This window comes from Coregonus lavaretus, assembly GCF_964263955.1.
Source record: "Coregonus lavaretus genome assembly, contig: HAP1_SCAFFOLD_140, whole genome shotgun sequence".
NCBI classification, from domain to species: Eukaryota; Metazoa; Chordata; class Actinopteri; order Salmoniformes; family Salmonidae; genus Coregonus; species Coregonus lavaretus.
In genome coordinates, this window is record NW_028162154.1 from 632173 (window position 1) to 704261 (window position 72089).

A 72089-nucleotide genomic window follows, 5' to 3' on the forward strand; every position below is an offset into this window, starting at 1 on the left:
AAAAAGCTTCCTGTCCACTGGACTATACGTCACGCAAGAAACAGCTCATGAAAGACTCACATCGTCATCTGCTGACTGGAGTGGGTAACACAATTTGGGAAAATATTCACTATACTGTGTTCATTCTGCCAAATAATATCATGTCATTTCAAAATATGGTGAGCTGGATGGTAGACGGGGTTGATCATGGTGATGCTGAGTTGGATGGTAGACAGGGTTGATCATGTTGAGTTGGATGGTAGACAGGGTTGATCATGGTGAGTCCGATGGTAGACAGGGTTGATCATGGTGATGGTGAGTTGGATGGTAGACAGGGTTGATCATGGTGAATTGGATGGTAGACAGGGTTGATCATGGTGATGGTGAGTTGGATGGTAGACAGGGTTGATCATGGTGATGGTGAGTTACATTTTACATTTTACATTTTAGTCATTTAGCAGACGCTCTTATCCAGAGCGACTTACAGTTAGTGAATACATATTTTTTTTTTATACTGCCCCCCCGTGGGAAACGAACCCACAACCCTGGCGTTGCAAACGCCATGCTCTATCAACTGAGCTACATCCCTGCCGGCCATTCCCTCCCCTACCCTGGACGACGCTGGGCCAATTGTGCGCCGCCCATGAGTTGGATGGTAGACAGGGTTGATCATGGTGATGGTGAGCTGGATGGTAGACAGGGTTGATCATGGTGAGTTGGATGGTAGACAGGGTTGATCATGGTGATGGTGAGTTGGCTGGTAGACAGGGTTGATCATGGTGATGGTGAGTTGCCTGGTAGTCAGGGTTGATCATGGTGAGTTGGGTGGTAGACAGGGTTGATCATGGTGAGCTGGATGGTAGACAGGGTTGATCATGGTGAGTTGGATGGTAGACAGGGTTGATCATGGTGAGTTGGATGGTAGACAGGGTTGATCATGGTGAGTTGGATGGTAGACAGGGTTGATCATGGTGATGGTGAATTGGATGGTAGACAGGGTTGATCATGGTGAGTTGGATGGTAGACAGGGTTGATCATGGTGATGGTGAGCTGGATGGTAGACAGGGTTGATCATGGTGAGTTGGATGGTAGACAGGGTTGATCATGGTGATGGTGAATTGTCCTCAGACATTGTTATCAGTCTTCAGATCCCTCTAGCTTGCTTGCTAAGCAAACCAAATAAATCTACCTGCCAACATTTCTGTAATCTCTGGTGAACAGACTTAACTGGTATCATAGCATCTGTCAACAGACTGTGGGACGGCAGCGACTTAAGGGACTTTTCTGACCACATCCCAACTAGTCAACATGTTAAACGGACCCTTGCCTTAACCCTAACGATAGACTTGCAGAGAGATGGGGAGGAGCTACCGCCCTGCTTTCTCTGAGCTGACCAACCCTGTTGTTGGGAAACACCCACACCATTCTGTTGTTGGGGTACGTACGCCCACACCATTCAAACACAGACTATTTCACTCACATTGCAATTAATAGAAATTAATAGAAATATAGGATAAAGTAATCCAATTGCTCCTGTAAGTCGCTCTGGATAAGAGCGTCTGCTAAATGACTAAAATGTAAATGTAAATGTAAATCTGGAAATAATGGATAGTTAGTTTTCAGAGGGTGGACCCCTTGTTGACAGTACATCAAATTACACTAAGGAAGGCCACATTAAGAAAGCTTGAGGTGGCAAAACTCACCCTGTAGGGCTTCTCTCCGGTGTGTGTACACTAGTCTACCATTAACTGGACTGAGCTAACAAATGTGGAAAGGTTACCCAACAGTATGTTGTTTTCTCTTGTGTACAGCCAGGCTGCCTGACTGAGTGAATCTCTTCCCACACTGATCACAACCAAAAGGCTTCTCTCCTGTGTGTATTCTCTTGTGTTCAGCCAGGTTTCCTGACTGAGTGAATCTCTTCCCACACTGATCACAACCAAAAGGCTTCTCTCCAGTGTGTATTCTCTGGTGAATTTTTAAATACCCTGAAGTAGTGCAACTATGCCCACAGTCTGAGCAGTGGTAAGGCTTCTCTCCTGTGTGTGTTCTCTTGTGTATTAAAAGTCCCTGTGAATTGGTTAAGCTCATTCCACAGTCTGAGCAGTGGTAAGGCTTCTCTCCTGTGTGTATTCTCTTGTGTAACTCCAGGCTTCCTGACCGAGTGAATCTCTTCCCACATTGGTCACAGCCAAAAGGCTTCTCTCCTGTGTGTATTCTCTTGTGTCCAGCCAGGCTTCCTGACTGAGTGAATCTCTTCCCACACTGATCACAACCAAAAGGCTTCTCTCCTGTGTGTATTCTCTTGTGTTCAGCCAGGTTTCCTGACTGAGTGAATCTCTTCCCACACTGATCACAACCAAAAGGCTTCTCTCCTGTGTGTGTTCTCTTGTGTAGTAGAAGTCCACCTGAAGAGGTGAAACTCTTTCCACAGTCAAAGCAGCGGTGAGGTTTCTTGAGGTGTTCTGATCTGGAGAGACTCTTCTCTGCCTCATCAGCATCATGATGTTGGTTAGCCTCCCCAGATGATAAGCCCCTTCTACTGAGAGAGCGACGGTTAGGGCTGTCCCCTGTGAAACAAAGACAGACAGTTAGGGTTCCTTTTTCATATCGAAGTTAGTTCAAGGCCCAGCTTTCCAAACTCTTGTGATCAGATTTGAGCATATTGGATGGGTTAAAATCATCAATTTAACCAATGAGGTAGGAGTGCTTCTAATGATTCTACATTTTAAGAAGGTTAGTGATTGTATTTAATGGTAATTAAGGACATCTAGGGAGTGTCCCAAAATAAATGTATGTAAGAGCATAAACCCACTCCGTCCCGGTGTTTTCCTGCAGTCGACCAGCAGCACAGACACCCTCTTCAGACCCAGCAGTAAGTTACCAGGAGAGGCACGACCTGGGGACCCCAAGAGGGGGAGGGGGGAGGAGGGTTGGAGGGAGGAGGGGGGTGGGATAGGTGATTCCTGTAAATCCCCAAAAGAGGGTAGTGGAGTTCAAGTTAGTACACTAAGGGTAAAACAACACAACAATGGTATGATGAGGTCTTGCATTTAAATGGGGACGGCCACAACGGATTGGTAACAATGCCCCCTTGCTGTTTAAAACTTAATGGACACCAAATACATTATTTCCAAACTCTGATTCTTCATTCCGGTCCGTTGAACAACAGGAAGTTACCAAACCACAGAAGATGAAACATGTGGTTTTCAACGATGGGTTTATGATATAGCTTGCAACTTGTAAACGATTACCCATTCCTAAAAGTGAGTACTACTTTCACAGCATGTTAAAAATAATACACATTGTCTGTTTGCTTGCTACACAGATTTGCAGTGCTCAAATATTGTAACTGTAAGTAACACGCACGATATGAACCCGGGGCTCCCACGGGAGAAACCAATATCTTACACTTCAGACCAATAGGACATTCCCTATCGGGAAAAAGGGCAAATTGATTTAGCTTATTTTTTATTTTAGACTCTGTAATGATGCAATGTCATGGTATTGTGGGGACAGAGTTAGAGTTACTAGATAATTAGTCTGGTGCCAGGAAGTCTACATTCCTTATGTCAAAGTAGGTTAGTGATGGTCAGGGTAGTGTGAGTGATGGACAGGATGTAGTGACCTGAGGTCAAAGGGTAATAGGAACAGAGACAGGGTATAGACAGCGCTCCTTGATCTGATCTACAGTCTATTTGATCTGATCTACAGGCTATTTGATCTGATCTACAGGATATGCATCAGACTATTTTGAAATGTTAACCTAATATAATACATTGCCTTTAGAACGTCTGCACTCCCTTGAACCTTTTTCAAATTTTGTTACGTTACAAAGTGGGATAATTTTTTGTCATTGATGTGCTAATTTCAAATTGTCAATGTGGCTTTGATTGGATAGTTGATGTTACCTTGGAATGCTTCATGTTGATGACAGTTGTTGATTCGCCCTCAACATGAAAAATTTGGACCGCAGCCCGCATCCTAGATCTGAATGAATGAAATAATCTTATTAAATACTTTTTTCTTTACATAGTTGAATGTGCTGACAACAAAATCACACAAACATTATCAATGGAAATCAAATTTATCAACCAATGGAGGTCTGGATTTGGAGTCACACTCAAAATGTAAAGTGGAAAACCACACTACAGGCTGATCCAACTTTGATGTAATGTCCTTAAAACAAGTCAAAATGAGGCTCAGTAGTGTGTGTGGCCTCCACGTGCCTGTATGACCTCCCTACAACGCCTGGGCATGCTCCTGACGAGGTGGCAGATGGTCTAGGATCTCCTCCCAGACCTGGACTAAAGCATCCGCCATCTCCTGGACAGTCTGTGGTGCAACGTGGCGTTGGTGGATGGAGCGAGACATGATGTCCCAGATGTGCTCAATTGGATTCAGGTCTGGGGAACGAGCGGGCCAGTCCATAGCATCAATGCCTTCCTCTTGCAGGAACTGCTGACACACTCCAGCCACATGAGGTCTAGCATTGTCTTGCATAAGGTGGAACCAAGGGCCAACCACACCAGCATATGGTCTCACAAGGGGTCTGAGGATCTCATCTCGGTACCTAATGGCAGTCATGCTACCTCTGGCGAGCACATGGAGGGCTGTGCAGCCCTCCAAAGAAATGCCACCCCACACCATGACTGACCCCCTGCCAAACCGGTCATGCTGGAGGATGTTGCAGGCAGCAGAACGTTCTCCACGGCATCTCCAGACTCTCACGTCTGTCACGTGCTCAGTGTGAACCTGCTTTCATCTGTGAAGAGCACAGGGCGCCAGTGGCGAATTTGCCAATCTTGGTGTTCTCTGGCAAATGCCAAAACGGCCTGCACGGTGTTGGGCTGTAAGCACAACCCCCACCTGTGGACGTCGGGCCCTCATACCACCCTCATGGAGTCTGTTTCTGACCGTTTGAGCAGACACATGCACATTTGTGGCCTGCTGGAGGTCATTTTGCAGGGCTCTGGCAGTGCTCCTCCTGCTCCTCCTTGCACAAAGGCGGAGGTAGCTGTCCTGCTGCTGGGTTGTTGCCCTCCTACGGCCTCCTCCACGTCTCCTGATGTACTGGCCTGTCTCCTGGTAGCGCCTCCATGCTCTGGACACTACGCTGACAGACACAGCAAACCTTCTTGCCACTGCTCGCATTGATGTGCCATCCTGGATGAGCTGCACTACCTGAGCCACTTGTGAAGGTTGTAGACTAAGTCTCATGCTACCACTAGAGTGAAAGCACCGCCAGCATTCAAAAGTGACCAAAACATCAGCCAAGAAGCATAGGAACTGAGAAGTGGTCTGTGGTCAACACCTGCAAAACCAGTCTTTTTATTGGGGGTGTCTTGCTAATTGCCTATAATTTCCACCTGTTGTCTATTCCATTTGCACAACAGCGTGTGAAATGTATTGTCAATCAGTGTTGCTTCCTAAGTGGACAGTTTGATTTCACAGAAGTGTGATTGACTTGGAGTTACATTGTGTTGTTTAAGTGTTCCCTTTATTTTTTTGAGCAGTTATAATTCAATTATAATTTTTTTTAATTGATGTGCTAATTTCAAATTGTCAATGTGGCTTTGATTGGATAGTTGATGTTACGTTGGAAAGCTTTATGTTTGACAGTTTGCGATAGAACACATTTAAAAAAGGGTGGGTGTCATGTTTTGGCAGACAAATGTACTAAAATGTAATAACATACAGTACCAGTCAAAAGTTTGGACACCTACTCATTCAAGGGTTTTATTTTATTTTTTACATTGTAGAATAATAATCATGTTGTAACCAACAAAGTGTTAAACAAATCCAAATATATTCCAGGTGACTACCTCATGAAGCTGGTTGAGAGAATGCCAAGAGTGTGCAAAGTTTCATCAAGGCAAAGGGTGGCTATTGAAGAATCTCAAATATAACATGTTTTTGATTTGTTTAACACTTTTTTGGTTACTACACGATTCCATCGGTGTTATTTCATAGCTATGATGTCTTCAATACTATTCTACAATGTAAAAAATAGTAAAAATAAAGAAAAACTCTTGAATGAGTAGATGTGTCCAAACTTTTGACTGGTACTGTATATACAGTGGGGAGAACAAGTATTTGATACACTGCCGATTTTGCAGGTTTTCCTACTTACAAAGCATGTAGAGGTCTGTAATTTTTATCATAGGTACACTTCAACTGTGAGAGACGGAATCTAAAACAAAAATCCAGAAAATCACATTGTATGATTTTTAAGTAATTAATTTGCATTTTATTGCATGACATAAGTATTTGATCACCTACCAACCAGTAAGAATTCCGGCTCTCACAGACCTGTTCGTTTTTCTTTAAGAAGCCCTCCTGTTCTCCACTCATTACCTGTATTAACTGCACCTATTTGAACTCGTTACCTGTATAAAATACACCTGTCCACACACTCAATCATACAGACTCCAACCTCTCCACAATGGTCAAGACCAGAGAACTGTGTAAGGACATCAGGGATAAAATTGTAGACCTGCACAAGGCTGGGATGGGCTACAGGACAATAGGCAAGCAGCTTGGTGAGAAGGCAACAACAGTTGGCGCAATTATTAGAAAATGGAAGAAGTTCAAGATGACGGTCAATCACCCTCGGTCTGGGGCTCCATGCAAGATCTCACCTCGTGGGGCATCAATGATCATGAGGAAGGTGAGGGATCAGCCCAGAACTACACGGCAGGACCTGGTCAATGACCTGAAGAGAGCTGGGACCACAGTCTCAAAGAAAACCATTAGTAACACACTACGCCGTCATGGATTAAAATCCTGCAGCGCACGCAAGGTCCCCCTGCTCAAGCCAGGGCATGTCCAGGCCCATCTGAAGTTTGCCAATGACCATCTGGATGATCCAGAGGAGGAATGGGAGAAGGTCATGTGGTCTGATGAGACAAAAATAGAGCTTTTTGGTCTAAACTCCACTCGCCGTGTTTGGAGGAAGAAGAAGGATGAGTACAACCCCAAGAACACCATCCCAACCGTGAAGCATGGAGGTGGAAACATAATTATTTGGGGATGCTTTTCTGTAAAGGGGACAGGACGACTGCACCGTATTGAGGGGAGGATGGATGGGGCCATGTATCGCGAGATCTTGGCCAACAACCTCCTTCCCTCAGTAAGAGCATTGAAGATGGGTCGTGGCTTGGTCTTCCAGCATGACAACGACCCGAAACACACAGCCAGGGCAACTAAGGAGTGGCTCCGTAAGAAGCATCTCAAGGTCCTGGAGTGGCCTAGCCAGTCTCCAGACCTGAACCCAATAGAAAATCTTTGGAGGGAGCTGAAAGTCTGTATTGCCCAGCGACAGCCCCAAAACCTGAAGGATCTGGAGAAGGTCTGTATGGAGGAGTGGGCCAAAATCCCTGCTGCGGTGTGTGCAAACCTGGTCAAGACCTACAGGAAACGTATGATCTCTGTAATTGCAAACAAAGGTTTCTCTACCAAATATTAAGTTCTGCTTTTCTGATGTATCAAATACTTATGTCATGCAATTAAATGCAAATTAATTACTTAAAAATCATACAATGTGATTTTCTGGATTTTTGTTTTAGATTCCGTCTCTCACAGTTGAAGTGTACCTATGATAAAAATTACAGACCTCTACATGCTTTGTAAGTAGGAAAACCTGCAAAATCGGCAGTGTATCAAATACTTGTTCTCCCCACTGTATATTTCTTTCCACTTTCAAATGTTACAACAAAGACGTTTGGAGGTACGGGCTGCAGTCCAAATTTTTCATGTTGCAGGCGGTCAGACAGAAAACGTTGTGATAAATATACTTGCGCCACAGATTATTTGGAAACGGTGTCTTTCTGCTGTGTATGCGTTAGCCTAGCTATTGTACTAAAAGCACCTCTGTCGTATTATTCACACACTAGCCTACCAGGCTACCTATGAATGGGCGAATAAATCACGTGGCAGTTATCTTTCCAAGGAAATTAACTTCAATATGATTAGGCTATAGTTTACTACAGTGTCTGTTAAAATAAATAATTTGGGGACGCTCAACCAACGTGAGTCGAGGTGAAATCCCAAAATCGTATCATCAAAAAGCAAAAGGCGCAACATGGGGAACGAGCGTTTAGTCTCCTCTCCTCTCCTAGTTCAGCAGCCATACCTCTCCTCTCCTAGTTCAGCAGCCATACCTCTCCTCTCCTCTCCTAGTTCAGCAGCCATACCTCTCCTCTCCTCTCCTAGTTCAGCAGCCATACCTCTCCTCTCCTCTCCTAGTTCAGCAGCCATACCTCTCCTCTCCTCTCCTCTCCTAGTTCAGCAGCCATACCTCTCCTCTCCTCTCCTCTCCTAGTTCAGCAGCCATACCTCTCCTCTCCTCTCCTAGTTCAGCAGCCATACCTCTCCTATCCTAGTTCAGCAGCCATACCTCTCCTCTCCTAGTTCAGCAGCCATACCTCTCCTCTCCTAGTTCAGCAGCCATACCTATCCTCTCCTAGTTGGGCAGCCATACATCTCCTAGTTCAGCAGCCATACCCCGGCTCTCCTAGTTCAGAGTCCTCTCCTCTCCTCTCTTAGTTGGGCGTGCCAGATCAGGTGAGCGTTTGGTCTCAATTAAATAGAGTAGTCTATATATGAATGGATGGAGAAGCACGGCAGTTATCTTCCCAAGGAAATTAACTTCCTAAATATTATTAGGCTATACAGTTCCTATGGAAAGTCTACACCCACTATAACATTTTTCACATTTTGTTGCTTTAAAAAGTGGGATTGAAATAGATTTGATTATAATTTTCGTAATTCATCTACACAAAATAATGTGAAAGTTGAAACAAAATTATACAAATTTGTACAAATAAATACAAATCAATAACTAAAATATAGTCATTGTTTAGGTAAGCCTAAATTAGTCCATAAGTAAAGTTGGTGTTAAAAAAATCACATAAGTGACATGGACTGTAAAATAATAGCGGTTAACATGATTTTTTTGAATGACTAACCCTTCCTCTGTTAATAATGATCAAAGACGTTCACAATAATCCCCAATAATGACCACCTGCAACCCTGTACATTTGACCATTCCCAATAATCCACAATAATGACCACCTGCAACCCTGTACCTGTGACTATTCACAATAATGACCACCTGAACCCTGTATATGTGACTTTTCCCAATAATCCACAATAATGACCACCTGCAACCCTGTACATGTGACTCATCCCAATAATCCACAATAATGAACACCTGCAACCCTGCACATGTGACTATTCCCAATAATGACCACCTGAACCCTGTATATGTGACTATTCCCAATAATCCACAATAATGACCACCTGCAACCCTGTACATGTGACTCATCCCAATAATCCACAATAATGAACACCTGCAACCCTGCACATGTGACTATTCCCAATAATGCCCACATGCAACCCTGTACATGTGACTATTCCCAATAATGCCTACCTGCAACCCTGTACATGTGACTATTCCCAATAATGCCCACCTGCAACACTGTACATGTGACTATTCCCAATAATGATCGCCTGCAACCCTGTACATGTGATTATTCGCAATAATCCCCAATAATGATCACCCGCAACCCTGTACATGTGACTATTCCCAACAATGATCACCCGCAACCCTGTACATGTGACTATTCCCAACAATGATCACCCGCAACCCTGTACATGTTACTATCCACAATAATGACCACCTGCAACCCTGTACATGTGACTATTCACAAGAATCCACAATGACCACCTGCAACCCTATACATGTAACTATTCACAATACTGACCACCTGCAACCCTGTACATTTGACTATTCACAATAATCCACAATAATGACCACCTGCAACCCTGTACATGTGACTATTCCCAATAATCCACAATAATGACCACCTGCAACCCTGTACATGTGACTATTCACAAGAATCCACGATGACCACCTGCAACCCTGTACATGTGACTATTCACAATAATGACCTGCAATCCTGTACTCAGTAAGCTGCTAGTAGAGTAGCCTACAGCCAACTGGTAAACTGCTAGTGGAGTAGCCTACAGCCAACTGGCAAGCTGCTAGTGGAGTAGCCTACAGCCAACTGGCAAGCTGCTAGTGGAGTAGCCTACAGTCAACTGGTAAGCTGCTAGTGGAGTAGCCTACAGCCAACTGGTAAGCTGCTAGTGGAGTAGCCTACAGCCAACTGGCAAGCTGCTAGTGGAGTAGCCTACAGCCAACCGGTAAGCTGTTAGTGGAGTAGCCTACAGCCAACTGGTAAGCTGCTAGTGGAGTAGCCTACAGCCAACTGGTAAGCTGCTAGTGGAGTAGCCTACAGCCAACTGGTAAGCTACTAGTGGAGTAGCCTACAGCCAACTGGCAAGCTGCTAGTAGAGTAGCCTACAGCCAACTGGCAAGCTGCTAGCGGAGTAGCCTACAGCCAACTGGTAAGCTGCTAGCGGAGTAGCCTACAGCCAACTGGTAAGCTGCTAGTGGAGTAGCCTACAGCCAACTGGTAAGCTGCTAGTGGAGTAGCCTACAGCCAACTGGTAAGCTGCTAGTGGAGTAGCCTACTAGCCTACAAGGCTACCTATGAATGGGCGAATAAATCACGTGGCAGTTATCTTTCCAAGGAAATTAACTTAAATATAATGAGGCTATAGTTTACTACAGTGTCTGTTAATAGAAAGAAGTTGGGGACGCTCAACCAACGTGAGTCGAGGTGAAATCCCAAAATGTGATTATCAATATAAAGCATGAAGGCGCAACATGGGGATCGAGCGTTGAGTCTTCTCCTTCTCAATATATATTAATTATCCATTTATTTGTCTCTGACTGAAAATATTCCCGCTCCTAAAAGACAGGCTATATCCTACGTGCAAAACATAGGTCAAGAGAAAGTGCAACGGACCGCTCATCTTTCTTGCTGTTTCAAGTTCAGCAGCCATACCTCTCCTCTCCTGTCCTAGTTCAGCAGCCATACCTCTCCTCTCCTCTCATAGTTCAGCAGCCATACCTCTCCTCTCCTAGTTCAGCAGCCATACCTCTCCTCTCCTAGTTCAGCAGCCATACCTCTCCTCTCCTAGTTAAGCAGCCATACCCCGGCTCTCCTAGTTCAGAGTCCTCTCCTCTCCTCTCCTAGTTGGGCATGCCAGATTAGGTGAGTGTTTGGTCTCAATTAAATAGAGTAGTCTATATATGAATGGACGGATAAGCACGGCAGTTATCTTCCCAAGGAAATTAACTTCCTAAATATTATTAGGCTATACAGTTCCTATGGAAAGTCTACACCCACTATAACTTCTTTCACATTTTGTTGCTTTAAAAAGTGGGATTGAAATAGATTTGATTATAATTTTTTGTAATTGATCTAAACAAAATAATCCATAATGTGAAAGTGAAAACAAAATTCTACAAATTTGTACAAACAAATAAATAACTAAAATATAGTCATTGCATAAGTATTCACCCCCTTTGTTTAGGTAACCTTAAATTAGTTCATAAGTAAAGTTGGTGTTAAGAAATCACATAATAAGTGATATGGACTGTAAAATAATAGCAGTTAACATAATTTTTTTGAATGACTAACCCATCTTCTGTTAATAATGATATTGTGTATGGTGTATTAAGCCACCCAGACACATCAAAGATGTTCACAATAATCCCCAATAATGACCACCTGCAACCCTGTACATGTGACTATTCACAATAATGACCACCTGCAACCCTGTACATGTGACTATTTACAATAATGACCACCTGCAACCCTGTACATGTGACTATTTACAATAATGACCACCTGCAACCCTGTACATGTGACTATTTACAATAATGACCACCTGCAACCCTGTACAAGTGACTATTTACAATAATGACCACCTGCAACCCTGTACAAGTGACTATTTACCATAATGACCACCTGCAACCCTATACAAGTGACTCTTTACAATAATGACCACCTGCAACCCTGCACAAGTGACTATTTACAATAATGACCACCTGCAACCCTGTACATGTGACTATTTACAATAATGACCACCTACAACCCTGTACATGTGACTATTCACAATAATCTCCAATAATGACCACCTGCAACCCTGTACATCCGACTATTCACAATAATCCCCAATAATGACCACCTGCAACCCTGTACATGTGACTATTCACAATAATCTCCAATAATGACCACCTGCAACCCTGTACATCCGACTATTCACAATAATCCCCAATAATGACCACCTGCAACCCTGTACATGTGACTATTCACAATAATCCCCAATAATGACCACCTGCAACCCTGTACATGTGACTATTCACAATAATCCCCAATAATGACCACCTGCAACCCTGTACATGTGACTTCACAATAATCCACAATAATGACCTAAATGACAGAGAGAAAAGAGAATATAAATATTCCAGAACATCCATCTTAGTAATACTCTTAAAACATTTACACGCAAATGAACACACTTATTGGGCCTAAATGCAAAGCCTTAAGTTTGGGTCAAATCCAACATCATATCACTGAGTAACCGCCTCCTTATTTCCAAGCATGGTGATGGCTGCATCATGGTAAAGGAATGCTTGACGTTGTCAAAGACTGGGGAGTTTTACAAGATGAAAAGAAACAGGACTTCCTTGAGGAAAGACTACTTCAGTCTGCTTTACACCAGACACCGGGAGAGGAATTCACCTTTCAGCAAGACCGTAACCTACAACACTAAGCCACATCTAAATCTGTGGGAAGCTAAAAGGCTAGCTTGATTACAGTTTTTAGCAAGCTGCTAGTAGAGTAGCCTACAGCCAACTGGCAAGCTGCTAGTGGAGTAGCCTACAGTCAACTGGCAAGCTGCTAGTGGAGTAGCCTACAGCCAACTGGCAAGCTGCTAGTAGAGTAGCCTACAGCCAACTGGCAAGCTGATAGTGGAGTAGCCTACAGCCAACTGGTAAGCTGCTAGTGGAGTAGCCTACAGCCAATTGGTAAGCTGCTAGTGGAGTAGCCTACAGCCAACTGGCAAGCTGCTAGTGGAGTAGCCTACAGCCAACTGGCAAGCTGCTAGTGGAGTAGCCTACAGCCAACAGGCACAAAACAATGTAAATTTAATACAAACCTAAACTTGTATTACATGTAGCTATTATTCAAATATGCCATTTCTTTTAAATGAGCTAACAGTGGTGTTACCACTGTTTAACAGGATTATTTTTTGCTTTTATCCAAAATGGAGAGTCACTGCTATCCCCATTGTGAATATTGCTATTCGGGGGTCTAGGCACACATGGAACGGTGAGGGGATCATGTTACCAACAGGTGCATATTGCTCCAAAAGATCAGAGTCCGCCCAAGCCCATGCCCACATCAACAAAAAACACCAGTGATCTCTGGATTGGCCTTAACCCCCCACTTTACCCAGACCACGTGCTGTTTCCCTAGGTCAGGGATGTCAGACACTAATTATAATATGCTTTACCCAGACCATATTCCACTCCTGCGTTGTCTTGGCTGTGTGCTTAGGGTCGTTGTCCTGTTGGAAGGTAAAACCTTCGCCCCAGTCGGAGGTCCTGAGCGATCTGGAGCAGGTTTCATCAAGGATCTCTGTACTTTGCGGTGTTCATCTTTCCCCTCAATCCTGACCAGTCTCCCATTCCCTGACGCTGAAAAGGATCCCCACAGCATGATGCTGCCACCACCATGCTTCACCGTAGGGATGGTGCCAGGTTTCCTCCAGACGTGACGCTTGGCATTCAGCCAAAATAGTTTAATTTTGGTTTCATTAGACCAGAGAATCTTGTTTCTCATGGTCTGAGAGTCATTTAGGTGCCTTTTGGCAAACTCCAAGCGGGCTGTCGTGCCCTTTACTGAGGAGTGGCTTCCGCCTGGCCACTCTACCATAAAGGCCTGATTGGTGGAGTGCTGCAGAGATGGTTGTCCTTCTGGAAGGATTTCCCACCTCCACAGGGGAACTCTGGAGCTCCATCAGAGTGACCATCGGGTTCTTGGTCACCTCCCTGACCAAGGCCCTTCTCCCCTGATTGCTCAGTTTGGCGGGGCTGCCAGCTCTAGGAAGAGTCTTGGTGGTTCCAAACTTTTTATATTTAAGAATGATGGAGGCCACTGTGTTCATGGGAACCTTCAATGCTGCAGAAATGTTTTGGTACCTTCCCCAGATCTGTACCTCGACACAATCCTGTCTCGGAGCTCTACGGACAACTCCTTCGACCTCATGGCTTGGTTCTTGCTCTGACATGCACTGTCAACTGTGGGACCTTATATAGACAGGTGTGTGCCTTTCCAAATCATGTCCAATCAATTGAATTTACCACAGGTGGACTCAAATCAAGTTGTTGAAACATCTAAAGGATGATCAATGGAAACAGGATGCACCTGAGCTCAATTTTTAGTCTCATAGCAAAGGTTCTGAATACTTATGTTTTCGCTTTGTCATTATGGGGTATTCTGTGTAGATTGATGAGGGGAAAAAAATATTTCAATCCATTTTAGAATAAGGCTGTAACATAACAAAATCTGGAAAAAGTCAAGGGGTCTGAATACTTTCCGAATTCATTGTTTACAATAGCTTTCAGCTTGACGAAGCAAACGTGACATTGACTCTGCACATGGCTAAATTGGAGGAGTATTACATTTTAGTACTATTATTAGTTTAACTGAGGGTGTGACATTTTAGTCATATCTTACTCACACATTTCTTTATCAAGTTTGGACTCACCTACTCATTCAAGGGTTTTTCTTTATTTTGAAAATGTTTTACATTGTAGAATAATAGTGAAGACATCAAAACGTCATACACATTTTACTGGTTGAAAAATGTGACGGTTTAGGTTTACTTTCAAAGTTACGTACTACTACGAAGAAGAAAAAACATTCAGGCGCATCTGGATGGAATTTAGCTAATGTTAACAGTTAGGCAGGTAGCTGATAGTATGATGGATATTACAAAGTGGCTTTGACGGGGCACAACGGCAGCATTGTCGTTCTGGATAACAGCATCTACTAAATGACTAAACAATTTTTAAAATAAACAACTGGTAGTTATGGAATACTAATTTATCTGTTATCACACGCAGCGTAGGACGGCACTCTTGTGGGAAGACAGCTTGGTAGCTGCGTCCAAGCTGCATTGTACCGATAAGTCGTTGGTAGTGCATTGTCCGTTATTGTTTGCTTTCCGCCATTGGAAATGCATTGTATTGGCATGAGGAAGTGTTATTACGGTAATTAGCAACTGTTTTGCATTGGATTGTTGGGTATTGTGCATGTAGCTGTGTAGCGTTGTCATAACTTGCTATTTATGGATTGTCCATGTTTGTAAAGCGGTGCAGTAGCCTGTATTCTTGCTGCAAGACAGCCGTGCGTGGCTGCAAATACATTGTGTGTAATTGTACTATCGATTATTATTTATCCTTTGTTATCAGCAAGCGAAAATAGTTGTGCCCCCTTAGTCATTTCTGATACCCCCTTGCTGAGTTCATCCTGCCGCCGGGCCTGGTTACGAGTAACCAGCTAAACTACACAAAGGATTTTCCAAAAGTCAAGGACCATTAAATGCGCGCAGTGTAAAAGCATGAAGCAGGCTACAAAGACCCGTTATAAAAATGATTAAATTAATCTAAACTCACCTGATTCATTGTAGAAACGTGTGTTTATGGTCGATTGCAGAGTTCAGGCGAGGTTAACTAGATGTTTATCTCTAGTCTACGGACCTTTTAGATCAGGGAGGTAGAGGACCGAGACGTTATATTTCAACATGCGACTCTCTGCCTAAAGACAAAATGGAGAATAGAGAACATGTGACTCCACCTTCACTTCCGTTCGAATGAAAAATTGGACTTCCGCCAACATACAATTAATAATACAGCAGTAGTCTGCTTAGCTCATTTTCAAAAGTTACAGTCCGATATCATTTTAACATTCCTCCTTTGTTCAGTCATGTTGTCTGGTGTTCTACTCTGCACGGAGCGTAAAGTCACAAGAGAAAAGAGCCAGGCTCCGCCTTCACTTCCGTTCAACTGAAACGTTGGGATTCGGCCAACATTCAAATAATACTCCAGTCGTAGGAAGCCTTCTGCTTTTAGTAACTATTTTTCTCAAGTTTACGCAGTTTCTCTGGACCCCGCAAGGTTGGATTTTGGGCTTCTCCCTAATATAAAATTAAATCGAATGTTTCAGCCAGATATCCACTCACAAACCGATCGCTGTACATCGTGCTGAAATAGCGACATGTCTATGCGGCTGCATGCCTAATTAATCGATGATAGGGTTCCTGTGGTGCAAGAGAATGTAAAGCTTTGCTTTAGCTAATGGATAAAGGTTTATTGGTAGGCCTCTATTTGGTCGTCATTTTCTCATGTTTACATTTTACATTTTAGTCATTTAGCAGACGCTCTTACCCAGAGCGAGTTACAGTTAGTGAGAGCATACTCTTCTTTTTTTTCATACTGGCACCCCGTGGGAATCGAACCCACAACCCTGGGGTTGCAAACGCCATGCTCTACCAACTGTGCTACACGGAGCCTAACATTTGACGAAATCTATACACGGTTTTGTAATGCTGCAATTTATAGACTGCTGGCTGGTGGTAATAATGTCATTTCTTGTTCAGTAATTAAAAATGGACATTCAAACATTGCAGATTTTAAAATAAATTGTCCATGCATACTAATCAGCTACAAATTGATTTTTAAAATAATATACAACTGTCCTGTAGCTGCTACCTGAACCTGCATGACATGAACCCTCCTCGTGCTCTCTCCCAGCTTGGATAGAACGCTGTTGTGCGTAAATCTATTTAAATTAAATACAGAAATATCTAATTTACATACACTACTGGTCAAAAGTTTTAGAACACCTACTCATTCAAGGGTTTTTCATAATTTGTACTATGTTCTACATTGTAGAATAATAGTGAAGACATCAAAACTATGAAATAACACATATGGAATCATGTAGTAACCAAAAAAGTATTTGTATTCATTAGGAATCCCCATTAGCTGCTCCCAAGGCAGCAGCTACTCTTCCTGGGGTCCCAAACATATTTGTGATTCTTCAAATAGCCACCCTTTGCCTTGATGACAGCTTTGCACACACTTGGCATTCTCTCAACCAGCTTCATGAGGTAGTCACCTGGAATGCATTTCAATAAACAGGTGTGCCTTCTTAAATGTTAATTTGTGGAATTTCTTTCCTTCTTGATGCGTTTGATTCAATCAGTTGTCTTGTGACAAGGTAAGGGGGGTATACAGAAGATGGCTCTATTTGGTAAAAGACCAAGTCCATATTATGGCAAGAACAGCTCACATAAGCAAAGAGAAACGACAGTCCATCATTACTTTAAGACATGAAGATCAGTCACTCCGAAACATTTCAAGAACTTTGAAAGTTTCTTAAAGTGCAGAAGCAAAAACCATCAAGTTCTATGATGAAACTGGCTCTCATGAGGACCGCCACAGGAATGGAAGACCCAGAGTTACCTCTGCTGCAGAGGATAAGTTCATTAGAGTTACCAGCCTCAGAAATTCCAGCCCAAATAAATGCTTCAGAGTTCAAGTCACAGACACACCTCAACATCAACTGTTCAGAGGGGACTGTGTGAATCAGTCCTTCATGGTCGAACTGCTGCAAAGAAACCACTACTAAAGGACACCAATAAGAAGAAGAGACTTGCTTGGGCCATGAAACACGAGCAATGGACACCGAGAGCAAGGAGAATAAGCAATTCGCAATGTCTGCACAGCATTAAAGATAAAGATGTAAGTTGACAAAATGTATATTTTGTTTTTAAATAATAATACAAATAAATAAGCCTTGCTGATTAATGGGTGAATCCACTTGTCTCAAGTAACTACGTTTTCTTTGCATGGTGGTGTGACAATTGTGGATGACTTGAATGAAATAATTTAACTAATTTATTTTATTTTTATTTATTTATGTATTTAACATGTACAAAGCATAATAAAGACATTGTACCAGAAAAAGCTATAAGTAATTTTTTTATCGTTACATCTTTTATAGGTTCAGTCCAGCTGAAATTGGGTTTTTGGTCGAGTATGCTGCTGTGATGAAGCCTGTTGCCGTGGCCCTTAATTTTCCTCAAAGGGGAAACATCTGTGCACAAGCTGAAGAGGTTGGAGTCATCTTGCAAAATGTGTACACCTCTTGTTCACGCCCTGCAGCAAGGGATCCAGAAACGTTTTGGAGACGTCATGAAAGTGCCTGAGCTGATTGCAGCAGCAACACTCCTACCAAGATTCAGAACATCCTGGACCACAGAGGAGAACATCTTAAATGCTGATAAATATACTTGTTTATCAATTCAAATGTGAACCAGTAGACATTGACCTATATAACTCTGTATAATATTACTGTCATTTAGGATTACAGTGTGTCAGTGACAAACCACAGGGTGGCAATATAGTTAGAAGCTCAGGTAGCTTTTAATGTCAAACATTAGCAGCTTGACAGCCTATACAGTAGAAGGGTAAGAATAATGTGCAGACTTAATTCGTTTGAAAAACCATTTATCTTGCCCTAAAACCCACAGGCCTTGACTACATCGGAAATCACCTCGACACCGACTTGGATGATGTCACCAGCGCAAACAGCGGCCTCTCTGATGAAGACGTCTTCTTTGCATCCATGGAGTTGGGAAAATCACAAGTAGGAGAGCTGGAGAGGTACCGTTCATGTCTGTCCCCTGCAGGTATGGATCTACTCCACACCTTTCCTCGCATCAAGAAGCTGTCACTCAAAGTCAACACTGGTCTTCCTGCATCTGCAGCCTGTGAGAGAGACTTTTCAGTCATGCAGGACTCCTGTTCACTGCTAAACGATCACAGCTTCACAGCAAGAACCTTGAGAGCCAGCTACTGTTGAAGTGTGACTTTTTTTTGCTGTCTTTTCTTGTTAGATATTGGAACTGGAAGTAAACATAATGCCCCATCTACAACTACATCACTCTCCTCTGATGCCTTTTAGAGAACATGTGTCGTGTATGAAGATTATGACGTTGTTAATGTTTTAAGTGGAACCAGAGAGGACGTTGATTTTAGTATCAAGAGGCAATGTTTTAGTGTAACGCCACATACAACAGACAGGAAGTGTGTTGGAGACAGGGGGGATAGGTGATTGGACGAAAAAGGGAGCAACCCATTTTTGCCATTGTTTATAAGTAGGAGCTAGACAAAGGAGAAGTCAGAAGCATTCAGATTAATTTGGGACGGGACTTCTCCAGACACCGCGGGTCTGTAACTTATGCTGTAACCTCGTGATATTAATAAAAGCCTCTAAAACACGGTGCAGCCTAAGCGGATTCTTTGATTGACAGCAATACCCACCAGCATTCGACGCGATACCACACATGCATTCAGCTTAATTTGTGTTCTGGGATACTAGGCCTGAGATATTGTTTTATTTGGCCATCTATCATGGACTGGTGCTTTTTCAGTTGATGTGTACTGCTGCTCTTTTCCTCTGCTCAGTGAGATGTGCAGTGTGGCCTAATCACAGATCAGAGTATTCATTTATAGGCACACAGAAAAAGGGCTGTTGCTTGCCATGCAATACAAAGGTACTGAGTAGGCCTAATCAACACCTATTGATTATTTTACGTTGACCGGAAATGTTTGTGTGTTTCCTTCTGTTGTTCTGTCACTGTGGAGACACACACACACACAGTTTATGAGAGTTTATGGGCTGCCTCGTTCTAGTTCTGCCTGGTAAAAAAAGTATAAAGGTTTGGAAATTTGTGTTACTTGTGGCTACTCTACCCACCTCTGCCAATAGCCTACAGACAGACTTTCCTGAGTGCCATGTCATTAACGTGACAGATATGTACGGTATAATAAGAACCTGGAAGAGGAATAGAACCAACCTCTGACGCACAGCAGAGACGTCGCTGCTGAGATTTGACCATGGAGCAAGAGTCCCCCTAGAATTTAAAAACAGTCATTCCGTTTCAATGAACGTACTCCCCCAAACGCTTGTCGCGTCGCAAACTATCCTTTCAGCGGATGGATGATGCGCCGCTGCCATTCACTCTTCGATGAGGAGTTGGACGAACGCTCCTCCAGCTCACGATATGCGAACGATGGTGCACCACAATCAACCATCAGGAAGTTACGAATGACTGTCACAGGGACAAACCAATAAGAGTTTATAATTAATTGGAATAGGCGGGACTTGAGGTAACGGTGGCCAATTGAAAACTGATCAAATGGATTCTGGTGCCCCAGGGAACATAAAATGTTATGTTATGTATATATTTTAATATATAAATGTATATATATATATATTATTTTGTGGTACTTTTACCCCTTTTTCTCCCCAAATTCGTGATATACAATTGGTAGTTCCAGTCCTGTCCCATCGCTGCTATTCCAGGTGTAGTCCAGCAGTTGGTGATGGTGACGCACGGAACAGTTCGCACTGGACAGGTGCACGAGAGATTGGATGTTTGTTTGTACTGTTATGGCTGTTATGTTATTATTTTGTGTACTCACTACACATACACATATGTATTTGTGTGGGAAATGTGTGTACGCTGTGGTTGCTGTTTTGTATTTCATTGAACGTTAAGTCCATACAAAGAGAAATCACAGAACATAGGCTACCAGATAACCTTAGGCAAAAATAGACGACATAAAAGTACAGTGAAAATAGTTCATAAAGACTATCAATTATGAGTAGCTAAACAATATCGACTTTTGGACACATGCGCAGGAGAACCCCTAGCTGTCAATCAAGCAGGCGCGGATAACCATTATGACGCTCAAGTGTTTCAAATGATGCAACAATACAGCTCCAGGCCAGATAAAGTTTCTTCCTGTCAAAGATATTATTCAGTTCCACACTAAAACTGCGATTTGACAAGAGTGATTTGAGGTGAGTCAAATATTTAGCAAAGTTTACAATGCATTAACCATCCGCTAGCCTACTTCACTTAGTTGACAACTCAACCAAATGTAAATCAAAACTAGATGTTAAACCGACATCTGTGTCCAGTGGGATATCACAGTTCAATGTCAAACAGATTGATGCAACACTACTCTTTACATTGGATTGAAAAAGTGTAATATTCTTACTGATTGAATGGCAATCTCAGTCTTTTAAGAGACCATCTGCAATTGCTACATCTATTTTGAACTTTATAATTAATTATATATACCCATTGACTCTCCTAAAAGTCTCATGAGCTTAGTTCAACTATCTAACCCCATCAGAGCCCAAAATATGAGTTTATTTCACTCCAATGTTTGTAAACAATGTAATTGTAAACAAACACTGTCTAGCTTAAACCATATGGTTAAAACAATCATTTTGATCTCATGGATGGTTAGTCCTTGCACCCATAGCTACGTCTATGAATTACTCCAGCCCCCATCCCCAAGCTGTTTATCCCAGCCCCCATCCCCAAGCTGTGGGGCCCTAAGCGATCGTATTTGCCTAGGGCCGGCCCTGGCACTATATAAGGAATAGGTACCATTTGGGACTCATGTTAAACTTAGGGTCAGGTCAATTCAGGATGGGAATTATTGCACTTTATTGACAAATACCATGCCTTGCTCAATTGAAAAGAGTATAGAATCATTGAGATCCAATTGGGGGTTCTGTTCTTAATTCCCTGTGTCCATTACATATAAATTGATCCCCTAAGTTGAATGTGAACTCTGCTTCTTCTCCCCTCCCAGTCATCTCTGGACACACAGTGAAAACAACCCACATCACTCGGGCCGATAGAGGGAGAAGAAGAAGGAGCTCCTGAAGGATGAGGAGAAAAGGAAGAAGCTGGAAGGATTATAATAAGCAGTGGAGAGCGCAGTCCCTGCTTAGAAAACAACAGAAACTTAAAGAGGAGAGGGAGAGGATGAAGGAACAGTACATAAAAGAAAAACAGGAGAAGTGGCTGGAGCAGATGAATCTGGAGGCTGATGCTCAAATCAAGAAGTGCAGCACCCAGTACATCACCCATTGTCGAACCAAGAGCTTAAGCCAAGAGCCCGTTGGATCTGGAGATGGCCAGCAGGAGAGGCCAAGGAGGCCGCAGGCATGGGCAGAGAACCAGCAGGGGGGGCCAGAGAACCAGCAGGGGGGGGTCAGAGAACCAGCAGGGGGGGGCAGAGAACCAGCAGGGGGGGGGGGGGGGGGGGCAGAGAACCAGCAGGGGGGGGCCAGAGAACCAGCGGGGGGGGGGGGGGGGGGCAGAGAACCAGCAGGGGGGGGCCAGAGAACCAGCGGGGGGGGGGGCAGAGAACCAGCAGGGGGGGGGGGGGGGGGCAGAGAACCAGCAGGGGGGGGCCAGAGAACCAGCGGGGGGGGGGGGGGGGGGGGGGGGGGACCAGAGAACCAGCAGGGGGGGGGGGGGGGGGGGGGGCAGAGAACCAGCAGGGGGGGGGGGGGTCAAAGAGCCAGCATATAGAGGCTCAAGAAGAGGCTGAGACAGCAGAGCCAAACTGCAAGAAAGAGAAAACTCCAGGCATCTGGAAAAGAATTAAGATGGGGCAAAGAATGTTTCCAAATGTATTGATGTTTTACACTGTTAATATATATGTTGCCACTTTAAAAAGTGACATTATCCAAATGTGAGGGTTTAGTGTACATGCAACACATGTATATAGATACTTACCTGTCTCTGTGATGTCTTACAGCATTCCTAACATGCTGTCTGCTGAGAGCTGGAACTTGACGACGCCACAGTGCCACTGGGGTTACGCTGGTAATGAACACAAGTGTCGCCCAATATTTCATCCTCCTCTTCAAGTCATCAGGCCTTTTTAAGCTCCTCAAGCCAGCCAGGTCGCAGTTGTAAATGAGAACTTCTTCTCAACTGACTTACCTGGTTAAATAAAGGTGAAAAAAAAAAAAAAAAAAAGTATGCTCTTAATCAAGGCAACAAACCGTCTAAGGTCAGCAACTCTCCTCCTCAGACCACAGATTCTCATCTTTATCAGTTGAATTCATCTCTGCTCACCACCTCACCTGTCCTAGAAAAGATCCCCAAATGGACATGGTTTGACATGGACCCCTCCTGTCCTAGACCTAGAAGATAACTCCCAATAAATGATGACACAAGTTGAGAGGCACAGGGACAGCCATGGAGCAGCACCCCTCGGACGAAGAGCCATTTCAGGATTAAGTGTCTTGCTCAAGGGCACAATGACAGGAGATGGTCCCTGAGAGCAGAGCTTAGCAACCCCACGGTTGCTAGTTCAGTTCCCACTGCTGGTCTTAGGAGGTGTTAAGGGGATGTGCTGAGGAGGAGGTCTGGGAGGAGGTCTGGGAGGGGGTCTGGGAGAAGGTCTGCAGGCAGCTTGAACCCGGAACGGTAGCAACTAAGTTGCTGGCTCAATCCCCAGGCAGAGCTGCTCAAGTCAGGCCAGTGATGTTTGATGATGTCATTTTTGTTTACAAAGTTTTAAGCTTGAATAAAATAATGAATTAAAAAAAGCAATATTGTTGTTACGGTGTCGATTGTTTTGTTATGTATTAGAATTGAAACATCCAGTAGTCATGGTAGATGTTAGACTTTCAATGAGACACCTAACATTCCATCAGTTTGCTACAATGTGTGACATGTTATATTAGAGAGTCATCTATACACATCTATTTTAGACCATAGGAGAAATATCAGATTGAAATAGCTTCAACTGAGTGCCTTTTGGGGAGTTTAACTTTTATTTCACCTCATTTTAACATTCTGCCATAAAGAGCACATGTTCAACTTAATAAAAAACATGTTTTCCCCATCTGGAGTAAAAAATACATACTATAGTAATTGCCCATTAAGTGTCAAATAAAGTAACAGGGTTGACTATTTCATTTTGAATCGACCAGAAATCCCAGTGTGACAGGAGGGGACGACGAGCGGAAAATAGACATTAATGAGCGAGCTAGGATGGACGTAGTCAATATAACTATTTCTTCAGCACTTTTGAAATGTACAGCGACAGAATTCAGAACATGGGCTGTTCTTACAGTGTTCTCCCTGCACACCAAGTCAGAACCGTAAGATAAATAAAGGGGGCATATAAGCAGACAATGGAAGCTCTTACAACATTTGATTATTACATTTCTCTAAAACAGGCTATCGGCTACATGTGCACCACCAAGTCAGAACAGTAGGCTTAGTTATGAGGGGGAAAGGGACCAAATTATTAGGGTGTAGAATATGGGCTTCTAACAGCTTACTACAGTCCTGGTCAAACGTTTGGAGAATGACACAAGTATTGGTCTTCACAAAGTTTGCTGCTTCAGTGTTTTTAGATATTTTTCTCAAAAGTTACTATGGTATACTGAAGTATAATTACAAGCATTCCATAAGTGTCAAAGGCTTTTATTGACAATTACATTAAGTTTATGCAAAGAGTCAATATTTGCAGTGTTGACCCTTATTTTTCAAGACCTCTGCAATCCGCCCTGGCATGTGTCAATTAACTTCTGGGCCACATCTTGACTGATGGCAGCCCATTCTTGCATAATCAATGCTTGGAGTTTGTCAGAATTGGTGGGTTTTTGTTTGTCCAACCGCCTCTTGAGGATTGAAAAATGTATGCACTCACTAACTGTAAGTCGCTCTGGATAAGAGCGTCTGCTAAAAAATGTAAAATGTAAAATGATTGACCACAAGTTCTCAATGGGATTAAAGTCTGGGGAGTTTCCTGGCCATGGACACAAAATGTCGATGTTTTGTTACCCGAGCCACTTAGTTATCACATTTGCCTTATGGCAAGGTGCTCCATCATGCTGGAAAAGGCATTGTTCGTCACAAAACTGTTCTTGGATGGTTGGGAGAAGTTGCTCTCGGAGGATGTGTTGGTACCATTCTTTATTCATGGATGTGTTCTTAGGCAAAATTGTGAGTGAGCCCACTCCCTTGGCTGAGAAGCAACCCCACACATGGATGGTCTCAGGATGCTTTACTGTTGGCATGACACAGGACTGATGGTAGCGCTCACCTTGTCTTCTCCGGACAAGCTTTTTTCCGGATTCCCCAAACAATCGGAAAGGGGATTCATCAGAGAAAATGACTTTACCCCAGTCCTTAGCAGTCCAATCCCTGTACCTTTTGCAGAATATCAGTTTGTTCCTGGAGAGAAGTGGCTTCCTCGCTGCCCTTCTTAACACCAGGCCATCCTCCAAAAGTCTTCACCTCACTGTGCGTGCAGATGCACTCACACCTGCCTGCTGCCATTCCTGAGCAAGCTCTGCACTGGTGGTGCCCCGATCCCGCAGCTGAATCAACTTTAGGAGACGGTCCTGGCGCTTGCTGGACTTTCGTGGGCGCCCTGAAGCTTTCTTCACAACAATTGAACCTCTCTCCTTGAAGTTCTTGATGATCCGATAAATGGTTGATTTAGATGCAATCTTACTAGCAGCAATATCCTTGCTTGTGAAGCCCTTTTTGTGCAAAGCAATGATGATGGCACAAGTTTCCTTGCAGGTAACCATGGTTAACAGAGGAAGAACAATGATTTCAAGCACCACCATCCTTTTTAAAGCTTCCAGTCTGTTATTCTAACTCAATCAGCATGACAGAGTTATCTCCAGCCTTGTCCTCGTTAACACTCTCACCTGTGTTAACGAGAGAATCACTGACATGATGTCAGCTGGTCCTTTTGTGGCAGGGCTGAAATGCAGTGGAAATGTTTTTTGGGGATTAAGTTCATTTTCATGGCAAAGAGGGACTTTGCAATTAATTGCAATTCATCTGATCACTCTTCATAACTTTATGGAGTATATGCAAATTGCCATCATAAAAACTGAGGCAGCAGACTTTGTGAAAATTAATATTTGTGTCATTCTCAAAACTTTTCACCACGACTGTACACAACAGACACTTACTATTACTTTCTTAGCTACAGTATACATATCGCCCTGGCATGCTAAATGGCATATTATTATTATTTATTATTATTTTACATAATTTATGCAGCAGCATAAACTACATTTTTGGACTCGCCTTGTGCTGTGATCACTTGAACAGGAAGGTGGCATGGCGGTCCTTGTGGGCAAATATTGTCATCAAAGTCTGGCATTCTCTGGATTTAGGGTGCTTTCAAGACAACTGGGAACTCGGAAAAAACAAGGTTGAATCAGCCCGTCAGTAATCTTCAGGTCAGAGCTCTAGAAAGAGGCCCGACTTGGAATTCTGAGTTGGATGACCGTTCAAAACTTATTTTCCCAGTCGGAGCTTGTTTTTTTCAGAGTTCACAGTTGTCTTGAAAGCACCATAAATCAAGAGAATGCCAGACTTTGCTCAAATGCACCTATTGATAGACAGGATGCCTCTCAAATGGCACCTATTGATAGACTGGATGCCTCTCAAATGGCACCTATTGATAGACTGGATGCCTCTCAAATGGCACCTATTGATAGACTGGATGCCTCTCAAATGGCACCTATTGATAGACTGGATGCCTCTCAAATGGCACCTCTTCCATATAAAGTGCACTAATATAATAGGGTGTCATATGGGACTACAGTGGGGGAGAAATGTATTTAGTCAGCCACCAATTGTGCAAGTTCTCCCACTTAAAAAGATGAGAGAGGCCTGTAATTTTCATCATAGGTACACGTCAACTATGACAGACAAAATGAGAAAAATAAATCCAGAAAATCACATTGTAGGATTTTTAATGAATTTATTTGCAAATTATGGTGGAAAATAAGTATTTGGTCACCTACAAACAAGCAAGATTTCTGGCTCTCACAGACCTGTAACAACTTATTTAAGAGGCTCCTCTGTCCTCCACTCGTTACCTGTATTAATGGCACCTGTTTGAACTTGTTATCAGTATAAAAGACACCTGTCCACAACCTCAAACAGTCACACTCCAAACTCCACTATGGCCAAGACCAAAGAGCTGTCAAAGGACACCAGAAACAAAATTGTAGACCTGCACCAGGCTGGGAAGACTGAATATGCAATAGGTAAGCAGCTTGGTTTGAAGAAATCAACTGTGGGAGCAATTATTAGGAAATGTAAGACATACAAGACCACTGATAATCTCCCTCGATCTGGGGCTCCACGCAAGATCTCACCCCGTGGGGTCAAAAGGATCACAAGAACGGTGAGCAAAAATCCCAGAACCACACGGGGGGACCTAGTGAATGACCTGCAGAGAGCTGGGACCAAAGTAACAAAGCCTACCATCAGTAACACACTACGCCGCCAGGGACTCAAATCCTGCAGTGCCAGACGTGTCCCCCTGCTTAAGACAGTAAATGTCCAGGCCCGTCTGAAGTTTGCTAGAGTGCATTTGGATGATCCAGAAGAGGATTGGGAGAATGTCATATGGTCAGATGAAACTAAAATAGAACTTTTTGGTAAAAACTCAACTCGTCGTGTTTGGAGGACAAAGAATGCTGAGTTACATCCAAAGAACACCGTACCTACTGTGAAGCATGGGGGTGGAAACATCATGCAAACACACCGCCCGGGCAACGAAGGAGTGGCTTCGTAAGAAGCATTTAAAGGTCCTGGAGTGGCCTAGCCAGTCTCCAGATCTCAACCCCATAGAAAATCTTTGGAGGGAGTTGAAAGTCCGTGTTGCCCAGCGACAGCCCCAAAACATCACTGCTCTAGAGGAGATCTGCATGGAGGCATGGGCCAAAATAACAGCAACAGTGTGTGAAAACCTTGTGAAGATATATAAGTATTGAGAAACTTTTGTTATTGACCAAATACTTATTTTCCACCATAATTTGCAAATAAATTCATTAAAAATCCTACAATGTGATTTTCTGGATTTCTTTTTCTCATTTTGTCTGTCATAGTTGACGTGTACCTATGATGAAAATTACAGGCCTCTCTCATCTTTTTAAGTGGGAGAACTTGCACAATTGGTGGCTGACTAAATACTTTTTTCCCCCACTGTAAACACACACATAGTCAGCGTTTAAAAAAGGACCATTTAAACACATGGAATCTGATCTACTCTATATTCAAACTAACACACTCCATATTCAATTCATGTTTTCTAATAAAAACATACAAATATTTTTTGTATAATTACATTTCATATGGTATAAACAAGTAAACACATTCTCAGTCAACAATATAAGACAATGGGAGCACTGTGTACGTTCTCTGATTAACTTATTCACTTTAAGTCAATTTGATGTGAAATATCAATTTCGACACTAGAAGTAATTAAGTCAATGTGATGTGAAATATCAATTTACACACTAAGATTAGTTATTATCCTCTCCTGTGTGGATTCTCACATGACTTTTAAGTGACTGTGATGAGTAATATGTCTTCCCACAGTCTGAACATTTGTAAGGCTTCTCCCCTGTGTGTGTTCTCATGTGTTCTTTCAGGTTCCATAACCGGATGAAACGCTTTCCACACTGGGAGCAGTGGTAAGGCTTCTCCCCTGTGTGGATTCGCTCATGACCTTTCAGGCTTACTAAATGGCTAAAACTATTTCCACACTGCAAGCAGTGGTAAGGCTTCACCCCTGTGTGGATTCGCTCATGATCTTTCAGGCTTCCTAAATGGCTAAAACTCTTTCCACAGTGGGAGCAGTGGTAAGACTTCTCCCCTGTGTGTGCCCTCTCATGACTTTTCAGGTTGCCTAACCTGTTAAAACTCTTTCCACAATGGGAGCAGTGGTAAGGCTTATCCCCTGTGTGGATTCGCTCATGACCTTTCAGGCTTCCTAAATGGCTAAAACTATTTCCACACTGCAAGCAGTGGTAAGGCTTCACCCCTGTGTGGATTCGCTTATGATCTTTCAGGCTTCCTAAATGGCTAAAACTATTTCCACACTGCAAGCAGTGGTAAGGCTTCTCCCCTGTGTGGATTCGCTCATGACCTTTCAGGCTTCCTAAATGGCTAAAACTCTTTCCACAGTGGGAGCAATGGAAAGGCTTCTCCCCTGTGTGCGTTCTCATGTGTTCTTTCAGTTGCCTTAACTGGATAAAACTCTTTCCACACTGGGCGCAATGGTGTGGCTTCGCTCCTGTGTGTGCCTTCTCATGTCTTTTCAGACATCCTAACAGGTTAAAACTCTTTCCACACTGGGAGCAGAGGTGTCGTCTTGCTGGTTTGGACGTCTCTGGTTCCTCCGACTTTGGTTTTTCTCCTGCCAAAGACAGTGTTTATTTAAAGAGAGATTTGAATGAAACCTCCACATGATAAAACTGCCTTGCTGTGAGGTTTAATCCAAATCAGATCCTTCAATAACCTGAGACCAGTTTTCAAACATTTCATCATTTAATAAAATCTTCATGTGATTTTAAAACAAATGTTTTAGAGCTTCCTGGTAATTACTGATAATATGTTTAGATTCCTATCACGCAGCTGGTTGTAAATGTATAACCTTAATAGCTGTATGATACAGAATGCGACCTACACATTTCCTTAAACCTAAAATAAGTAAAGAAGTAATTTTGTGTGGAAGTCCTAAACTGTATTTTTTTTTACATTGGAGACAGACACAAAGCACATCAGAAACATCTCCCCATTGTCGAAAGGGTTCGACACAATGTTTAAATGGCCGGACAGCTGATGAAACTGGAGTATTTCTCTCTGTAATAAAGCCCTTTAGTGGGGAAAAACTGATTCTGATTGGCTGGGCCTGGCTTCCCAGTGGGTGGGCCTGGCTCCCAAGAGGGTGGGCTTATGCCCTCCCAGGCCCACCAATGGCTGTGCCACTGCCCAGTCATGTTAAGTCCATAGATTAGTGCCTAATGAATTTATTTACATTGACTGATTTGCTTATATTAACTGTAAATTGTTGAAATTGTTGCGTTTATATTTTTGTTCAGTATACACTACCAGTCAAAAGTTTGGACACCTACTCATTCAAGGATTTTTATTTATTTGTACTATGCTCTACATTGTAGAATAATAGTGAAGACACCAAAACTATGAAATAACACATATGGAATCATGTAGTCACCAAAAAGGGGGGGTATATACAGAAGATAGCCCTATTTAGTAAAATACCAAGTCATTATTATGACAAGCTCAAATAAGCAAAGAGAAACGACAGTCCATCATTACTTTAAGACATGGTCAGTCAATCCGGAAAATGTGAAGAACTTTTAACGTTTCTCCAAGTGCCGTCGCAATAACCATAAAGAGCTATGGTGAAACTGGCTCTCATGAGGACGGCCACAGAAAAGGAAGACCCCGACTACCCTCTGCTGTAGAGGATAAGTTCATTACAGTTACCAGACTCAGAAATCAGCAATTAAACATCACCTCAGATTGCAGCCCAAATAAATGCTTCACAGAGTTAAAGTAACAGACAGGTCTTAATATCAACTTTTAAGAGGAGACTGCGTGAATCAGGCCTTCATGGTCGATTTGCTGCAAAGAAACCACTACTAAAGGACACCAATAATAAGAAGAGACTTGCTTAGGCCAAGAAACACGAGCAATGGACATTAGACCGGTGGAAATGTGTCCTTTGGTCTGATGAGTCCAAATGCGAGATCTTTGGTTCCAAACACCGTTTCTTCGTGAGACACAGAGTAGGTGAGCGGATGATCTCCGCATGTGTGGTTCCCACCGTGAAGCATGGAGGAGAAGGTGTGATGGTGCTTTGCTGGTGACATTGTCAGTGATTTATTTAGAATTCAAGGCACACTTAACCAGCATGGCTACCACAGCATTCTGCAGCGATACGCCATCCCATCTGGTTTGTGCTTAGTGGGACTATCATTTTTTTTTTCTCAACAGGACAATGACCCAAAACACACCCCCAGGCTGTGTAAAGGGCTATTTGACCAAGAAGTAGAGTGATGGAGTGCTGGATTAGATGACCTGGCCTCCACAATCAACCGATCTCTGATGAGGATTTTTCAGTAAGATAAACAAAGTGAATCACAGCATGACAAACACGGAGCCAGGGTTAAACATGGGTACATCTCTGTTGCTAGGCAAGAACTTAATTGGTTGCTCTCTCACTGAGTTTGTGTGTGTGTGAAATGGGCATCTGACCTCGGGTCGAATTCCTCGCACTTACCTAATCCAGGGCTGTCCTACCTTATCAGTGACTGAAACCAGACTGTTGCATTTTGCCTCTCTCCTTAGACAAAGTCCTGAAAACGGAGCCAGGGTTGAACAGAGTTCAGCCTAAACCCTTTGTCTCTCCTGGGGCGGCTTCTTGATTAATTACAGCATGACGGGAGGAGAGAGAGGAGTTGGGCTTGGGTATGTTTGAGAGATTGATTATGGACCTGCCATGTCCAACAGTCAATCTCCAGGTCGAGCCAGGGTGAGCCGGGGTTGAACAGAGTTCAAACTGAACATTATTAATTTTTCATGACAGGTCTTTATTGAGTGTACCACCATTGTTTCCAAACTGAATAGGAGAAGTCAGATTTCGCCACTATCATAAACTGGGGAGGTGGGCGGAGCAGTCAAGGGGTGGAAGCTGGAGACAGTGGTGGGGGAACCCAGGAAAGAGGGGTTAGGCTAAAAGATATGTGAGATGACTATATAAACTGAGAAGCTGAGAGGTAGAAGAAGGATGCTTTGCAAACCACCTCGGCTATTGTAATAAAGTCTATCTTAATTCTACAAAAACTCTGAAATACTTTGGTTCTTTGATCAGTATAAGGACAACATTTGCTACTACACCTCAACCCAATTGAGATGGTTTGGGATGAATTGGACCGCAGAGTAAAGGAAAAGCAGCCAACAAGTGCTCAGCATATGTGGGAACTCCTTCAACACTGTTGGAAAAGCATTCCAGGTGACTACCTCATGAAGCTGGCTGAGAGAATGCCAAGAGTGTGCAAAGCTGTCATGAAGGCAAAGGGTGGCTCCTTTAAAGAATCTAAAATACAACATATTTTGATTTGTTTAACACTTTTTAGGTTACTACATGATTCCATATGTGTTATTTCATAGTTTTGATGTCTTCACTATTATTCTACAATGTAGAAAATAGTAAAAATAAAGAAAAACCCTTGAATGAGTAGGTGTGTCCGAACTTTTGACTGGTAATGTGCATTCGGAAAGCATTCAGACTCCTTGACTTTTTACACATTTTGTTACATTACAGCCTTATTCTAAAATTGATTAGATTGTTTTTTCCCCTCATCAATCTACACACAATACCCCATAATGTCAAAGCAAAAACAGGTTTGTATGACTGATGTCACATTTACATAAGTATTCAGACCCTTTACTCAGTACTTTCTTGAAGCACCTTTGGCAACGATTACAGCCTAGAGTCTTCTTGGGTATGATGCTACAAGCTTGACACACCTGGATTTGGGGAGTTTCTCCCATTCTTCTCTGCAGATCCTCTCAAGGTGAACCTTCAAGGACATTCAGAGACTTGTCCCGAAGCCACTCCTGCGTTATCAATGCTGTGTGCTTAAGGTCGTTGTCCTGTTGGAAGGTGAACCTTTGCCCCAGTGAGGTGCAGAGCGCTCTGGAGCAGGTTTTCATCAAGGATCTCTCTGTACTTTTCTCGGTTCATCTTTCCATCGATCCTGAATAGTCTCCAAGTCCCTGTCGCTTAAATATATCCCCACAGCTTGATGCCGCCACCACCATGCTTCACCGTAGGGAGGACGCCAGGTTTCCTCCAGACGTGATGCTTGGCATTCAGGCAGAGTTCAAACTTGGTTTCATCAGACCAGAGAAACTTGTTTCTCATGGTCTGAGAATCCTTTAGGGGCCTTTTGGCAAACTCCAAGCGGGCTGTCATGTGCTTTTTACTGAGGAGTGGATTCCGTCGAGCCACTCTACCATAAAGGCCTGATTGGTGGAGTTTTTATAGATTTTTTATTTCCCCTTTATTTAACCAGGTAAGCCAGTTGAGAACAAGTTCTCATTTACAACTGTGACCTGGCCAAGATAAAGCAAAGCAGTGCGATAAAAACAACAACACAGAGTTACATATGGGGTAAACAAAATGTACAGTCCATAACGCAATAGAAGAATCTATATACAGTGTGTGCAAATGTAGCAAGTTATGGAGGTAAGGTAATAAATAGGCCATAGTGGAAAATAATTACAATTTAGAATTAACACTGGAATGATAGATGTGCAGAAGATGATGTGCAAATAGAGATACTGGGGTGCAAATGAGCAAAATAAAGAACAATATGGGGATGAGGTAGTTCAGTGGGCTAATTACAGATGGGCTGTGTACAGGTGCAGTGATCGGTAAGCTGCTCTGACAACTGATGCTTAAAGTTAGTGAGGGAGATAAGAGTCTCCAGCTTCAGAGATTTTTGCAGTATTCAGACCCCTTGACTTTTTCCATATTTTGTTACTTTACAGCCTGATGGTTGTCCTTTTTGGAAGTTTCTCCCATCTCCACAGAGGAACTCTGGAGCTCTGTCAGAGTGATCATCGGGTTCTTGTTCACCTCCCAGACCAAGGCCCTTCTCCCCTGATTGCTCAGTTTGGCCGGGCAGCCAGCTCTAGGAAGAGTCTTGGTGGTTCCAAACGTCTTCCTTTTAAGAAGGATGTTGGCCGCTGTGTTCTTGGGGACCTTCACTGATGCAGAAATGTTTTGGTACACTTCCCCAGATCTGTGCCGTGACACAATCCTGTCTCTGAGCTCTACGGACAATTCCTTCGACCTCATGGCTTGGTTTTTGCTCCGACATGCACTGTCAACTCTGGGACCTTATATAGACAGGTGTGTGCCTTTCCAAATCATGTCCAATCAATTGAATTTACCACAGGTAAGTTGTAGAAACATCTCAAGGATGACCAATGGAAACACTGCAAAGGGTCTGAATACTTATGTAAATAAGGTATCTGTTTTTTTATTTTTAATACATTTGCAAACATTTCTAAAAAAAAACTGTTTTCGCTTTGTCATTTAAGGGGTAGTGTGTGTAGATTGATGAGGGAAAAAATCTTTTTTTATCAATTTTAGAATCAGGAAAGTAACAAAATATGGAAAAGTCAAGGGGTCTGAATACTTTCCCGAAGTATTCAGACCTATATAGCTATATTATAAAGTATGAAAAGGCTTGTTCATTCAGATGTCATGAATTCACTATGATATCATCATATTTGTCTATGTTTTATGGTCAATCGGTACAGAGACGGAGGCCAAGTGTCACAGAAAATGCTTTTCATTCAATCATATTTCATGGCTTTTAGAAAAGGCTTACGGAGCTTGTTTAAAAAATATATATATTTACAATTTTGAACCAATTCTGTAGATCAGATGTTAATGAAGCAATACAGACCATATTGAAGTGTCTTGAGTTTGGTTTTGCCTGTTCTACAGTATTGTAAAGTTAGTGGGGGGTGACTGGGACAGGCAATGTAACATTCATAATGTTTTTAGTAAATGATTTGGTAAAACATGCACCTTATATTGGATCATCTTGAAACTTTCTCTCTAGATCTAACTTTCATCAAGGTTTTATATAGTCTATTGGTTTCTCTCTTTTCATTGGCAGAATCCTTTTTCAGTGTTATGATATTCATAACATCCATATCCACCAGTCTATCTTCATGTCAACTAACAGAACTCTGCTGGTTGTCCTGGTAACAGATACCAGTGTATCTTCATGTCAACTAACAGAACTCTGCTGGTTGTCCTGGTAACAGATACCAGTGTATCTTCATGTCAACTAACAGAACTCTGCTGGTTGTCCTGGTAACAGATACCAGTATATATTCATTTCAACTAACAGAACTCTGCTGGTTGTCCTGGTAACAGATACCAGTGTATCTTCATGTCAACTAACAGAACTCTGCTGGTTGTCCTGGTAACAGATACTAGTGGGCAGATCTATTTTATTTGTTCAAACTAAACTACAGCACTTACTTTGATGAGTCAAATCTGCTCCTTTCTTCTCTTCTCCTCCTCTCACAGTTCCACTCAGCCACGTTGTTTTCCTACAGTCCACCAGCCGCACAGACAACCTCTTCAGACCCAGCAGTAAGGTGCTACTGGGAGAGGTACGACACAGGGACTCTGGGAGGGAGGAAGGGCTAGCGTTGTCCTGGTAACCATATAGAGGGGACACAGACACATATCATTATGGATGCTGATGTCACTGTTGTCATAAAGTGCTTTACAGAAACCCAGACCCAGATAGAGCAAGCTGTATGCTAGACCAGACCAAGCTGTACCATCTGGTGTTCTGATCTGGAGAGACTCTTCTCTGCCTCGTCAGCATCAGGATGTTGTTGAGGCTCCCCAGAGGATCCATGATAGTCATGTCTCCCTCCTGTGTGAACGAGAACATCAAACAGATGGTAAACATGTGACCTCAGGGTCTAAAAAGTGCCTAAAATGTCTAGTTTCATCCTGATAAACAATATAGATATTGATATAAATGTAAAAAGCATGTCAAACATCCTTCCTCCAAATGAAGTTTCTATGTTGTTTTTGGGCTGTCCTGGCGTGGAATCGCCTAATAATAATATTATAATAATATGCCATTTAGCAGACGCTTTTATCCAAAGCGACTTACAGTCATGTGTGCATACATTTTTACGTATGGGTGGTCCCGGGGATCGAACGCACTACCCTGGGCGTTACAAGCGCCGTGCTCTACCAATTGAGCTACAGAGGCCCACGATTTGATTGGTCCTCATCTCGCAGCTCAGACACTTGATTCAGGATAAAGTGGAGTCAGCAGGTTTAGAGTTGAAGGATTTGTTGCCATAGAAACGTACAAGGCTAACAGGTAAGCAACCTTCAACGGTTATCCTGAGTTGAATCCAGTGAGTTGAATTCAGAATTGACCAAAATCAGCTCACTAACTCCTCTATCCCACTACATAGAGTTAAACATGCTGTTCTGATGGGGTTGAATGGGGTTGATGACCGTTGAACTAAAGTTGTTGGGCATTTAGAAGTTATATTCGTCAAGAATCATTGGCTACAACTCTCTCTCTTATTTGGCACCAGTTTCTTGGACTTCTCCTCTGCTTTTAAACTCTTAGATGTGAAGTTCTGGTTCCTGGTTCCCAGTTACATTTTGTGTACAAAGCGCTCCGTGAATTTCATAGGGTCCCGTGCCTCATAGCGCCAGAAAGCCCTGTCTGTCTGCTGTCTGTTTTGCATTCTCTCAGCGGACCTGACTTGAACTATCAGGTTTCAGACCCCAACATTTGCATAGGTAGTTACGTGTCACATTTTCTGGCTATCCAGAAAAATGATCAATTATCTCTTCCTCTGAGCAAGTGAGACCAGCTTGGGAGACAGCTCCCAGTGTGGAAAGATATTTACCCGCTGACTTCACAAAATGATTTTCGATGTAAATGGAGTATAAAGTATCAATCATTTAAAAGTCATAAAATGCATGCACCAATCACAGATTGCCCCTTTAACAATCCATACAGTACTGAACAACATATTCGAATGCAGAACTTTTTTTAGACAAGTACTCACTGGTGTTAATCAGATATTCTGTCTCCTCCTCTTTCACTCCCAGAACGTCTTCAACCTTCTCTTTTATTGAGATAGCCTCCTCTTCCCCCCAAAAAGGTTCGTCTTTCACTGTAACATCCTCTTCTTCTTTCACAATAACAGCCTCCTCTTCCTCCTTTTTTATTCTGAAAGTATCTACCTCCTCTTCTTCCACTGTGACAGCCTCTATCCACTCTTCCTCTTTCACTCCAAACGGATCTTTCTCTTCTTTCACTATAACATCCTTCTCTTCTTTCAATGTGATATCCTCCTCCTCTTCTTTCATTCTGAAAGCTTCTACCTCCTCTTCCAGTGTTCCAGCCGTTATTCCCTCTTCCACTCCAAAATGCTCCACTTCTTCTTTCAATGTGATAGCCTCCTCTTCCTCCTTTTTCATTCCAATAGCTTCTTCCTCTCCTTTCACTGTAATATCCTCCTCTTTTACGACAATGTTCATCCCCAGAGCTTTTTTCTCCGTCCAGCAGACCTCCTCTTCTTTAGCAGGAGGAGAGTAGCTTAGTGAGCTCATGGTCGGGGATGTTAGCTAGCTAGCATTAGCTGGTTAGCATTATCGACTAGCCTAGTGCCGGGCTCAATATCAATCTTAACAAGCTAACACATTTAACATCTAGCAAATGACGTTAAAGTTAAGAAGTCGATACGTAAACATAATTGTGTTTAAAACGCTGAGACTAATATACACAAGAATGAGCTTCAATGTTTCATTTTCATGTTGACTAGCAAGCTATCGAGGTGGATAAGTAGCCGTGTTGCTGTTCTTAGCATCCCGTCCACTAGATTATACGTCACGCAAGAAGCACCTGAATGACTCACATCGCCATCTGCTGACTGAATTGGGTAACGCAGTTTAACAAAAGATTCTGTCAAACAACGTCATAACAAATCATTTCAAAGTAAGGATTTTCCTCACTTCTTATCGGAGGAAACCGGAAACAGGAGCCATTAGGGCAGGGTTTCCCAGATTCGGTGAGTCCATAAATTTTTCGTACTGGCGCTTGTAACGCCAGGGTAGTGGGTTTGATTCCCGGGACATCCATATGTACAATGTATGCATGCATGACTGTAAGTCGCTTTGGATAAAAGCGTCTGCTAATTGCCTTATATTATCATTATTGATATACCTCTTTCCACACTGGGAGCAGTGGTAAGGCATCTTCCATGTGTGTGTTACCACATGGTCTTTCCCTAACTGGGTAAATATCTTTCCACACTGGGAGCATTGATAACGTTTCTCTTAGGTGTGGATTCTTTCATGCTCTTTTAGTTGCCTTGACCAGGTCAATTTAAATCCACAGTGGGAGCAGTGGTAAAGCTTCACTCTAAAGTGTATTCTCTGATGTATTTTCAGAGTCCCTAACCGGGTAAAACACTTTACACACTGGGAGCATTGGAAAAGCTTCTCTCCTGAGTGTGTCCTCTCATGTGATTTTAGGCTCCCTACCAAGGTAAAACCCTTTCCACACTGTGAGCATTGGAATGGCTTTTCTCCAGTGGGTATTCTTTCATGCTCTTTCAGGTTACATACCCACTTAAAACTCTTTCCACAGTGGGAACACTGGTGTGGTCTCACTGGTTTGGGCATCTCTGGTTCCCCTGAAGGACTCTTACCGATGTGAGAGTGAGAGTCTGCCAAAGACAAACAGCGTATCTAGTTAAACAGAGACTAGGATCATATACATTTTTATATATTTTTTCATTTTGAGCTGTGAAACATTTTGCTATGTTGTGCACTTAATAAACACGACCCTGAATGAACCCTCCACATGGTAAAACTGTCTTCCTCTGAGGTTTAATCCAAACTAGATCCCTCAATAACCTGAGGTCAGTGTTTTAGATTGTTTAATCCAGATCCAAATTATCCTTCGCTGTCTTGATTCTGTCCCCTTCATCATTTTGAAAAGAAAATGAAAGCCAAGATTTCACCCAAATGTCATGAAATCAGCCAGGAGTTGGGTTGTAATAATATAGCATATACTGTATGACGTGGCATCATAGAGATTTTCAGATTAGTCTGTGTAACTCTTTACATTTACATTTTAGTCATTCAGCAGATGCTCTTATCCAGAGCGACTTACAGGAGCCATTAGGGAAGGGTTTCCCAGATTCGGTCCTCGGGACCCCAAAGCACGTGTTGGTTGTTGCCCTAGCAACACTACACTGCATTAGGGTTAACCTTTTACTGCAGAGGGCTAAATCAGGGTCACACATTCTTGGTAGTCTTAAACAAATCTGCTTTGAAACACACCTCACACACATTGTTATGGGCTTAAAAAAATGAAATAAAAGACACCTGTACCATGTCAGATATAGAGTTGAAATGTATTACATTAGACACCTGTACCATGTCAGATATAGAGTTGAAATGTATTCCATTAGACACCTGTACCATGTCAGATATAGAGTTGAAATGTATTCCATTAGACACCTGTTCCATGTCAGATATAGAGTTGAAATGTATTACATTAGACACCTGTACCATGTCAGATATAGAGTTGAAATGTATTCCATTAGACACCTGTACCATGTCAGATATAGAGTTGAAATGTATTCCATTAGACACCTGTACCATGTCAGATATAGAGTTGAAATGTATTACATTAGACACCTGTACCATGTCAGATATAGAGTTGAAATGTATTACATTAGACACCTGTACCATGTCAGATATAGAGTTGAAATGTATTACATTAGACACCTGTACCATGTCAGATATAGAGTTGAAATGTATTCCATTAGACACCTGTACCATGTCAGATATAGAGTTGGAATGTATTACATTAGACACCTGGACCATGTCAGATATAGAGTTGGAATGTATTACATTAGACACCTGGACCATGTCAGATATAGAGTTGGAATGTATTACATTAGACACCTGTACCATGTCAGATATAGAGTTGAAATGTATTACATTAGACACCTGTACCATGTCAGATATAGAGTTGAAATGTATTACATTTTGAGTTTGCGTCCCGATATTACACTTCATATACATCACAGAACACTGAAATACTGTATAACAAAACTGTTTAACATAGAAATACCTGATTTTCAGTTACATTCGTAAGATTTTATGAATTATGAAATTCTGAAAAATATGAATAACATTCCACCCTTGAGGCCACCAGAGAGCGATTTGGACATTTGACTGCAGGAAAGGGCTACGTGCCCCGCCTCCCTATACCTTATAGCTAAATATTAAGGACCTAATAAAACCATTGAGATTTAAAAACAAATGATGTAGAGCTTCAAATCATGTCTTAAGAAATAATAATTTTGCCCTCATGTGATGTCGAATATTGAGATTGATCAAAGCACTACAGAAAGAGATATTCAGAGACATCGGTTCAGCAACTGCAGAATTTGTGCCACTGTTTAAGATAGAACTCACTGGTGTTCATCAGACCTCCAGTCTCTTCTTCTTCTTCTTCTTCTTCTTCTTCTTCTTCTTCTTCTTCTTCTTCTTCTTCTTCTTCTTCTAATGTAACAGTTATCTCTCCATCCTCTTTAACTCCAAAACCGTCTTCCTCTTCTTTCACTGTGACGGTCATCTCCTCCTCCTCTTTCCCTCCAAAACCACATTGAGAGCAGTGATATGGCTTCTCCCCTGTGTACGTTTTCTCATGTTCTTTTAGGCTCCCTAACTGGGTAAAACTCTTCCCGCAGTGGGAGCAGTGGTGTGGTCTCGCTGGTTTGGACGTCTCTGGCTCTGGTTCCTCTGAGTCTGGTCTTTCTCCTGCCAACTGATATCAACACTTAGTTTCTGATGAGTTATTTTACAACTGATATCAACACTTAGTTTCTGATGAGTTATTTTACAACTGATATCAACACTTCAATTTAATTTCTGATGAGTTATTTTACAACTGATATCAACACTTAGTTTCTGATGAGTTATTTTACAACGGATATCAACACTTAGTTTCTGATGAGTTATTTTACAACTAATATCAACACTTAGTTTCTGATGAGTTATTTTACAACGGATATCAACACTTAGTTTCTGATGAGTTATTTTACAACTGATATCAACACTTAGTTTCTGATGAGTTATTTTACAACTGATATCAACACTTCAATTTAATTTCTGATGAGTTATTTTACAACTGATATCAACACTTAGTTTCTGATGAGTTATTTTACAACTGATATCAACACTTAGTTTCTGATGAGTTATTTTACAACGGATATCAACACTTAGTTTCTGATGAGTTATTTTACAACTAATATCAACACTTAGTTTCTGATGAGTTATTTTACAACGGATATCAACACTTAGTTTCTGATGAGTTATTTTACAACTGATATCAACACTTAGTTTCTGATGAGTTATTTTACAACCAATATCAACACTTAGTTTCTGATTAGTTATTTTCCTTCTGTAAGTTTCAAAAACATTGCTGTGCTGTACTATACTCTACTGTACCGGTGGGCTGGACTGTTGGTTTTTAAAACGGGAGGAATGAGACAGAATATATATCTATTAAACAGTCTGTTCCATACCCACTTTCTCTGCTTACCTCATGTCAAAATAAAAGTCCCCCACAAGTTCTTCCTTTTTTTTGTGCACACATGCCATGCTTTTCATTTTGACAAGAGCAGCTATACTCACTGGTGTCGTGTTCAGTCTCCTCCTCCTCTCCTTCCTCTTCCTCCTTCACCTTTATTGAGATAGCATCCTCTTCCTCTCTAAAATGTTCTTCCTCTTCTTTCACTGTAATATCCTCCTCTTCTTTAGCAGGGGAGTAGCTAAGTTCATGGTTGGGGATGTTAGCTAATTAGTGACTAGCATCAGCGATTAGCATTAGTGCTAGGCTGAGTATCAATCTCAACAAATAGAACAATGAAATTAAGTTGAAGTTAACTAGTAGATACGTAAACAGAATTGTGTTCAAAACACTCAGATTAATATATCCAAAATGTTCTAAAGAACTTCAATGTTTCGGTTTTATATTAGCTAGCAAGCTACCGAGGTGGTTGAATCAGTAGCTTTGTTGTTGTTGTTGTTGTTGAAGAAGCATCTTTTTCTATGGTATAATGGTGGTCCGCAAACAAACCTTTAGGGTGTTTGCCGCCACCTAATGTGCTGGAGTGTGTGGTCAATCATGGTTTACATGAGCTCTACATTGATATACTGTATACAATAAATATGACTAAATAAATCAATATTTTTACCTTTATTTAAACAGGAAGCCTCCATTGAGACCAGGGTCTCATTCCTACACATAACATTTATAGACCAAATCTAATCAAAATCGGAAAGTACAAAACAAAGTAAAATACAGTTCAGACAATCCAGAAAAACAGTCACATTCCTCAGCAAATAGTTCCTCAATCAATATTGTAAATTGCCCAAAAGTAACAAATTTAGGTAAAATCTTTATTTTATTTTCAAACAAAACGTTAGTTTTTAATGCATTTTATTAAAGAATAAAATGATATGTAAAAGTACAAAGAGTGTAGAAAGTGTTGTGTTGATGAGAACAGATTTTTTAATGAGTGAGTATTTTAAACATAAGGTTACAATAATATCAAGATATGCAGTTGGGTCTATACTGCGCCTACATTGTGTAACGATACATCATGTAGATGTACAGTATCAGTCAATGTTTGGACACACCTACTCATTCAAGGGTTTTTCTTTATTTTTACTATTTTATACATTGTTGAATAATGGTGAAGACATCAAAACTATGAAAAAACACATATGAAATCATGTAGTAACCAAAAAAAGTGTTAAACAAATCAAAATATATTTTATATTTGAGATTCTTCAAAAGTAGCCACCCTTTGCCTTGATGACAGCTTTGCACACTCTTGGCATTCTCTCAACCAGCTTCACCTGGAATGCTTTTCCAACAGTCTTGAAGGAGTTCCCACATATGCTGAGCACTTGTTGGCTTTGTTTCCTTCACTCTGCGGTCCAACTCATCCCAAACCATCTCAATTGAGGTTCAGGTCGGGTGATTGTGGAGGCCAGGTCATCTGATGCAGCACTCCATCACTCTACTTCATCACTCTACTTCAGTACGGAAAACACTGGAAAGTCAATACACAAGACACATTCAGAGTCTCTACGGCCTACTGATCCACCATGTATTGGACCTACATCTGTCCTATGTCCTACCGTTCAGCCTACATCTGTCCTATGTCCCACTGTTCAGCAGCCTAAATCCTTATCTCCTGTGTGCGTCCTCTCATGTCTTCTCATGTGACCTAACCAGACAAAACTCTTTTCACATTGGGAGCAGTGGTACTGTTTCTCCCCTGTGTGTATTCTCTCACGCTGTTTCAGGTGACCTAACTGGGTAAAACTCTTTCCACACCGGGAGCAGTGATGAGGCTTCTCTCCTGTGTGTATTCTCTCATGTATTTTCAGGTACCCTAACCAGGCAAAACTCTTTTCACATTGGGAGCAGTGGTAGCACTTCTCCCCTGTGTGTATTCTCTCATGCACTTTCAGGTGTCCTAACTGGGTAAAACTCTTTCCACACTGGGAGCAGTGATGAGGCTTCTCTCCTGTGTGTGTCCTCTCATGTTGTTTCATGTTCCCTAACTGTGAAAAACTCTTTCCACACTGGGAGCATTGGAAAGGTTTATCTCGCTTCTCCCGTGTGTATTCTCTCATGCTCTTTCAGGTATTCTTTCCGGTTAAAACTCTTTCTACACTGGGAGCAGTGATGAGGCTTCTCTCCTGTGTGTATTCTCTCATGTATTTTTAGGCTCCCTAACTGGGTAAAACTCTTTCTACACTGGGAGCATTGGAAAGGCTTCTCCCCTGTGTGTATTCTCTCATGTCGTTTCAGGTCCCTTAACTGGTTAAAACCCTTTCCACACTGGGAGCAGTGATGAGGCTTCTCCCCTGTGTGTATTGTCTCATGTCGTTTGAGGTCCCCTAACTGGTTAAAACCCTTTCCACAGTGGGAGCAGAGGTACTTCTTCTCTCGCTTCTCCCCTGTGTGTATTCTCTCATGCTCTTTCAGGTATTCTTTCCGGTTAAAACTCTTTCCACACTGGGAGCAGTGATAAGGCTTTTCCCCTGTGTGTATTCTCTCATGCACTTTCAGGTGTCCTAACTGGGTAAAACTCTTTCCACACTGGGAGCAGTGATGATGCTTATCTCCTGTGTGTGTCCTCTCATGTATTTTCAGGCTCGCTAACTGGGTAAAACTCTTTCCACACTGGGAGCATTTGAAAGGTTTATCTCGCTTCTCCCCTGTGTGTATTCTCTCATGCTCTTTCAGGTATTCTTTCCGGTTAAAACTCTTTCCACACTGGGAGCAGTGATGAGGCTTTTCCCCTGTGTGAATTCTCTCATGTCGTTTCAGGCCCCTTAACTGATTAAAACCTTTTCCACAGTGGGTGCAGTGGAATCGTCTTGCTGGTTTGGACGTCTCTGGTTCCTCTGAATCTGGTCTTTCTCCTGCCAAAGACAGAGCATTTATTTAAACAGAGACCTGAATGAAACCTCCACAACTCTGCATATTGGTTATTGATTTGGACACGTTAAAACTGTGTTTTGACATTGGGCTATATCCCACCTTGCAAAATGTTGTTGAAAAGAAGACTATGCTCGAGGTCCAATCTATGTTCGGTTTTGGTTGAAAGTGAAAGTTGAAGAGATTTCTCAGGTCGTTGTTTCAACGACTTGAAAACAACTTCATTCAACGTACTTGCAGCCTATTAACATTGACGCAGGATAACACATGCGTCTATGAACAATTTTATTAACAATCTTACATCACTCCAGTATTTCTTGACAATATTCAATAGCTAATTGTCTTTATTCCACTACTGAAGAAGCATGACTCAAATCACCTACTCATATTTCAAACATCCAGCCTGACAAAATATACATTTGTAATTATTCCATGCCTCCCTATTGGAAATGAATTATTGCCAATACATACAGTGGGGAAAAAAGTATTTAGTCAGCCACCAATTGTGCAAGTTCTCCCACTTAAAAAGATGAGAGAGGCCTGTAATTTTCATCATAGGTACACGTCAACTATGACAGACAAAATGAGAAAAAAAATCCAGAAAATCACATTGTAGGATTTTTAATGAATTTATTTGCAAATTATGGTGGGAAATAAGTATTTGGTCACCTACAAACAAGCAAGATTTCTGGCTCTCACAGACCTGTAACTTCTTCTTTAAGAGGCTCCTCTGTCCTCCACTCGTTACCTGTATTAATGGCACCTGTTTGAACTTGTTATCAGTATAAAAGACACCTGTCCACAACCTCAAACAGTCACACTCCAAACTCCACTATGGCCAAGACCAAAGAGCTGTAAAAAGGACACCAGAAACAAAATTGTAGACCTGCACCAAGCTGGGAAGACTGAATCTGCAATTGGTAAGCAGCTTGGTTTGAAGAAATCAACTGTGGGAGCAATTATTAGGAAATGGAAGACATACAAGACCACTGATAATCTCCCTTGATCTGGGGCTCCACGCAAGATCTCACCCAGTGGGGTCAAAATGATCACAAGAACGGTGAGCAAAAATCCCAGAACCACACGGGGGGACCTAGTGAATGACCTGCAGAGAGCTGGGACCAAAGTAACAAAGCCTACCATCAGTAACACACTACGCCACCTGGGACTAAAATCCTGCTTAAGCCAGTACATGTCCAGGCCCGTCTGAAGTTTGCTAGAGTGCATTTGGATGATCCAGAAGAGGATTGGGAGAATGTCATATGGTCAGATGAAACCAAAATATAACTTTTTGGTAAAAACTCAACTCGTCGTGTTTGGAGGACAAAGAATGCTGAATTGCATCCAAAGAGTGAAAACCTCCTTCCATCAGCAAGGGCATTGAAGATGAAACGTGGCTGGGTCTTTCAGCATGACAATGATCCCAAACACACCGCCCAGGCAACGAAGGAGTGGCTTCGTAAGAAGCATTTCAAGGTCCTGGAGTGGCCTAGCCAGTCTCCAGATCTCAACCCCATAGAAAATCTTTGGAGGGAGTTGAAAGTCCATGTTGCCCAGCGACAGCCCCAAAACATCACTGCTCTAGAGGAGATCTGCATGGAGGAATGGGCCAAAATACCAGCAACAGTGTGTTAAAACCTTGTGAAGACTTACAGAAAACGTTTGACCTGTGTCATTGCCAACAAAGGGTATATAACAAAGTATTGAGAAACTTTTGTAATTGACCAAATACTTATTTTCCACCATAATTTGCAAATAAATTCATTAAAAATCCTACAATGTGATTTGCTGGATTTTCTCATTTTGTCTGTCATAGTTGACGTGTACCTATGATGAAAATCACAGGCCTCTCTCATCTTTTTAAGTGGGAGAACTTGCACAGTTGGTGGCTGACTAAATACTTTTTTTCCCCACTGTAACTAGCAACTGTAACGGATTACATTTAGAAAGTAACCCAACCAATCAACCCTGCCAAGATTATTTTAAATGATACTTTTTTTGTAAACTGGCCTCGGGTTATTGAGGGATCTGATTAGGATTAAACCTCCTAGCAAGAGAGTTGTGGAGGTTTCATTCAGGTCTCTGTTTAAATAAACGCTCTGTCTTTGGCAGGAGAAAGACCAGACTCAGAGGAAGCAGAGACGTCCAAACCAGCAAGACCATTCCACTGCTCCCACTGTGGAAAAGGTTTTAATCAGTTAAGGGACCTGAAACGACATGTGAGAATACACACAGGGGAAAAGCCTCATCACTGCTCCCAGTGTGGAAAGAGTTTTCACACACTGTTGCTGGTATTTTGGCCGATTCCTCCATGCAGATCTCCTCTAGAGCAGTGATGTTTTGGGGCTGTCGCTGGGCAACACGGACTTTCAACTCACTCCAAAGATTTTCTATTGGGTTGAGATCTGGAGACTGGCTAGGCCACTCCAGGACCTTGAAATGCTTCTTACGAAGCCACTCCTTCGTTGCCCGGGCGGTGTGTTTGGGATCATTGTCATGCTGAAAGACCCAGCCACGTTTCATCTTCAATGCCCTTGCTGATGGAAGGAGGTTTTCACTCTTTGGATGCAATTCAGCATTCTTTGTCCTCCAAACACGACGAGTTGAGTTTTTACAAAAAAGTTATATTTTGGTTTCATCTGACCATATGACATTCTCCCAATCCTCTTCTGGATCATCCAAATGCACTCTAGCAAACTTCAGACGGGCCTGGACATGTACTGGCTTAAGCAGGGGGACACGTCTGGCACTGCAGGATTTGAGTCCCTGGCGGTGTAGTGTGTTACTGATGGTAGGCTTTGTTACTTTGGTCCAAGCTCTCTGCAGGTCATTCACTAGGTCCCCCCGTGTGGTTCTGGGATTTTTGCTCACCGTTCTTGTGATCATTTTGACCCCACGGGGTAAGATCTTGCGTGGAGCCCCAGATCAAGGGAGATTATCAGTGATCTTGTATGTCTTCCATTTCCTAATAATTGCTCCCACAGTTGATTTCTTCAAACCAAGCTGCTTACCTATTGCAGATTCAGTCTTCCCAGCCTGTTGCAGGTCTACAATTTTGTTTCTGGTGTCCTTTGACAGCTCTTTGGTCTTGGCCATAGTGGAGTTTGGAGTGTGACTGTTTGAGGTTGTGGACAGGTGTCTTTTATACTGATAAGTTCAAACAGGTGCCATTAATACAGGTAACGAGTGGAGGACAGAGGAGCCTCTTAAAGAAGAAGTTACAGGTCTGTGAGAGCCAGAAATCTTGCTTGTTTGTAGGTGACCAAATACCTATTTTCCACCATAATTTGCAAATAAATTCATTAAAAATCCTACAATGTGATTTTCTGGAGAAAAAAAATCTCAATTTGTCTGTCATAGTTGACGTGTAACTATGATGAAAATTACAGGCCTCTCTCATCTTTTTAAGTGGGAGAACTTGCACAATTGGTGGCTGACTAAATACTTTTCCCCCCACTGTACCTGTCAAACAGTGTAATCAGTAAAGTAATATTCCATTCCATCAGCAGACTATATGATCTATAATATCAAAAGCCGCACTGAAGTCTAACAAAACAGCCCCCACAATCTTTTTAACATCAATTTCTCTCAGCCAATCATCAGTCATTTGTGTAAGTGCTGTGCTTGTTGAATGCCCTTCCCTATAAGTGTGCTGAAAAGTCTGTTGTCAATTTGCTTACTGTAAAATAGCATTTTATCTGGCCAAACACAACTTTCCCCAAAACGTTACTAAGGGTTGGTAACAGGCTGATTGGTCGGCTATTTGAGCCAGTAAAGGGGGCTTTACTATTCTTTGGTAGCGGAATTACTTTTGCTTTCCTCCAGGCCTGAGGGCACACACTTTCTAGTAGGCTTAGATTGAAGATATGGCAAATAGGAGTGGCAATATTTATTAGACCTAATTGATAAATAGACTAGTCAGTATAGGATACATTTATTAGACCTAATGGATAAATAGACTAGTCAGTATAGGATACATTTATTAGACCTAATGGATAAATAGACTAGTCAGTATAGGATACATTTATTAGACCTAATGGATAAATAGACTAGTCAGTATAGGATACATTTATTAGACCTAATGGATCAATAGACTAGTCAGTATAGGATACATTTATTAGACCTAATGGATAAATAGACTAGTATAGGATACAATTTAAGTGTACATTATTGTTATTTGATAGGCTACTAGACCTAAAGAGGCAATCTGCAGTTCAAACAACAACAAAGTTGTCACCCTGCCACTGTTTTGGTATATAGCTGAGGGATGGGGTCAAACATTAAATACACTACATGACCAAAATTATGTGGACACCTGCTCATCGAAAATCTCATTCCAAAATCATGGGCATTAATATGGAGTTGGTCCCTCCTTTGCTGCTATAACAGCCTATAACAGAATGTCATTGTATGCTGTAGCGTTAAGATTTCCCTTCACTGGAACTAAGGGGCCTAGCCCGAACCATGACAAACAGCCCCAGACCATTATTCCTCATCCACCAAACTTTACAGTTGGCACTACGGTAGCGTTCTCCTATAGCCTCCTCCTATTTGTACTGGACTCGAAGTGCATCCTCAAATCAACCAATCACTCTAATCTTAATTCCAACCCTTAGACGTCCACAGACTAACCCATCTTTCCCAGTATAATACTATTTCCTTCGGGCAATAGATCCTTCACCACTGAACAAAAATATAAACGCAACATGCAACAATTTCAAAGATTTGACTGAGTTCCAGTTCATATAAGGAAACCAGTCAGTACCTGGCGTGACCATTTGCCTCATGCAGCGTTACACCTTCACATAGAGTTGATCAGGCTGTTGATTGTGGCCTGTGGAATGTTTTCCCACACGAGCTGTTACATATTGGCGGAAACTGGAACACGCTGTCGTACACGTCATTACAGAGCATCCCAAACATGCTCAATGGGTGACATGTCTGGTGAATATGCAGGCCATGGAAAAAACTGGGACAGTTTCAGCTTCCAGGAATTGAGTACAGATCCTTGCGACATGGGGCCGTGCATTATCCTGCTGAAACATGAGGTGATGGCGGTGGATGAATGGCACGACAATGGGCCTCAGGATCTCGTCACATTATGAATGGTATAGCACGGTAGTGTGATGTTATTGGTCCGTTTTAAAGGCCAATTCCAGACCTGAACAGTATAGGGTGCTTCATTATTCGTCCCTTCCAGGGGAACTTTCAATTATTTAGAACAGCCATGGAGGGGTCTTGGTGTCTGGGAATAGTTGGTTATCAATGTAATACCATAACCATCCTTCACCACACTCTCTGGATTTACTCTGCTGGTTGTCCTGCTAACAGATACCAGTATATATTCATGTCAACTAACAGAACTCTGCTGGTTGTCCTGGTAACAGATACCAGTCTAACTCTGCTGGTTGTCCTGGTAACAGATACCAGTATATATTCATGTCAACTAACAGAACTCTGCTGGTTGTCCTGCTAACAGATACCAGTATATATTCATGTCAACTAACAGAACTCTGCTGGTTGTCCTGGTAACAGATACCAGTATATATTCATGTCAACTAACAGAACTCTGCTGGTTGTCCTGGTAACAGATACCAGTATACAGTGGGGAAAAAAAGTATTTAGTCAGCCACCAATTGTGCAAGTTCTCCCACTTAAAAAGATGAGAGAGGCCTGTAATTTTCATCATAGGTACACGTCAACTATGACAGACAAAATGAGGAAAAAAAATCCAGAAAATCACATTGTAGGATTTTTAATGAATTTATTTGCAAATGATGGTGGAAAATAAGTATTTGGTCACCTACAAACAAGCAAGATTTCTGGCTCTCACAGACCTGTAACTTCTTCATTAAGAGGCTCCTCTGTCCTCCACTCGTTACCTGTATTAATGGCACCTGTTTGAACTTGTTATCAGTATAAAAGACACCTGTCCACAACCTCAAACAGTCACACTCCAAACTCCACTATGGCCAAGACCAAAGAGCTGTCAAAGGACACCAGAAACAAAATTGTAGACCTGCACCAGGCTGGGAAGACTGAATCTGCAATAGGTAAGCAGCTTGGTTTGAAAAAATCAACTGTGGGAGCAATTATTAGGAAATGGAAGACATACAAGACCACTGATAATCTCCCTCGATCTGGTGCTCCACGCAAGATCTCACCCTGTGGGGTCAAAATGATCACAAGAACGGTGAGCAAAAATCCCAGAACCACACGGGGGGACCTAGTGAATGACCTGCAGAGAGCTGGGACCAAAGTAACAAAGCCTACCATCAGTAACACACTACGCTGCCAGGGAGTCAAATCCTGCAGTACAGACGTGTCCCCCTGCTTAAGCCAGTACATGTCCAGGCCCGTCTGAAGTTTGCTAGAGTGCATTTGGATGATCCAGAAGAGGATTGGGAGAATGTCAGATGAAACCAAAATATTACTTTTTGGTAAAAACTCAACTCGTCGTGTTTGGAGGACAAAGAATGCTGAGTTGCATCCAAAGAACACCATACCTACTGTGAAGCATGGGGGTGGAAACATCATGCTTTGGGGCTGTTTTTCTGCAAAGGGACCAGGACGACTGATCCGTGTAAAGGAAAGAATGAATGGGGCCATGTATCATGAGATTTTGAGTGAAAACCTCCTTCCATCAGCAAGGGCATTGAAGATGAAACGTGGCTGGGTCTTTCAGCATGACAATGATCCCAAACACACCGCCCGGGCAACGAAGGAGTGGCTTCGTAAGAAGCATTTCAAGGTCCTGGAGTGGCCTAGCCAGTCTCCAGATCTCAACCCCATAGAAAATCTTTGGCGGGAGTTGAATGTCCGTATTGCCCAGCGACAGCCCCAAAACATCACTGCTCTAGAGGAGATCTGCATGGAGGAATGGGCCAAAATACCAGCAACAGTGTGTGAAAACCTTGTGAAGACTTACAGAAAACGTTTGACCTGTGTCATTGCCAACAAAGGGTATATAACAAAGTATTAAGAAACTTTTGTTATTGACCAAATACTTATTTTCCACCATAATTTGCAAATAAATTCATAAAAAATCCTACAATGTGATTTTCTGGATTTTTTTTCCTCATTTTCTCTGTCATAGTTGACGTGTACCTATGATGAAAATTACAGGCCTCTCTCATATTTTTAAGTGGGAGAACTTGCACAATTGGTGGCTGACTAAATACTTTTTTTCCCCACTGTATATTCATGTCAACTAACAGAACTCTGCTGGTTGTCCTGGTAACAGATACCAGGCTATCTTCATGTCAACTAACAGAACTCTGCTGGTTGTCCTGGTAACAGATACCAGTATATATTCATGTCAACTAACAGAACTCTGCTGGTTGTCCTGGTAACAGATACCAGTAGGCAGATCTATTTTATTTGTTTAAACTAAACTACAGCACTTACTTTGATGAGTAAAATCTGCTCCTTTCTTCTCTTCTCCTCCTCTCACAGTTCCACTCAGCCCCGTTGTTTTCCTGCAGTCCACCAGCCGCACAGACAACCTCTTCAGACCCAGCAGTAAGGTGCTACTGGGAGAGGTACGACACAGGGACTCTGGGAGGGCGGAAGGGCTAGTGTTGTCCTGGTAACCATATATAGGGGACAAAGACACATATCATTATGGATGCTGATGTCACTGTTGTCATAAAGTACTTTACAGAAACCCAGCCCCCGATAGAGCAAGCTGTATGCTAGACCAGACCAAGCTGTACCATCTGGTGTTCTGATCTGGAGAGACTCTTCTCTGCCTCGTCAGCATCAGGATGTTGTTGAGGCTCCCCAGAGGATCCATGATAGTCATGTCTCCCTCCTGTGTGAACGAGAACATCAAACAGATGGTAAACATGTGACCTCAGGGTCTAAAAAGTGCCTAAAATGTCTAGTTTCATCATGATAAAAAATATAGATATTAATATAAATGTAAAAAGCATGTCAAACATCCTTCCTCCAAATTAAGTTTCTATGTTGTTTTTGGGCTGTCCTAGCGTGGAATCGTCTAATAATAATTTAATAATAATATGCCATTTAGCAGACGCTTTTATCCAAAGCGACTTACAGTCATGTGTGCATACATTTTTACGTATGGGTGGTCCCGGGGATCGAACCCACTACCCTGGGCGTTACAAGCGCCGTGCTCTACCAATTAAGCTACAGAGGCTCACGATTTGATTGGCCCTCAACTCGCAGCTCAGACACTTAACTCAGGATAAAGTGGAGTCAGCAGGTTTGGAGCTGAAGGATTTGTTGCCATAGAAACGTACAAGGCTAACAGGTAAGCAACCTTCAACGGTTATCCTGAGTTGAATCCAGTGAGTTGAATTCAGAATTGACCAAAATCAGCTCACTAACTCCTCTATCCCACTACATAGAGTTAAACATGCTGTTCTGATGGGGTTGAATGGGGTTGATGACCATTGAACTAAAGTTGTTGGGCATTTAGAAGTTATATTTGTCAAGAATCACTGGCTACAACTCTCTCGTATGTGTCACCAGTTTCTTGGACTTCTCCTCTGCTTTTAAACTCTTAGATGTGAAGTTCTGGACTGGTTCCCAGTTACATTTTGTGTACAAAGCGTTCTGTGAATTTCATAGGGTCCCGTGCCTTATAGCGCCAGAAAGCCCCATCTGTCTGCTGTCTGTTTCCATTCTCTCAGCGGACCTGACTTGAACTGTCAGGTTTCAGACCCCAACATTTGCATAGGTAGTCACGTGTCACATTTTCTGGCTATCCAGAAAAATGATCAATTATCTCTTCCTCTGAGCAAGTGAGACCAGCTTGGGAGACAGCTCCCAGTGTGGAAAGATATTTACCCGCTGACTTCACAAAATGATTTTCGATGTAAATGGAGTATAAAGTATCAATCATTTAAAAGTCAAAAAATGCATGCACCAATCACAGATTGCCCCTTTAACAATCCATACAGTACTGAACAACCTATTCGAGTGCAGAACTTTTTTTAGACAGTTACTCACTGGTGTTAATCAGATATTCTGTCTCCTCCTCTTTCACTCCCAGAACGTCTTCAACCTTCTCTTTTATTGAGATAGCCTCCTCTTCCTCCCCAAAAGGTTCGTCTTTCACTGTAACATCCTCTTCTTCTTTCACAATAACAGCCTCCTCTTCCTCCTTTTTTATTCTGAAAGCATCTACCTCCTCTTCTTCCACTGTGACAGCCTCTATCCCCTCTTCCTCTTTCACTCCAAACGGATCTCTCTCTTCTTTCACTATAACATCCTTCTCTTCTTTCAATGTGATATCCTCCTCCTCTTCTTTCATTCTGAAAGCTTCTACCTCCTCTTCCAGTGTTACAGCCGTTATTCCCTCTTCCACTCCAACATGCTCCACTTCTTCTTTCACTGTGATAGCCTCCTCTTCCTCCTTTTTCATTCCGATAGCTTCTTCCTCTCCTTTCACTGTAATATCCTCCTCTTTTACGACAATGTTCATCCCCAGAACTTCTTTCTCCGTCCAGCAGACCTCCTCTTCTTTAGCAGGAGGAGAGTAGATTAGTGAGCTCATGGTCGGGGATGTTAGCTAGCTAGCTAGCATTAGCTGGTTAGCATTAACGACTAGCCTAGTGCCGGGCTCAATATCAATCTTAACAAGCTAACACATTTAACATCTAGCAAATGACGTTAAAGTTAAGAAGTTGATACGTAAACATAATTGTGTTTAAAACGCTGAGACTAATATACACAAGAATGAGCTTCAATGTTTCATTTTCATGTTGACTAGCAAGCTATCGAGGTGGATAAGTAGCCGTGTTGCTGTTCTTAGTATCCCGTCCACTAGATTATACGTCACGCAAGAAGCACCTGAATGACTCACATCGCCATCTGCTGACTGAATTGGGTAACGCAGTTTAACAAAAAAGATTCTGTCAAACAATGTCATAACTTCAAAGTAAGGATTTTCCTCACTTCTTATCGGAAGAAACCGGAAACATCCGGTTTTCATGGATACACAGTATCTTCAAGTTAGCTTCCTTATACAATTTTCTTCTATTCAGATTTATTTAAATTTTTACATTTTAGTCATTTAGCAGACGCTCTTATCCAGGGCGACTTACAGGAGCCATTAGGGCAGGGTTTCCCAGATTCGGTGAGTCCATAAATTTTTCATACTGGCGCTTGTAACGCCAGGGTAGTGGGTTTGATTCCCGGGACCATCCATATGTACAATGTATGCATGCATGACTGTAAGTCGCTTTGGATAAAAGCGACTGCTAATTGCCTTATATTATTATTATTGATATACCTCTTTCCACACTGGGAGCAGTGGTAAGGCATCTTCCATGTGTGTGTTACCACATGGTCTTTCCCTAACTGGGTAAATATCTTTCCACACTGGGAGCATCTACCTCCTCTTCTTTCACGGCACGAACACACAGAGAGAGCCAAGCTAACGTTAACTAGGCCATGTGAGGGAGCATTGATAACGTTTCTCTTAGGTGTGGATTCTTTCATGCTCTTTTAGTTGCCTTGACCAGGTCAATTTAAATCCACAGTGGGAGCAGTGGTAAAGCTTCACTCCAAAGTGTATTCTCTGATGTATTTTCAGAGTCCCTAACCGGGTAAAATACTTTACACACTGGGAGCATTGGAAAAGCTTCTCTCCTGAGTGTGTCCTCTCATGTGATTTTAGGCACCATGATGAGGAAAATCTCATTTCACATCGGCAGTAGTGGTAAGGCTTCTCCCTTGTGTATTATCTCATGTCTTTTCATGCTCCCTAACTCTGTAAAACTCTTTCCACACTGGGAACATTGAAAGGTTTTTCTCCTGTGTGTGTCCTATCATGCCTTTTCAGGTTCCCTAACTTGCTAAAACTATTTTTACACTGAGAGCATTGGAAAGGCTTCTTTCCTGTTTGTGTCCTCTCATGTGTTTTCAGGCTCCCTTCCAAGATAAAACCCTTTCCACACTGTGAGCATTGGAATGGCTTTTCTCCTGTGGGTATTCTTTCATGCTCTTTCAGGTAACATACCCACTTAAAACTCTTTCCACAGTGGGAACACTGGTGTGGTCTCACTGGTTTGGGCATCTCTGGTTCCCCTGAAGGACTCTTACCGATGTGAGAGTGAGAGTCTGCCAAAGACAAACAGCGTATCTAGTTAAACAGAGACCAGGATCATATAAATGTTTACATATTTTTTCATTTTGAGCTGTGAAACATTTTGCTATGTTGCGCACTAATAAACACGACCCTGAATGAACCCTCCACGTGGTAAAACTGTCTTCCTCTGAGGTTTAATCCAAACTAGATCCCTCAATAACCTGAGGTCAGTGTTTTAGATTGTTTAATCCAGATCCAAATGATCCTTCGCTGTCTTTGATTCTGTCCCCTTCATCATTTTGAAAAGAAAATGAAAGCCAAGATTTCACCCAAATGTCATGAAATCAGACAGGAGTTGGGTTGTAATAATATAGCATATACTGTATGACGTGGCATCATAGAGATTTTCAGATTAGTCTGTGTAACACTTTACATTTACATTTTAGTCATTCAGCAGACGCTCTTATCCAGAGCGACTTACAGGAGCCATTAGGGAAGGGTTTCCCAGATTCGGTCCTCGGGACCCCAAAGCACGTGTTGGTTGTTGCCCTAGCAACACTACACTGCATTAGGGTTAACCTTTTACTGCAGTGGGCTAAATCAGGGTCACACATTCTTGGTAGTCTTAAACAAATCTGCTTTGAAACACACCTCCCACACATTGTTATGGGCTAAAAAAAAAAAAAAAAAAAGAACCTGTACCATGTCAGATATAGAGTTGAAATGTATTACATTAGACACCTGTTCCATGTCAGATATAGAGTTGGAATGTATTACATTAGACACCTGTACCATGTCAGATATAGAGTTGGAATGTATTACATTAGACACCTGTACCATGTCAGATATAGAGTTGAAATGTATTACATTAGACACCTGTACCATGTCAGATATAGAGTTGGAATGTATTACATTAGACACCTGGACCATGTCAGATATAGAGTTGGAATGTATTACATTAGACACCTGTACCATGTCAGATATAGAGTTGGAATGTATTACATTAGACACCTGGACCATGTCAGATATAGAGTTGGAATGTATTACATTAGACACCTGTACCATGTCAGATATAGAGTTGGAATGTATTACATTAGACACCTGGACCATGTCAGATATAGAGTTGGAATGTATTACATTAGACACCTGTACCATGTCAGATATAGAGTTGGAATGTATTACATTAGACACCTGGACCATGTCAGATATAGAGTTGGAATGTATTACATTAGACACCTGTACCATGTCAGATATAGAGTTGGAATGTATTACATTAGACACCTGGACCATGTCAGATATAGAGTTGGAATGTATTACATTAGACACCTGTACCATGTCAGATATAGAGTTGGAATGTATTACATTAGACACCTGGACCATGTCAGATATAGAGTTGGAATGTATTACATTAGACACCTGTACCATGTCAGATATAGAGTTGGAATGTATTACATTAGACACCTGTTCCATGTCAGATATAGAGTTGGAATGTATTACATTAGACACCTGTACCATGTCAGATATAGAGTTGGAATGTATTACATTAGACACCTGGACCATGTCAGACATAGAGTTGGAATGTATTACATTAGACACCTGTACCATGTCAGATATAGAGTTGGAATGTATTACATTAGACACCTGGACCATGTCAGATATAGAGTTGGAATGTATTACATTAGACACCTGGACCATGTCAGATATAGAGTTGGAATGTATTACATTAGACACCTGTACCATGTCAGATATAGAGTTGGAATGTATTACATTAGACACCTGTACCATGTCAGATATAGAGTTGGAATGTATTACATTAGACACCTGTACCATGTCAGATATAGAGTTGGAATGTATTACATTAGACACCTGGACCATGTCAGATATAGAGTTGGAATGTATTACATTCTGAGTTTGCGTCCCGATATTACACTTCATATACATCACAGAACACTGAAATACTGTATAACAAAACTGTTTAACATAGAAATACCAGATTTTCAGAGTTGCATTCGTAGGATTTTATGAATTATGAAATTCTGAAAAATATTAATAACATTCCACCCTTGAGGCCACCAGAGAGCGATTTGGACATTTGACTGCAGGAAAGGGCTACGTGCCCCGCCTCCCTATACCTTATAGCTAAATATTAAGGACCTAATAAAACCATTGAGATTTAAAAAACAAATGAACACTTAGTTTCTGATGAGTTATTTTACAACTGATATCAAAACTTAGTTTCTGATGAGTTTTTTTACAACTAATATCAACACTTAGTTTCTGATGAGTTATTTTACAACTAATATCAACACTTAGTTTCTGATGAGTTATTTTACAACTGATATCAACACTTAGTTTCTGATGAGTTTTTTTACAACTAATATCAACACTTAGTTTCTGATGAGTTATTTTACAACTAATATCAACACTTAGTTTCTGATGAGTTATTTTACAACTGATATCAGCACTTTGTTTCTGATGAGTTTTTTTACAACTAATATCAACACTTAGTTTCTGATGAGTTATTTTACAACTGATATCAACACTTAGTTTCTGATGAGTTTTTTTACAACTAATATCAACACTTAGTTTCTGATTAGTTATTTTACAACTGATATCAACACTTAGTTTCTGATGAGTTATTTTAGAACTAATATCAACACTTAAGTTTCTGATGAGTTATTTTACAACTAATATCAACACTTAGTTTCTGATGAGTTATTTTACAACTGATATCAGCACTTCAATGTAGTTTCTGATGAGTTATTTTACAACTGATATCAACACTTAGTTTCTGATGAGTTATTTTAGAACTAATATCAACACTTAGTTTCTGATGAGTTATTTTAGAACTAATATCAACACTTAGTTTCTGATGAGTTATTTTACAACGGATATCAACACTTAGTTTCTGATGAGTTTTTTACAACTAATATCAACACTTAGTTTCTGATGAGTTATTTTACAACGGATATCAACACTTAGTTTCTGATGAGTTATTTTACAACTAATATCAACACTTAGTTTCTGATGAGTTATTTTACAACTGATATCAACACTTAGTTTCTGATTCGTTATTTTAGAACTAATATCAACACTTAGTTTCTGATGAGTTATTTTAGAACTAATATCAACACTTAGTTTCTGATGAGTTATTTTAGAACTAATATCAACACTTAGTTTCTGATGAGTTATTTTACAACGGATATCAACACTTAGTTTCTGATGAGTTATTTTACAACTAATATCAACACTTAGTTTCTGATGAGTTATTTTACAACGGATATCAACACTTAGTTTCTGATGAGTTATTTTACAACTGATATCAACACTTAGTTTCTGATTCGTTATTTTACAACTGATATCAACATGAGTTATTTTCTTTCTGTAAGTTTCAGAAACATTGCTGTGCTGTACTATACTGTACCGGTGGGCTGGACTGTTGGTACTTAAAACGGGAGGAATGAGACAGAATATCTATCTATTAAACAGTCTGTTCCATACTCACTTTCTCTGCTTACCTCATGTCAAAATAAAAGTCCCCCACAAGTTCTTCCTTTTTGTTGTGCACACATGCCATGCTTTTATTTTGACAAGAGCAGCTATACTCACTGGTGTCGTGTTCAGTCTCCTCCTCCTCTCCTTCCTCTTCCTCCTTCACCTTTTATTGAGATAGCATCCTCTTCCTCTCTAAAATGTTCATCCTCTTCTTTCACTGTAATATCCTCCTCTTCTTTAGCAGGGGAGTAGCTAAGTTCATGGTTGGGGGATGTTAGCTAATTAGTGACTAGCATCAGCGATTAGCATTAGTGCTAGGCTGAGTATCAATCTCAACAAATAGAACAATGAAATTAAGTTGAAGCTAACTAGTAGATACGTAAACAGAATTGTGTTCAAAACACTCAGATTAATATATCCAAAATGTTCTAAAAGAACTTCAATGTTTCGGTTTTATATTAGCTAGCAAGCTACCGAGGTGGTTGAATCAGTAGCTTTGTTGTTGTTGTTGTTGTTGAAGAAGCATCTTCTTCTATGGTATAATGGTGGTCCGTAAACAAACCTTTAGGGTGTTTGCCACCACCTAATGTGCTGGAGTGTGTGGTCAATCATGGTTTACATGAGCTCTACATTGATATACTGTATACAATAAATATGAATAAATAAATCAATATTGTTACCTTTATTTAAACAGGAAGCCTCCATTGGGACCAGGGTCTCTTTCCTACACAGAACATTTATAGACCAAATCTAATCAAAATCGGAAAGTACAAAACAAAGTCAAATACAGTTCAGACAATCCAGAAAAACAGTCACATTCCTCAGCAAATAGTTCCTCAATCAATATTGCATATTGCCCAAAAGTAACAAATTTAGGTAAAATCTTTATTTTATTTTCAAACAAAACGTTAGTTTTTCATGTATTTTACTAAAGAATAAAATGATATGTAAAAGTACAAAGAGAATCATGTGTTGATCAGAACAGATTTTTTAATGAGTGAGTATTTTAAACATAAGGTTACAACAATATCACGATATGCAGTTGGGTCTATACATTGTGTAACGATACATCATGTAGATGTACAGTACCAGTACCAGTCAAATGTTTGGACACACCTACTCATTCAAGGGTTTTTCTTTATTTTTACTATTTTATACATTGTTGAATAATGGTGAAGACATCAAAACTATGAAAAAACACATATGGAATCATGTAGTAACCAAAAAGTGTTAAACAAATCAATATATATTTTATATTTACATTCTTCAAAATGGCCACCCTTTGCCTTGATGACAGCTTGGCATTCTCTCAACCAGCTTCATGAGGAATTATTTTCCAACAGTCTTGAAGGAGTTCCCACATATGCTGAGCACTTGTTGGCTTTGTTTCCTTCACTCTGCGGTCCAACTCATCCCAAACCATCTCAATTGAGGTTCAGGTCGGGTGATTGTGGAGGCCAGGTCATCTGATGCAGCACTCCATCACTCTACTTCATCACTCTACTTCAGTACGGAAAACACTGGAAAGTCAATACACAAGACACATTCAGAGTCTCTACGGCCTACTGACCCACCATGTATTGGACCTACATCTGTCCTATGTCCTACTGTTCAGCCTACATCTGTCCTATGTCCTACTGTTCAGCCTACATCTGTCCTATGTCCCACTGTTCAGCAGCCTACATCCTTATCTCCTGTGTGCGTCCTCTCATGTCTTCTCATGTGACCTAACCAGGCAAAACTCTTTTCACATTGGGAGCAGTGGTACGGCTTCTCCCATGTGTGTATTCTCTCATGCTGTTTCAGGTGACCTAACTGGGTAAAACTCTTTCCACACTGGAGCAGTGATGAGGCTTATCTCCTGTGTGTGTCCTCTCATGTATTTTCAGGCTCGCTAACATGGAAAAACTCTTTCCACACTGGGAGCATTGGAAAGGCTTCTCCCCTGTGTGTATTCTCTCATGTCGTTTCAGGTCCCTTAACTGGTTAAAACCCTTTCCACAGTGGGAGCAGTGATGAGGCTTATCTCCTGTGTGTATTCTCCCACTCCTGAGTGGCGCAGTGGTCTAAGGCACTGCATTGCAGTGCTAACTGTGCCACTAGAGATCCTGGTTCGAATCCAGGCTCTGTCGCAGCCGGCCGCGACCGGGAGACTCATGGGTGGCGCACAATTGGCCCAGCGTCGTCCAGGGTAGGGGAGGGAATGGCCGGCAGGGATCTAGCTCAGTTGATAGAGCATGGCGTTTGCAACGCCAGGGTTGTGGGTTCGATTCCCATGGGGGGCCAGTATAAAAAATATATATGTATTCACTAACTGTAAGTCGCTCTGGATAAGAGCGTCTGCTAAATGACTAAAATGTAAATGTAATGTCGTTTCAGGTCCCTTAACTTATTAAAACCTTTTCCACACTGGGAGCAGCGGAATCGTCTTGCTGGTTTGGATGTCTCCGCTTCCTCTGAGTCTGGTCTTTCTCCTGCCAAAGACAGAGCGTTTATTTAAACAGAGACCTGAATGAAACCTCCACAACTCTCTTGCTAGGAGGTTTAATCCAAATCAGATCCCTCAATAACCCGAGGCCAGTTTACAAAACAATTCTCATTTAAAATAATCTTGGCAGGGTTGATTGGTTGGGTTACTTTCTAAATGTAATTCGTTACAGTTGCTAGTTACCTGTCAAAAATTGTAATCAGTAAAGTAATCTTATTACATTCCGTTACTTTTAGATTACTCCCCTTAATGCATTAGTAGAAGACAAAAATGTATGTTCCCAATTGAACAACATCTATTGCAGGATAAATCAACGTTAAAGATTATTATTATTCATTATTTATGTACACCTTTTTACTCCCCAATTGGTAGTTACAGTGTTGTCCCATTGCTGCAACTCCTGTACGGACTCGGGAGAGGCGAAGGTCGAGAGCCATGCATCCTCCGCCGCACTGCTTCTTGACAAAATGCTGGCTTAACCCGGAAGCCAGCAGCACCAACGTGTCGGAGGAAACACCGTACTGTTGCGCCCGGCCGGCCACAGGAGTAGCTAGAGCGCGCTGGGACAAGGACAAACCCGGGCCGGCCAAACCCTCCCCTGAGACGGACGACGCTGGGCCAACTGGGCGCCGCATCATGGGTCTCCCGGTTCACGGCCGGCTGGGATCGAACCAGGATCTGTGGTGACGCCTTAGAACGCTGCATGCTTTTGAGCACTACTGAAAATACATGTGAAAGACGAAATGCTGCATTTACTACAGGCCTATTGTTTACCTTTGTGGTGGGGACACTTTGATATCTTGTTTAATATGAAGCTGTTTAAAGGGCAAATCCACAGATGAAACAATAACAAAACGGCCGCCCTGCCTCTGTTTTGGTAAACAGCTGAGGGATGGGAGAAATGTAACCAGACAGAGCTATGGATGCAAGGACTGACCATCCATGATATCAACATTATAGTTTTAAACATGTTATGAGGTTATATAGTGTTTGTTTACATTTACAATGTTTACAAACATTGGAGGCATTTAGAAGTTATATTCTTCAAGAATCAATGGATGGATGGATGATAAGAGAATGGATAGAGAATGATTTATTTCAGCTTTTGTTTATGTCATCACATTCCCAGTGAGTCAGAAGTTTACATACACTCAATTAGTATTTGGTAGCATTGCCTTTAAAATGGTTTAACTTGGGTCAAACGTTTCGGGTAGCCTTCCACAAGCTTCCCACAATAAGTTGGGTGAATGTTGGCCCATTCCTCATGACAGAGCTGGTGTAACTGAGTCAGGTTTGTAGGCCTCCTTGCTCGCAAACGCTTTTTCAGTTCTGCCCACACATTTTCTATAGGATTGCGGTCAGGGCTTTGTGATGGCCACTCCAATACCTTGATTTTGTTGTCCTTAAGCCATTTTGCAACAACTTTGGAAGTATGCTTGGGGTCATTGTCCATTTGGAAGAACCATTTGTGACCAAGCTTTAACTTCCTTACTGATGTCTTGAGATGTTGCTTCAATATATCCACATAATTTTCCTTCCTCATGATACCATCTGTTTTGTGAAGTGCACCAGTCCCTCCTGCAGCAAAGCACCCCCACAGCATGATGCTGCCACCCCCGTGTTTCACGGTTGGGATGGTGTTCTTCGGCTTGCAGGCTCCCCATTTTCCTCCAAACATAACGATGGTCATTATGGCCAAACAGTTCTGTTTTTTGTTTCATCAGACCAGAGGACATTTCTCCAAAAAGTATGATTTTTGTCCCCATGTGCAGTTGCAAACCGTAGTCTGGCTTTTTTATGGCGGTTTTGGAGCAGTGGCTTCTTCCTTGCTGAGCGGCCTTTCAGGTTATGTCGATATAGGACTCGTTTTAATGTGGATGTAGATACTTTTGTACCTGTTTCCTCCAGCATCTTCACAAGGTCCTTTGCTGTTGTTCTGGGATTGATTTGCAGTTTTTGCACCAAAGTATGTTCATCTCTAGGACGGAACGAGTCTCCTTCCTGAGTGGTATGATGGCTGCGTGGTCCCATGGTGTTTATACTTGCGTACTATTGTTTGTACAGATGAATATTGTAACTTCAGGCGTTTGGAAATTGCTCCCAAGGATGAACCAGACTTGTGGAGATCTACCATTTCTTTTCTGAGGTCTTGGCTGATTTATTTTCATTTTCCCATGATGACAAGCAAAGAGGCACTTAGTTTGAAGGTCGGCCTGGAAATACATCCACAGGTACATCTCCAATTGACTCAAATGATGTCAATTAGCCTATCAGAAGCTTTTAAAGCCATGACATCATTTTCTGGAATTTTCCAAGCTGTTTAAAGGCACAGTCAACTTACTGTATGTAAACTTCTGACCCACTGGAATTGTGATACAAATTAATTATAAGTGAAATAATCTGTCTGTAAACAATTGTTGGAAAAATTACTTGTGTCACGCACAAAGTAGATGTCCTAACCGTGGAGAGGTTGAAAAACGAGTTTTAATGACTCCAACCGAAGGGTATTTAAACTTCCGACTTCAACTGTGTATATATATATATATTGGAGGGTATTTAAACTTCCGACTTCAACTGTGTATATATATATATATTGGAGTGTATTTAAACTTCCGACTTCAACTGTGTATATATATATATTGGAGTGTATTTAAACTTCCGACTTCAACTGTGTATATATATATATTGGAGTGTATTTAAACTTCCGACTTCAACTGTGTGTGTGTGTGTGTGTATATATATATATACACACACACACACACACACACACACTCTACCGGTCAAACATTTTAGAACATTTTCATATACAGTACCAGTCAAAAGTTTTAGAACACCTACTCATTCAAGGGTTTTTCTTAATTTTTACTATTTTCTACATTGTAGAATAATAGTGAAGACATCAAAACTATGATGAACTATTGCCTTACCTCCATAACTTGCTACATTTGCACACACTGTATATATATTTTCTGTTTTATTTATGACTTTATGTTTTGTTTTACCCCATATGTAACTCTGTGTTGTTTTTATCGCACTGCTTTGCTTTATCTTGGCCAGGTCGCAGTTGTAAATGAGAACTTGTTCTCAACTGGCTTACCTGGTTAAATAAAGGTGAAATAAAAAATAAATAAAAAATGAAATAACACATATGGAATCATGTATTAACCAAAACAGTGTTAAATCAAAATATATTTGAGATTCTTCAAAGTAGCCACCCTTTGCCTTGATGACAGCTGTGCACACTCTTGGCATTCTTTCAACAGGTATTTCAAAGCATTTCAATTAACAGGTGTGCCTTGTTAAAAGTTAATTTGTGGAATTTCTTTCCTTCTTAATGCATTTCAGCCAATCAGTTATGTTGTGCCAAGGTAGGGGTGGTATACAGAAGATGGCCCTATTTGGTAAAAGACCAAGTCCATATTATGGCAAGAACAGCTCACATAAGCAAAGAGAAATGACAAGTCCATCATTACTTTAAGACATGAAGGTCAGTCAATACGGAACATTTCAACAACTTAAAGGAAAATAGAATAATCAGAACAGTTGTCAGTCCAAAACAACAGTCAGAACAAAGCCTCTGTATTCTCTCATGTCATCTCAGGTCCTCTAACACTACACAGCCCATTCAAATCAGAAAAGCTTGATGATGAGTTGGTTAACTGAATAAGTTGTGCTAGAGCAAAAACCAAAACACGCACCCAGAAAACAAATCCACAAACCCAATCCACTATAATACATGCAGTACGGAAAACACTGGAAAGTCAATACACAAGACACATTCAGAGTCTCTACGGCCTACTGACCCACCATGTATTGGACCTACATCTGTCCTATGTCCTACTGTTCAGCCTACATCTGTCCTATGTCCTACTGTTCAGTATCCTACATCTGTCCTATGTCCTACTGTTCAGCCTACATCCTTATGTCCTGTGTGTATTCTCATGTCTTCTCAGGTGACATAACCGGTTATAACTCTTTCCACACTGGGAGCAGTGAAGAGGCTTCTCTCCTGTATGCGTCATCTCATGTCTTCTCAGGTTAGCTAAGCAGGCAAAACTCTTTTCACATTGGGAGCAGTGGTAGGGCTTCTCCCCTGTGTGTATTCTCTCATGCTCTTTCAGTTGTCCTTTCAGGTTAAAACTCTTTCCACACTGGGAGCAGTGATGAGGCTTCTCTCCTGTGTGTATTCTCTCATGTATTTTCAGGCTCGCTAACTGGGTAAAACTCTTTCCACACTGGGAGCATTGGAAAGGTTTATCTCGCTTCTCCCCTGTGTGTATTCTCTCATGCTCTTTCAGGTATTCTTTCCGGTTAAAACTCTTTCCACACTGGGAGCAGTGGTAGGGCTTTTCCCCTGTGTGTATTCTCTCATGTCTTTTCAGGCACCATGATGAGGAAAAACTCTTTCCACACTTGGAGCATTGGAAAGGTTTATCGCCTGTGTGTATTCTCTCATGTCGTTTCAGGACCCTTAACTGATTAAAACCTTTTCCACACTGGGAGCAGTGGAATCGTCTTGCTGGTTTGGACGTCTCTGGTTCCTCTGAATCTGGAAAAATGGTTTCCACAAGTTAATCAGACTCTGTAAGGAATCCCCAACACAAAGTGTCATACCTGCCAAGATAAAGGAATCCCCAACATAAAGTGTCGTAACTGCCAAAATAAAGGAAACCCCCAGCATAAAGTGTCTTGGTCGTTCGGACCCCACAACAGTTTCAATGTGTCTTGGCATAGATTCTGCATGTTTCTGGAGCTCTATTGGAGGGATACGACACAATTCCTTGATGAGAAATTCAATAATTTTATGTTTTGTTGATGGTGGTGGAAAACGCTGTCTCAGGCGCCGCTCCAGAATCTCCCATAAGGGTTAAATTAGGTTGAGATCCAGTGACTGAGACACAAACTCCCTTTAAACCCCCTACGCTCCTTTGAGACACCTCTTTCAAAGTCTGAGATCTCTTCTTATAGCCATGGTAGCCAAGATAATGGTCAACTGGGCATTTTTATACATGACCCTAAGCATGACTGGATGTTAATTGCTTAATTATCTCAGGAACCACAGCTGTGTGAAGCTGCTTTCAATATACGTTGTATCCCTCATTGACTCAAGTGTTACCTGTATATTGTATCCACAAAACATTTGGGAAATTACATACTCATACAATTAATATGAAACCAATTCTCATCTTTCAATTTTTGCTTTTGTAGCACCTACAGATGAAACATTATGGAGTCTTAAAGGAGGCTTCACCTACAGATGAAACATTATGGAGTCTTAAAGGAAGCTTCACCTACAGATGAAACATTATGGAGTCTTAAAGGAGGCTTCACCTACAGATGAAACATTATGGAGTCTTAAAGGAGGCTTCACCTACAGATGAAACATTATGGAGTCTTAAAGGAGGCTTCACCTACAGATGAAACATTATGGAGTATTAAAGGAGGCTTCACCTACAGATGAAACATTATGGAGACTTAAAGGAGGCTTCACCTACAGATGAAACATTATGGAGTCTTAAAGAAGGCTTCACCTACAGATGAAACATTATGGAGACTTAAAGGAGGCTTCACCTACAGATGAAACATTATGGAGTCTTAAAGAAGGCTTCACCTACAGATGAAACATTATGGAGTCTTAAAGGAGGCTTCACCTACAGATGAAACATTATGGAGTCTTAAAGGAGGCTTCACCTACAGATGAAACATTATGGAGTATTAAAGGAGGCTTCACCTACAGATGAAACATTATGGAGACTTAAAGGAGGCTTCACCTACAGATGAAACATTATGGAGTCTTAAAGAAGGCTTCACCTACAGATGAAACATTATGGAGACTTAAAGGAGGCTTCACCTACAGATGAAACATTATGGAGTCTTAAAGAAGGCTTCACCTACAGATGAAACATTATGGAGTCTTAAAGGAGGCTTCACCTACAGATGAAACATTATGGAGTTGAACCTGATCGAACATCTATGGAGAGACCTGAAAATAGCTGTGCAGCGACACTCCCCATCCAACCTGACAGAGCTTGAGAGGATCTGCAGAGAAGAATGGGAGAAACTCCCCAAATACAGGTGTGCCAAGCTTGTAGCGTCATAGCCAAGAAGACTCGAGGCTGTAGTCACTGCCAAAGGTACTTCAACAACGTACTGAGTAAAGGGTCTGAATACTTATGTAAATGTGATATTTCAGTATTTTTCTTTATAAATGAGCAAAAACAGTTTGTCATTATGGGGTATTGATGAGGGGAAAAAACGATCTAATCCATTTTAGAATAAGGTTTTAACGTAACAAAATGTGGAGAAAGTTAAGGGGTCTGAATCCTTTCCTAATGCACTGAGCAGTAAACTAGTGTTCCCCCATGTTGAAGCCAGCATAACGCCATGTTAATGAACATGGATTAGTGACGGACTAGTGGCAGACATGACAAAATGTTTACCATCCAATTTTACTTCAAAGTTAACTGTAATATAGAATAAGTAATTATATTAACCCATATTTTAATATGGAGATCGTATGGTAAGCAACGGTCATCACACTGGATTCATGATTTACTAAAAACATATCAAGCTCATTTAGATCTTCCTGTGTGTGTATCATGACCGTAAACACATCTTGCTTTGACAATTTAACATTTCCTAAACAGCACCAACGTTAGGCTACTGCAACCTCTGCAGCCTCACTCTAGCAGCCTCACTCTACCCGTGATATCAAAGTCATTTTTATAAGGTGCGAAAATAAAATTAACGATTTGGTATCATTTTGATTATGAAAGATTTAATAAGTTTGGCTCAAACTGTTTGCTTGGAATGATTTGTAGCTATCGTTTCTGTCGGAGCATTAGAGAGCATCCGACTCAGTTTCCCTCCCAGAAAACACGCGGTACAGTTAAATGGTATCTATTCGTAAAATACTACTTACTGGTGTTAATCAGCTCTCCAGTCTCCTCTTCTTCCTCCAATGTGACAGTAATCTCCCCCTCCTCCTTCACTCCAAAAACTGCCTCCTCCTCCTTCACTCCAAAAAACTGCCTCCTCCTCTTTCACTGTAACTTCTTCCTCTTCTTTCACGGCAACAGCTTCACCCTCTACTTCTGTTTTAACTGTGACATCCTCCTCCTCTTCTTTCACTGTAACGTCTTTCTCCGTCCAGCAGACCTCCTCTTCTTTAGCAGGAGGAGAGTAGCTTAGTGAGCTCATGGTCGGGGATGTTATCTAGCTAGTTAGCATTAGCCTAGTGTTACTTAGCCAGATAGCTAATAATGTAAATATGAAATCAAATGGAGTAACTGGTAAATACACAGACAGTGTGTTTAAAACACTGATGTTAATATACACAAAAATGTTCTAAAGAGCTTCAATATTTTGGTTTTATGTTGGCTAACAAGCTACCAAGGCGGCTGAATTGTTGTTGTTGAAAAAGCGTCCCGTCCCGTCCACTAGAATACACGTCACGCAAGAATCATCACCTGAAAGACTCACATCGCCATCTGCTGACTGGAGTGGGTAACACAGTTGAACAAAAACTATATTCTGGCAAACAATGTAAACAAATAATTGGTAAATAACCAGTTCTCTTACTTCTTACAGATAATAATTTCCTCTACGCAGATGTAGAAGCTGAATAGGGATTTGTACATTATGAATCAACCCTTTTATGAATAGGCCATATGTATATTATTTACATTTACATTTACATTTTCGTCATTTAGCAGACGCTCTTATCCAGAGCGACTTACAAATTGTCATCACAGTCATATTGGCACTGAAAGGAATAGATAGTTAGACATAGAGCTGGTGCTGTAACATCCTGCTAAGTGACCAATAAAGGAGCTGCTATAGAAGGAGAAGGGATGTTATTGGTGCCAGAAGCAGACTCAGTCAAGACCAGCCAATAGGCTACAGATGTGGCTTGGCTGTTCAATAGTTACATTTGGTGCATTAGGTAGTTGAAGTAATATGTACATGTGGGTAGAGTTAAAGTGACTATGCATAAATAATTAACAGAGTAGCAGCAGCGTAAAAAGATGGGGGGGGGGGGGGGGGGGGCAGTGCAAATAGTCCAGGTAGCCATGATTAGCTGTTCAGGAGTCTTATGGCTTGGGGGTAGAAGCTGTTGAGAAGCCTTTTGGACCTAGACTTGGCGCTCCGGTACTGCTTGTCATGCGGTAGCAGAGAGAACAGCCTATGACTTGGGTGGCTGGAGTCTTTGACAATTTTGAGGGCCTTCCTCTGACACCGCCTGGTATAGAGATCCTGGATGGCAGGAAGCTTGGCCCCAGTGATGTACTGGGACGTACGCACTACCCTCTGTCGTGCCTTGCAGTCGGAGGCCAAGCAGTTGCCATACCAGGCCGTGATGCAACCAGTCAGGATGCTTTCGGTGGTGCAGCTGTATAATTTTTTGAGGATCTGATAGTAAACCCTTCTATGACACAGTTGAAGTCGGAAGTTTACATATACTTAGGTTGGAGTCATTCAAACTCGTTTTTCAACCACTCCACTAATTTCTTGTTAACAAACTATAATTTTGGCAAGTCGGTTAGGACATCTACTTTGACATGCATGACAAGTAATTTTTCCAACAATTGTTTACAGACAGATTATTTCACTTATAATTCACTGTATCACAATTCCAGTGGGTCAGAAGTTTACATACACTAAGTTGACTGTGCTTTTAAACGGCTTGGAAAATTCCAGAAATTGATGTCATGGCTTTACAAGCTTCTGATAGGCTAATTGACATAATTTGAGTCATTAGCATAGTCCCCTGTAGCTCAGTTGGTAGAGCATGGCGCTTGCAATGACAGGGTTGTGGGTTCGTTTCCCACAGGGGGGCAGTATGAAAACTGTATGCACTCACTAACTGTAAGTCGCTCTGGATAAAAGCGTCTGCTAAGTGATTAAAATGTAAATGTAAATGAGTCAATTGGAGGTGTACCTGTGGATGTATTTCCAGGCCTACCTTCAAACTCAGTGCCTCTTTGCTTGACATCATGGGAAAATCAAAAGAAATCAGCAAAGACCTCAGAATTTTTTTTGGTAGACCTCCACATCTGGTTCATCCTTGGGAGCAATTTCCAAATGCCTGAAGGTACCACATTCATCTGTACAAACAATAGTATGCAAGTATAAACACCATGGGACCAGGCAGCCGTCATACCGCTCAGGAAGGAGACGCGTTCTGTCTCCTAGAGATGAACGTACTTTGGTGCGAAAAGTGCAAATCAATCCCAGAACAACAGCAAAGGACCTTGTGAAGATGCTGGAGGAAACAGGTACAAAAGTATCTATATCCACAGTAAAACGAGTCCTATATCGACATAACCTGAAAGGCCGCTCAGCAAGGAAGAAGCCACTGCTCCAAAACAGCCATAAAAAAGCAAGACTACGGTTTGCAACTGCACATGGGGAAAAATATCTTACTTTTTGGAGAAATGTCCTCTGGTCTGATGAAACAAAAATAGAACTGTTTTGCCATAATGACCATCGTTATGTTTGGAGGAGGAAAAAAAAGGGGGTCATTGCAAGCCGAAGAACACCATCCCAACCGTGAAGCACGGGGGTGGCAGCATCATGCTGTGGGGGTGCTTTGCTGCAGGAGGGACTGGTGCACTTCACAAAATAGATGGCATCATGAGGACGGAAAATTGTTTGGATATATTGAAGCAACATCTCAAGACATCAGTCAGAAAGTTAAAGCTTGGTCCCAAATCGGTCTTCTAAATGGACAATGACCCCAAGCATACTTCCAAAGTTGTGGCAAAATGGCTTAAGGACAACAAAGTCAAGGTATTGGAGTGGCCACCACAAAGCCCTGACCTCAATCCTATAGAAAATGTGTGGGCAGAACTGAAAATGTGTGTGCGAGCAAGGAGGCCTACAAACCTGACTCAGTTACACCAACTCTGTGAAGAGGAATGGGCCAAAATTCACCCAACTTATTGTAGGAAGCTTGTGGAAGGCTACCCGAAACGTTTGACCCAAGTTAAAACAATTTAAAGGCAATGCTACCAAATACTAAATTGAGTGTATGTAAACTTCTGACCCACTGGGAATGTGATTAAATAAATAAAAGCTGAAATAAATCATTCTCTCTACTATTATTCTGACATTTCACATTCTTAAAATAAAAGTGGTGATCCTAACTGACCTAAAACAGGGAATTTTTACTAGGATTAAATGTCAGGAATTGTGAAAAACTGAGTTTAAATATATTTGGCTAAGGTGTATGTAAACTTCCGACTTCAACTGTATATGTTGTCAGTCAGCTAGCTTGTTAAGATAGCATTAGCGTAGTGCTAGGCTAGTTTTAAACACAACAAACATACAAACCAAAACATTGGAGCTATTTAGACCATGTTGTGTATATTAACAGCAGGGTTATAAACACACAGTCTGTGTGCTTACTAGTCATATATATATCTTGTTATTCAGCTTTTTAAGATAATTAGCATTAGCGTAGTGCTAGGCTAACTAGCTAGCCAACTAACGTCCACAACCAGGAGCTCAATAAGCTACTCGCCCCGTACAAAAGAAGAGGTTAGGTAAACTTCCGACTTCAACTGTATATGTTGTCAGTCAGCTAGCTTGTTAAGATAGCATTAGCGTAGTGCTAGGATAGTTTTAAAACACAATAAACAAACAAACCAAAACATTGGAGCTATTTAGACCATTTTGAACATACAAACCAACTGTACATTATTAATAAAAGGAATCCTCTGTTTGTTCTTTTTTCACATGAATAGTTCCACTGTTACCTGTTATAATGAACCATGTATGGATAATAAACCAAAATGTTTTAAAAAGGTATAATCTTCGTAAATGATATCAAGGTATATAATCTGTCAATTTGTGGAAAAATCACCCTGATTAACTCTTTAGTATTATCCCAGTTTACCTATTTGCTTATGGTCTTGCCTACGCCTAGCGAACAGTTTTTAAAATTATATGAGAAAAAAAGATTCAATTTTATTTGGAACGGCAAGCCAGACAAAATTAAAAGGGCATATTTATATAATGAATATGAATTCGGAGGACAGAAATTATTAAATATTAAAGCATTAGACCTATCACTAAAAGCTTCAGTCATACAAAAGTTATACTTAAATCCGAACTGGTTCTCAAGCAAATTAGTAAGATTGTCTCACCCAATGTTCAAGAAAGGCCTTTTTTCCCTTTATTCAGATTACAACAACTCATTTGCAGTTATTTGAAAAGGAAATCATCTCCCAAATATCACTATTTCTAAAACAAGCCATAGAAAGTT

At 41.5% G+C, this 72089-nt stretch overlaps 2 protein-coding genes across 2 annotated transcripts; both read right to left on the bottom strand.

Moving 5' to 3' along the window:
* Window positions 1-27886: 27886 nt before the first annotated feature.
* Window positions 27887-37105, bottom strand: LOC311119524 (uncharacterized protein). Its single transcript, XM_084194199.1, has 4 exons — window positions 36301-37105; window positions 35035-35132; window positions 34727-34904; window positions 27887-29047 (listed from the first exon to the last, which is right to left on the bottom strand). The coding sequence occupies exons 1-4, from the start codon at window positions 36845-36847 to the stop codon at window positions 28152-28154; spliced, it is 1719 nt and encodes a 572-aa protein (XP_084050325.1). The 5' UTR covers window positions 36848-37105; the 3' UTR covers window positions 27887-28151.
* A 578-nt stretch (window positions 37106-37683) lies between these two features.
* LOC311119529 (uncharacterized protein) lies at window positions 37684-53562 on the bottom strand (the record flags this gene model as incomplete). Its single annotated transcript, XM_084194202.1, has 5 exons — window positions 52755-53562; window positions 51494-51591; window positions 51186-51363; window positions 37865-37965; window positions 37684-37692 (listed from the first exon to the last, which is right to left on the bottom strand). Exons 1-5 carry the CDS (start codon window positions 53299-53301, stop codon window positions 37684-37686), a joined length of 933 nt encoding a protein of 310 aa, XP_084050328.1. The 5' UTR covers window positions 53302-53562.
* Window positions 53563-72089: the final 18527 nt, after the last annotated feature.

Excerpts from the sequence above, each read along its gene's own strand:
- LOC311119524 (XM_084194199.1), bottom strand. The coding sequence starts at position 36,847 with ATGAGCTCACTAAGCTACTCTCCTCCTGCTAAAGAAGAGGAGGTCTGC. Across the intron at positions 34,905-35,034 it reads CCAGATCAGAACACCAGATG|GACAACGCTAGCCCTTCCTC; the intron begins GTACAGCTTGGT and ends TATGGTTACCAG. Across the intron at positions 29,048-34,726 it reads AGCAGATTTGACTCATCAAA|GAGAAAAACCAAAGTCGGAG; the intron begins GTAAGTGCTGTA and ends TGTCTTTGGCAG.